The following is a 57,927-nucleotide window of genomic DNA, read 5'->3' on the forward strand; positions in this document are numbered from 1 at the left end:
ATGATTTTGTAATCATTTGTATTTTGTCATAACAAAAATTTTAAACCATGGATCGCAAAATTTGAATGTGAGACTTTTAACAGTTTTAATAATTTATAGTCGTTTTTTTAAATCCAAAATATAACATATACAGAAAAATCTAAATTTTTATAATATGGTTATTGTGATTTTTTTTAAATTATTTTAATAGTTTAAAATTAAAAAAATTTGATAGAAGATACATTATTTTTTTATCAGATCTTTATTATTCAAAATCATTACTTGTCATATATATTTTACCCACATTAGGTAATTCCGTAATCTTTATTTAAGGAAATAATAAATGACATTAATAATGAATTTATGGTTAGTTTAATAAAAAAAATATTATATAATTAGATGGACCAACCTATTTCTCTAATAATTTTAAGAATCATCCTAGTGATGACAAGTGGCTACAAAAAGAAGTTGTAATGTTTCACAAATAATATATAGGGGATAATAAATTTTTGTCAATAGTTTTTAGACTTTTATTAATGTTTTGTTTCTGATTAATGATAACTGAAAAAACTTATTTGATTTATCAAAAAGGCCGTGTTAAACTTTATTGTTCTGTTTCCTCCAGGTTGAGATCTCATGGGAAAGAGAAAATTAATTCTCTTCAAGAGGCTCTTGAGGAAATTCAGAACGATTTTTCTAAATCAAATGAAGAGGTCTTAGAGGTTTCACGGAAATTGCAAGAGGCGTATCGTGATGAGGAGCAATATTGGGAGCAAAAATGTAGAACTAAATGGCATACATGTGGGGATAGAAATACAAAATTTTATCATGCTTTGACAAAACAAAGGCGTATCCAGAATAGAATTATTGGTCTCCATAATGAGGAAGGAAATTGGGTGAACACAGAGACGGAAGTGGAAGAGGTGGCGGTTAAGTATTTTACAGATTTGTTTCGATCAACTTTGCCATCTGAGTTTGATGGTTTTTTGCAAGAGGTACCAACCTCAGTGACGGAAGCCCAGAATCTCCGGCTAATGGCTGATGCTACCGAAGACGAGGTCAAGGCTGCACTATTTATGATGCAGCCGGAAAAAGCACCAGGTCCTGACGGAATGACTGCGCTTTTTTACCAACAGTCCTGGTCGATAATAAAGGGAGATGTGGTTGATATGGTCAATGATTTTTTGCGAACGGGGAGTTTTGATGGAAGACTGAATGTGACAAATATTTGTCTTATTCCAAAGACAACGAGGCCAAATCGAATGACTGAACTTAGACCGATAAGTTTGTGTAATGTTGGATATAAAATTATTTCAAAGGTGCTATGTCAGAGGTTAAAAGGCTTGTTACCAAATCTTATTTCAGAGACCCAATCGGCATTTGTTTCTGGAAGGCTAATTTCGGATAATATTCTCATTGCGCAGGAAATGTTCCATGGGTTAAGAACAAATAATTCGTGCAAGGGAAAATTTTTAGCGATCAAGACGGATATGAGTAAGGCGTATGATAGGGTTGAGTGGTCTTTTTTACAGCGCCTTCTACGGAAAATGGGTTTTTCTATGGAGTGGGTGGCTTTGATGATGCAGTGTATATCATCAGTTAGTTATAAGGTCTTATTAAATGGACAACCAAAAGGTTTTATAGTCCCAGAAAGAGGTTTGCGGCAAGGGGACCCGTTATCTCCATATTTATTCATCCTCTGTACAGAAGCCCTTATTGCCAACATTAGGAAAGAAGAAAGGTTAAAACGATTAACAGGGCTAAAAATTGCACGGGCAAGCCCATCAATTTCCCATCTTTTATTTGCGGATGATAGTTTATTTTTTTGTAAGGCAACGATGGAGGAATGTAGTGTTATCCTACAATTACTCAGAGATTATGAAATGGTGTCAGGACAACAAATTACTTTTTCTAAATCATCGATTCAATTTGGACATAAGGTTCCTGTGTATCTGAGGACGGCCATCCACAATCTCTTAGGTATTACAAATCTTGGGGGAATGGGGAATTATTTGGGGATTCCGGAGAGTCTTGGAGGTTCTAAAATACAGATATTTGGGTTTCTAAATGAGAGGGTACTCAATAAAGTGAATAGTTGGACAGTCCGCTTTCTTACAAAAGGGGGTAAGGAGGTCTTAATAAAATCAGCTGCGTCACCCATGCTAACTTTTGTGATGTCTTGTTACAGGCTCCCCAAAGGGATTACCAGAAAAATTACGAGCACTTTATCTCATTTCTGGTGGAGTAGTGGAAATAATAAAAAAGGTATTCATTGGTTCTCCTGGGATAAAGTCTGCATCCATAAAGATGATGGGGGTTTGAGCTTTAGGGACCTGCAGGATTTTAATACGGCTTTGTTAGCTAAACAATTATGGCGATTGATTGATAAACCGGAGTGTTTATTTTCCAAAGTTTTTAAAGGTCGTTATTTTCGGAATACTCATCCTCTGGATGACCACAGATCTTACTCCTCTTCTTATGGATGGAGAAGTATCTGTTCAGCTAGGCCTCTGGTTAAAAAAGGGCTAATCAAAAGAGTAGGAACCGGGCAATCGGTATCCGTATGGAATGATCCATGGATCCCTGCTCCTCGCCCGAGGTCAGCATTACCAAAAACTCAGTCTCAAATTTTAAGTCAGTCTCTTATGGTGGGTGATCTTATAAATCCCATAGATTGTTCCTGGAATGAGGATCTCCTGAATGAATATTTTCATCCAGATGATGTGAAGATTATTCGTGGTATAGCAGTTAGTAGAACACAACGGCCAGATACATATGGTTGGACGTTTACGGACTCTGGTAAATACTCGGTCAAATCAGGGTTTAGGACAGAATCCTTATACCCGGATCGGGGTCCACGAGTGTTAAGTTATGGACCTAATGTTAAACCCCTTTTGGCGCATTCTTGGAAACTAAAATGTTCTCCGAAACTAAGACACTTTGTATGGCAAATTTTATCTGGGACACTACCAGTATCCAAAAATCTGAAGGTTCGTGGTATAGAGTGTGATCTCCGGTGTGGTATTTGTGGGGCAGAAGAGGAATCCATCTATCACGTTATTTTTGAATGTCCACCAGCACTTCAAACATGGGCTTTATCTCGAATCCCTTCCCCTCCCGGAATCTTTCCATCTTCCTCCGTTTTTACTAGTCTGGCTCATCTTTTTTGGAGACTTCCAACGGATGTTGATTCGGAGTATTTTCCATGGATTATGTGGTATATATGGAAAAATAGGAATGACAAAATTCATAATAATAGGACTGTAAGTCCTCAAGAAATTTTGCGCAGAGCGGATGTTGAAGGATCACTTTGGGCTGAAGCCCAACTCTTGGTACAAGAGAATCAGGGGTTTCCACCGACAGATGGGAGTTGGCAGACATTGGGGTCCTCTCGAGTTTGCTACATTGATGGGGCGTGGAGAGAACATGATGCTTTTACAGGCCAGGGCTGGTATTGCCAAAAGATAAACTCAGAGGACGTAATGATGGGCGCAATGAACCTTCGACGTAGCCTATCACCTTTACATGCTGAATGTGAAGCTCTGATTTGGGCAATGGAGTGCATGAAGACCCTGCAGTTCTCAGATGTAGTATTTGTGACGGATTGTTCTCAATTGGTGAAGATGGTGTCCTCACCTGAAGAATGGCCGGCGTTCGCTACACACATGGAAGAATTCTGCCGAAGTAAGACTTTCTTCCCCAACTTCACGATCAGATATATCTCAAGGGCACAAAACACAATGGTGGACAAGCTTGCACGTGGTGCGAGGAGTTCTCCTTCAGCTATGCTATATGTCGATTCTTTACCTCCGGTTTGGCTATCTGAACCGGTGGCCCCATAGGCTTCTAGTCTATTATGATGTCAAAAAAAAAAAAAAAAAAAAAAAAAAAACTTTATTGTTAGTATGTTAGTTAGACAACATGAACATAAAATAACATGGACGTATATGGTTATAATAATTTTTCTAGGGAATATATGGGTTTAACTAACATTTCTTCGAGCTCTTTCTAATGATGCCACATAAGAAAATTGGTGTATTAAAAAGTTTACACCTTAACGAATTTATTTTGTAATTAATGCACAATTGAGGTTACATTTTCTTAAAAGATATTCAAATAATATATAGAAAATATTAACAGTTTCTTTTTACCATTGTATAATCTCCATCTTTGATAAACAATTTTACAGAATGTAACACTTTGATCGATAGTCATTATATACGAGATCTTCGATAAACATGTTGAATAGGTCTTTTTGTGACACTCTAGAAGTTTATGTTAAGCTTGTATCCTATAATCTGAAAAATGTTATATTGTCTAAAAATTGAACTATGATGTAAACATTTTTTAAATCTGGACCACTATACTATGATCCTTCTATAAATATTTACGATTAGCTGAAGAGTTCTCGTTGTAATATTTGATGAAGACCATTAAACTACTCATTTTTCAGCTATACATTCTAGTTGTTTTTCTTTCCATAATCTTTTGAAATTATGAAACACGTACAGAAAAAGTTAATAAAACATCCATAAACGTAGCTAACAGATGTTATAAGTAATTCTTTATAATAAAAAAAAAGGAAAAAGATACTGGTTCAAATCACCAGTGTTTAAGAAAGTGGTAAATCGTACTCAATGCCTAGCAGCAGCTAAAACACTTCATCAGAAATGTAAAGAGTCTAAAAGTTTAGAAAAATAGTCATCTCGATTTTTGAAAAGCTTGACGACGCCTATGTCACACAAATCATATATGTATATATATAATTTTAAAAATTAAACACATTACTACGGTTTGGAGATGAACATTTTTTTGGTAAGTAAACAAATGCCATGGTCGACTGTAATCTTTAAACAATATAAATTGAGGTCTTAAACACACATGTACAATCTTCTTCTGCAACAACAGTACCTCAACGCCCTAATCGGTCTCTACCGGATTAGGAGCGTCAAGTCTTCACTTTAAGACCAGGCCCCTGATCCTCTTACAGCTCCAATAACGATGAAAATCGTGGCAATAACAGCCTGTTGGTCAGAATTAACTTAGTGTCTTCATCAGAAAAATAAGAAAATATGTATTGCCATGTGAGATATATATATTATGGACTTACTCCAATTGCACAAGCTATGTATCCTGGTTTCTCACGCGGGTTTCTAGAGAATAGGAAAAGGAAAAAGCCGATGTACCAGGGGATGGCACCGAAGAAGAAACCAAGGATGAATCTTCAAGAAACAAAAACCAAAAAAACAAATGTGGGTTTGTGTTTTGCTCAAAGCTTGACAAGAATGTAAATGATCAGAAGATAAGGTAAAAAGATGAATTAGACTTACAATAACCAACCAATGCCTATTCCACAACACGGAAGACGATCGTGCTCTGTTACTCCATTAACAGCATAACCTAGAGAAACCATAAGGATCATTAGAACAAAATGACACAACCCTTTTTGAGAAAATAAGATTTAATGTGTACTACTATTCCATATGAACCCACAATCTTAAAACATTCAAAGCAAAAATCATTTGTCAGTTAAAAAACGTAAACGCTAAACCAAAACAGAACCTTCCATTGCGTTTAACATTTTCTATATCAAAAACCTTTAAATCTTTCTTACTTTTGAGGCTCAATTTGTCTCTTCATTCTCAAGCGATCTAGCATCTTGATTTTTCTCAAAAGTAGACACACGGTAAAAAAGAGAGTAGTAAATAGGTAAAAATTCTCTTTTAGTTACTGGATCAGGTTCGAATACAATACTTATATACTACAAAGGATCTCACAAAATTCTATAAAGAGTTAGATTCTAATCCAATGCGAATTTTGGCGGCTTTAGTGGAAGTAAAATATCAAAGATCCAAACAAATTAATCACCAAAAGGATATTCGATGGAATATATCAAGAAAAGAAAAGAAAATAAACAAACACAAAAAGAAGAAGAAACCAACAGCTGATCTGATCATTTCAACATGTTGTCCATTGAAAACATGAAAAAGAAAGTTACCGGAGACGTAGGGCTGAGCTGGCTGTGGATAACCGGGGGGAGGTGGCTGCTGCTGAGGAGGTGGATAGTTGGAGACACCTTGAAACGGCGGAGGATGAGGAGGCTGCTGCTGGTGTTGATAATCAGTCGCAACTGATCTGTTTTTCTCGTCTTCTACTACGCCGCCGCTGGTCATCTCTCTTTTCGGATCAATAAACAAAAACAATCTTCCTCTGATTATGGTGAAAACAAGATTTCAGTTTTGTAAGGTTATTATGTATTTGAGGTATGCGCGTGCCACGTGGCTGTTTCCGTGGTTGGTCTGATTTCTCTATAATTTGAACTAACGTAACCCGAGGGGAAGACTTGCTTCGCTGTATACACCTTTTTACTTTACAAAAATAACACCGACGGAAATAAAGCAAAGAAACCATCATTAATCACGTTTAAGCATCATTTTTTCTCAGATCCATTTCAAACTATAGTCTAGAAATTAATACTCCATTTGTTTTATTTTGAATGTCGTTTAAATTTTGTGTACACAAATTAAATAAACAATTAATTATGTATATTTTCTATATAAAAACGCGATTACCTATATACTGGTGTTTTGAAACCCGATCCAGACCCGCAGTTGAACCGGTAAACTCGGTGACCCAGAAAAAATCCGGTTTGGGTTTGGTGAAAAACACAATATTTAGAAACCCGCAAAACCCGTGAAAATTCAGTAAAACCCGAAACGCGATACCGGTTGAACCACCGGTTGAACCAATAAATAACTTTTACTTCTTTTTTTTGTTTTTAATTATGCTTTGAGATTATGTTTTATATTCTAAGTTTATAATTAAGAAGTTAGGTGCTTACAAAAAAAACAAGTTAGGTTTTTTTTTTTAGTTTTATATTTGTGATTTTTGAATTTTGATGAAGATTTCACTATGCCACCAGAAGAAAATTAAGTGAACAATGTTAGAGAGAACCAAAATTAGTTGATGTGATTTGTTGTTAGTTTATTTTTGTTATTGACAATTTATTACAATGATCTTTTGCTTTTGGTTTATTTTGGATTTTGAAGTTTAATTTTTTATTTACATTAGACATTTAAATATTTATGAATTTTATGTATTGTTTTTTTTAGATGTCATAACTCTTACCCTGTTACAGAAAAATTTTAAATAGTCTAAGCTATTTTTGATATTTTGTATATCAAATGAAAATAAAAATATAAAAACTAAAGTTAAGTATTTTCTAAAAAAATTTAAACATAAAATATATACATATCTAAACTATTATTTTATGTTTTAAAAAAACATTTAGAAAATATTAAACTTTAGTTTCTATATTTTTATTTACATAGCTAATATATTATTATATAATAAAATTAATTAATTTATCAATCCGCAGTTCACCCGGTCGACCTAGTGACCAAGCTGAAGGACCCTAAGATCGGCTCACTCGACTGGATCTGGTTTGGATATGAACTCCAGATGGAGAACTGAATGGATTGAAGGGTCACACGAAGGTTGCGGAAGGCCTCCGATATTCCCGACTTCAGTTGGTGCTTGATATGACTCACAAGTCCACCAAAAGAAGAATCTCGAACCGTTGCTTGATATGACTCACAAGACCAACGAGTTTGAGAGATGTTTGCTTGGATATGACTCACCAAGAAACAAAACAAGTTCTAAACAAAGAACAAAGAGTTCAACTCAAAAGCTTTAGAAAAAAATCGATTATCTTATTCAATAGAAGGGATTACATACTTATAGAGTTTTGTAGTCAAAGACATTAAATAGAAATGTAGAAAAACAAGACATAGAAAATATAAATTTGACTAGATCTGTTCAAGGCACGAAAAATAGGAAGACTAGTCAAAGTGACCGTTCGGCTCCTGTCCATATGCATCCGAGCTGGCTGTGTCCAAGGCGGAAAGGATCAGCACATGGGCGGGACGATCAGCAAGGGCCGTGGGACGTTCTGCTAAGGCCGCGGGACGTTCTGATCGGACAAGTTGCGTTCCAACATAGCCCAAGTCTTCTGATAGCTTAAAGATCCTTGCCTTAGAGAAATATCCAAAGGAAAAGTCCATGATCGGATCGAACAAGGAAGAGAGATCATCAGCACAGTCGCCGGTACATGCAGTATGAGCCAAACGGGCCAAAAGAGAGAAGCCATGGTCTGAATCGGAATTGGCTCGACCTAAGTTGATTTTGGCTTGACCATCAGCCTTAGCTTGTCAAGTTGGCCGGGAAAGACGAGCTTCAGTTCGGTCAGTTCGGTCAGTTCGATCATCTGGTCGTGGATCTGGGCGAAGCTCTAATCCGGACGTTTGCGGGTCAAGCCGCTACATGGCCCGATCGGTCTGTCTGGTCTGATCAGAAGGATGAACCTCAACTGGGACGTCTGGAATGTCTGATCTTCATGCTGGTCGGACTGGTCCATGGACTGGGGCACATCATTCCCTCCTTCTTTAAAAGGATTTGTCCACAAATCTGGATCATCTACAAGAAAAAGAGAAAGATTAGACACATTAAAGCTTGAAGAAATATCATACTTACCTTGTAAGTCAAGCTGATAAGCATTGTCATTGATCTTTCTAAGGATCTGGAATGGACCATCGACCCGAGGCATGAGTTTAGACTTTCTTTCCTCCGTAAACCGTTCTTTCCTTAAGTGAACCCAAACAAGATCACCCTCTCTAAAGATCACCTCCTTTCTATTCTTGTTAGCATATCTTTTGTATCCTTCGGTTTTGGCTTCAATGTTGGCACGAACCTGCTCATGTAACTTCTTGATAGTGTCTGTTTTATTCTTGCCATCTGTACTAACTCTTTCACTCAAAGGCAAAGGCAAAAGATCAAGTGGAGATAAAGGATTAAAGCCATAAACGACTTCAAAAGGTGAAAACTTAGTAGCAGAATGCATATCATGATTATAAGCAAACTCCACATGAGACAAACATTCTTCCCAAAGTTTAAGGTTTTTCTTAACCAATGATCTAATCAATGCGGACAAAGTTCTATTCGCTGCTTCAGTTTGGCCATCAGTTTGTGGGTGACAAGTCGTAGAAAACATTAATCTTGTTCCTAATTTAGACCACAAAGTTTTCCAGAAAAGGAACTTAGCATCACGATCAGAGACAATGGTTTTAGGCATTCCATGCAATCGAACAATTTTCCTAAAGAACAAATCAGCAACTTGCACAGCATCATTAGTCTTATGACATGGAATGAAATGAGCCATTTTTGAAAATCTATCAACAATCACAAAGATGGAGTCTCAGCCAGATTTATTCCTAGGCAAACCAAGAACAAAATCCATAAAAATATCTACCCAAGGATGAGAAGGAATGGGTAGAGCCGAATACAAACCGTGATTGGACGCCTTAGTTTTGGATTTCTTGCAGACCACACATCGGCCACAAATCCTTTCAACGTCCTTCATCAAGCTCGGCCAGTAGAAGTGATCATAAACCGTCTTGTATGTCTTCTTGACTCCAAAATGTCCCATAAGACCTCCTCCATGAGATTCCCTAAGAAACAACTCCCTCAAAGAACATTGGGGCACACACAAACGGTTATCAAAGAACAAAAATCCAGAATTTTGAAAGTACTTTCCGTAAGCCACTTTGGAACACTTTTGAAATATTTCTTTGAAATCCGGATCAGCCCCATACAAGTCTTTGATAAGTTCAAAAGCCAAGCAGTTTTGTTTCAAGGGCTGAAAGAAGAGTGTACCTTCGGGACAAGGCATCAGCCACTACATTTTCCTTACCTTGCTTGTACTTGATAACATAAGGAAATGTCTCAATGAACTCCACCCAACGTGTGTGTCTCTTGTTCAGATTCTGTTGACCCTTAAGATGTTTCAAGGACAGATGGTCCGTGTGGATAACAAACTCCTTAGGCCAAAGATAGTGTTGCCACGTTTGGAGAGTTCTCACCAAAGCATATAGCTCCTGGTCGTAGGTGGGGTAATCGAGTGTGGCGCCTCCAAGCTTCTCACTGAAGTAAGCAATGGGTTTCCTATCCTGCATCAAGACAGCACCAATTCCAACTCCGGAAGCATCACATTCAATCTCAAAGGTTTTAGTAAAGTCAGGAAGTACAAGTAAAGGTGCATGAGTCAACTTCCATTTTAGCATATGAAAAGCTTCTTCTTGGGCTTGTTCCCATTTGAATCCGACATTCTTCTTGATCTTTTCAGTCAGAGGAGCAGCAATGGAACTGAAGGCTGGAACAAATCGCCTATAAAAACCGGCCAGACCATGAAAGCTCCTTACCTCGCCCACGGTCGATGGACTTGGCCAGTCTCGGATGGCTTTGATTTTCTCCTCGTCCACTCTAAGTCCTTCAGCACCTACAACAAAACCCAAGAACACCACGTGATCTGTTCCAAAAGAGCATTTGCCAAGATTGGCAAAGAGTTTTTTCTTTTCTAAGAACTTCAAAAACAGACTTTAGATGCATCTTATGATCTTCAATGTTTTTGCTATAGATAAGAATGTCATCAAAGTAGACAACAACAAAATGACCAATGAATGACCTCAAGACATGATTCATCAAATGCATAAAAGTGCTAGGTGCATTAGTAAGACCAAATGGCATAACAAGCCACTCATACAATCCTAACTTTGTTTTAAATGCAGTTTTCCACTCATCACCTTCTTTCATCCTAATCTGGTGATAGCCACTTTTCAAATCAATTTTAGAGAAGACACATGATCCATGCAACTCATCAAGCATGTCGTCTAGCCTAGGAATGGGATGCATATACTTTACTGTGATGTTGTTGATGGCACGGCAGTCCAAACACATGCGCCACGAGCCATCCTTTTTGGGCACAAGAAGGACATGAATGGCACAAGGATTGAGGCTCTCCCGGATGTAGCCTTTCTCAAGAAGGTCACCAATCTGCTTCTGAAGTTCCTTGGTCTCCACCGGATTGGTACGGTAAGCTGGTCGGTTTGGCAGAGACGCTCCTGGAACAAGGTCTATCTGATGTTCAATGCCTCGTACTGGTGGCAATCCTTTAGGATTCTCATCTGGAAATACATCAGAATACTCCTGCAAAACATCTAAAAGTTCACTCGGATTCTCCGGTGCAAGGTAATAAGAGATTCTTTGTACCCAAGTAAAAGAAAGGACTTTTGAGAGTAAAGAGATTTCTTGACCTGACTTGGCTTGATATAGAAATTGGAGTTCCGTTGGGATGATTCATGTTCATCTGGCTTGGATTCTTTGTCACGGCTCCTCTTGAGTTGGACCTGATCTTGATGGACCTCCAAAGGTGTCAAAGGAACCAGTGTGATCTTCTTTCCTTTATGGTCAAAGGAGTGTCGGTTTGTGAAACCATCATGCACGGCCCTTTTATCAAATTATCATGGCTTGCCAAAGAGAATGTGGCATGCGTCCATAGGAAGAACGTTGCAAATGACCTCGTCCTCATATCGGCCAATGGTAATGGGGACGGTAACTTGTTCTTTCAGATACTGTTCTCCAGCCTCATTTAGCCATTCCAACCTGAAAGGACGAGAGAGAGGCCGAGTAGCAAGCCCTAGTTTCCTGACAAGACTGTCACTAGCAACATTAGTACAACTCCCACCATCAATAATCAAAGAACAGACCTTTTCAGAAACTAAACAACGAGAATGAAAAAGATTCTCCCTTTGTTCTTTTTCATTGGTTTTGGGTTGAACACTCAAAGATCTTCTTGTGACAAGTAGAGGACCATGAGCTGGATAGTCGAAGCAAACCTTTTCATCAAAGATCGGATCGGAGTCAACATCAAAGGTCGGATCAGAATCATCGACCAAGCGGCTGTCCGTCTCATCAAAGATTGACTCCACCATGCTTTTCCTAGCAACGAGTAGTGGCCCGTGATGTGGATATCCAAATGACTCGTCCTCATCATCAAAGATTGGAACCAGATCCTCCTGTTCATTCTCAGATTCAACTTCTGCATTTTCCATGAGAATCATCACCCGTTGGTTGGGACAATTTTTGGCGAAGTGTCCTAGGCCTTGACACTTGAAGCACCTAATGTCTCTTGCTCGGCCAGAAGTCTCCACTGCCTTTCTTTTGTCATCACGAGCAGGAACATCAGTTTTAAAAGCATTATGTGTTGTGGAAGAAGGTTTACCTTTGTCTTGGTAGCTTGGTTTAGGAGCAAAGACCGGTTTAGGAGAGAAGACCGGTTTTTGGAAGTAATGGCCGGTTTTGAGAAACTCTTCCTCTTGAGTTGTTGCTCGATCAAGATGGCTTTGTGTAGCATCTGTTCCACACTACCATACTCTTGAAGCTCCATACGGTCTTGGATGTCACGGTTGAGGCCTGAAAGAAATTGAGCCATGGTGGCGTCCAAAGGCTCATCCGTGTCAGTCTTGATCATCAAGATCTCTATCCCTTGGTAATAGTCTTCCACAGAGTTGGTTCCTTGAAGCAAGCGTCTTAGCTTCTGGTGGAGGTCGCGGTGATAGTGAGAAGGTACGAAACGTTTCCTCATCAGCTCGGTAAGCTCGTCCCATGTCTCAATCGGCCGTTCACCTGTTCTCCTCTTGTGGTTCAAAACTTGATCATACCAATTAATAGCATAGCCAGAGAATTTAGTAGCAGCAAGTCTTACTTTCTTAAGTTCAGAAAAGTTTTGACAATCAAACACATGCTCAATTTTCCTTTCCCACTCAAGAAAAGCATCAGGATCATTTTTACCATCAAAAGGTTGAATTTTTAGTTTCAATCCGTTCAAACTATCATCAGTACGACCAGTTCTAGCAAATGGATTGACATCACCTGGATCTCAGGTTCTAGGACCTCTTCTTGGACGGTATGCGGATCTGGCCTCATCCTCTTGGACGTCCTCCTATTGGATCTCATCGTCGGACCGGGTGTTCCTTTGCGGATGGTCTCTTCTCGTTCCGGTTCTAGGATGAGTTTGGCTGGCCTGAATCTCATCAAGCCTCTGATGGATTTGATCTAAACCTGTGTTCAACATGTTAGACATATAATCATTCAAAGCACGCATTTGAAGGTTAGACAGTCCAGCAACTGAGTTTCCGGGACGGTTTCGTTCATCATCACTACTCATGGTTCCTGAAATTTCTTAAACAAAAAACGTTAGATAAAAATCCTCACTCTATCAAGTGTTTGATCCTCACCCACACACGTGTTTCTCTCAGAATTTGGATGGTCACACAAGCAAGTTTTCACTCAAGGTTCTAAGAAGAACAGATCTAAGAATCCCAATGGACAAATCGAAGCAAACACAAGAGAATTTTCTCAAGATAGAAAGATAAGAGATTTTGGTTTTGGAATCCATTTTAACCACCTCAAAAGCTGAATTTCTCCTCAGCCAGCAGACTTTCTCTTCCATCACCAATCCACAAATCAAACTTGAAACTTTTTTTTTTTAAATTTCGTAGATCTCTCTTTTTTTTATATAAAATGGATGTTAATGAGGGGCCCAGATTCAAGATAGATAGAAGAAGAAGTGTTTATGAAGAAATGGAAGATGAGAAGATGGAATGATTCAGAAGAAACCAGACAAGTGGCTTTGATACCACTTGAAGGACCCTAAGATCGGCTCACTCGACTGGATCTGGTTTGGATATGAACTCCAGATGGAGAACTGAATGGATTGAAGGGTTGCACGAAGGTTGCGGAAGGCCTCTGATATTCCCGACTTCAGTTGGTGCTTGATACGACTCACAAGTCCACCAAAAGAAGAATCTTGAACCGTTGCTTGATATGACTCACAAGACAAACGAGTTTGAGAGATGTTTGCTTGGATATGACTCACCAAGAAACAAGACAAGTTCTAAACAAAGAAAAAATAGTTTAACTCAAAAGCTTTAGACAAAATCGATTATCTTATTCAATAGAAGGGATTACATACTTATAGAGTTTTGTAGTCAAAGACATTAAATAGAAATGTAGGAAAACAAGACATAGAAAATATAAACTTGACTAGATCTGGTCAAGGCACGGAAAATAGAGAAGATTAGTCCAAGTGACCGTTCGGCTCCTGTCCAGATGCATCCGAGCTGGCTGTGTCCAAGGCGGAAAGGATCAGCACATGGGCGGGACGATCAGCAAGGGCCGCAGGACGTTCTGCTAAGGCCGCGGGACGTTCTGATCGGACAAGTTGCGTTCCAACATAGCCTAAGTCTTCTGATAGCTTAAAGATCCTTGCCTTAGAGAAATATCCAAAGGAAAAGTCCATGATCGGATCGAACAAGGAAGAGAGATCATCAGCACAGGCGCTGGTACATGCGGTACGAGCCAAACGGGCCAAAAGAGAGAAGCCATGGTCTGAATCGGAATTGGCTCGACCTAGGTTGATTCTGGCTTGACCATCAGCCTTAGCTTGTCGAGTTGGCTGGGAAAGACGAGCTTCAGTTCGGTCAGTTCGGTCAGTTCGATCATCTGGTCGTGGATCTAGGCGAAGCTCTAATCCGGACGTTCGCGGGTCGAGCCGGTACACGGTCCGATCGGTCTGTCTGGTCTGATCGGAATGACGAACCTAAACTGGGACGTCTGGAATGTTATGATCTTCATGCTGGTCGGACTGGTCCGTGGACTGGGGCACATCACCAACGACCTAGTAAGTCGTCCGGTTCAGTGTCTGGGTTGGGTTTAAATACATTGCTATATACTTAATTATATTTCAACCAATAAAAAATCAATTATTAAATAAAATTAATAAATTTTGTATTGAAAGTCATTAAAAGTCGAAAACAACACTTATTTTGAAACGAAAATTTTTCTATATAAGGACACTTAGTAAGGAAATGGGGGGAGGGAGTATATGATGCAAGGTTAGAGGTGTAAAATGTTTTCTATGACCCACCCCACTTCTTCAAACACAAAGTGCTTTTTTTTTTGTATTTGGTAAAAAGTGTATTTTAAAAAAGTGTATTTGTTTCTTAATGAAATATCTACCTTGCTATACATAAATTTAAATGGTGTAAGCAAAAAATATAGATAAAATCATAATATAAATTCACAGATAATGTTATATGGAAACATATCAAATGTGAATCATCCATAGATTTATGAATCTTGAAACAATGACTAAACATATATATTTTTAATCATTTAGGAATCAGATGATATGTTACTAACTATTAATATTTTGGAAATTATACCAACATTTCATTTTGTTATGAACTTATGACTATGGCCGGCTCTGTGTCGGTTCAGATCAACTCCTTTTATTTTAATGGCACAGTAGGATCTTTTTATTCATAACATGACATCATTTGGCATGAAACATCAGAGTAAATCTTATTGTATATCCTCAACACGTGCCTTACACGCTTGCTCACTTTCAGGCGGTTGACGCGTTTCTCTTTCGCAGAAGATGACGTTTTTCTCCTTTCCAAACAAGTCTTAGAACCCGAAAGGAAACGATAACGTTTTGAGCTTAGCGGAAAAGAGGAGAGGAATTATGATCGCACTTAAACTAATAACGTAGGCTTTCGTTGTCATTGTCTCTCGGTCCCACTTAACTAATCAACCACCAGAAGAAAGAAACATATATAAAACTGCAACCGTTCTTTCGTTGACCTTTTTTGTTCGAACCAAACACACTCCATCATCATCATGAAGAACTTCGGCTGAAATTTGATCTCCTTGGTTAACAAGACAAAGCAACCATCTTCACTTGTGTGTTTCGTGGAACAAATGGAGTGTTCTGTATTCCATCATGTGGTCATTGTGTTGATGTTCCTTTGGATTCTTTCTTACTTGAATCGATCACACTTTATATCTCCTCTCTCTGCTATATCTCTACTTGGTATCGTTTCTTCTGCTCCTCTCTCTCTCTCTCTCTGGTTGACTTATGTTTCCTTTGGGTTTGTTAAAGCCTTTAATTTTTGCTTTGTTTTGGTGGGGTTTCTTTTAGGTTCATGAACGTTATGTGATGAGATTGAGGAGAAAGTTTCAGTTTCAAGAGACGAAGCAAGCTAACCAGAGACGGGTAGTTTTACTTCCTTGGAGAAAAAGTTATTCCATGTTCATGTTCTATCACTTTAGGGGTTTTCATTTTTATATTGAAAGATACCGACTTTGGCTTTGTTAGGTCCTCTCCGACTCTGAATCAGTCCGGTGGCTGAATCATGCCGTGGAGATGATATGGCCGATTTGCATGGAACAGATTGCGTCTCAGAAGATTCTGCGTCCGATTATACCTTGGTTCTTGGAGAAATATAGACCTTGGACCGCGGTAAAACATACATATTTGTTGAGTATTTTCGGTTTCTTTTTGTCTATGGTTAGACATTTGGAATACTTCTTTGGGTTCTATGGAAATGACTAGGCCATTTGTTGTGATCACTTATGCAGAAAGAAGCTTCGATACAACATCTCTATTTGGGAAGAAACCCACCTTTGTTGACTGGTATAAGGAGGGTGCTTGGGCAATCTACTGGCGATGATCACTTGGTATAGCTCTCAACATGGTGACATCTGGTGCTTAATATCTAAATAGAGGAAGTATAACTTATGCTGGAGTTTATTCAGGTACTGGAACTTGGAATGAACTTCCTCGCAGCAGATGATATGAGCGCAATACTGGCAGTGAAGCTAAGAAAAAGACTTGGTTTTGGAGTGTGGACAAAGTTACATATGACAGGAATGCATGTCGAAGGAAAGGTAATGACTTCACACATCCACATGTTTTTTTACACACTCTCTTCAGTGGAGAGTACCTTGATTCATTCTGTGTACCTTTTAACTATTGAAGGTGTTGATTGGAGTGAAGTTCCTTCGTCGATGGCCGTTTCTAGGGCGTTTACGCGTGTGTTTTGCTGAGCCACCTTACTTCGAAATGAATGTAAAACCAATCTTCACTCATGGACTTGATGTTTCTGTGCTTCCAGGGATTGCAGGATGGCTAGTAAGTATTGACTCCTGATGAGCTTGTAAACTTAAAGTAGTGTTTCATCTTCTAATAGCCTCACCATCATTAATATTTTTTCCCATTCAGGACAATCTCCTGTCTACTGCATTTGAGCAGACTCTTGTTGAGGTAAGGCTTCCCTCATGGTAGCTAAGCAAACATTATCATTACAATGAAGCCAAGTTTTAATGAAGCTTGTGTCTAACTTTGCAGCCAAATATGCTTGTAGCTGATATGGAGAAATTTATTAGCCCAAGATCAGGAGGTAGGATGTTCAGAATACATAACTTCTATCTTGTACAGTCCATATGATTACAACTTTGTGCCTGTGTTTACTTGCAGAAAACTGGTTCTTTTTTTATGAGAAAGGACCAGTTGCACACGCTCTTGTTGAAGTTGTTGAAGCATCTGATGTTAAACCATCAGATCTAAATGGTTAGTTTCATCCACTCTTAGTAAGTTTGAACGGCATTTTTATGAACTGCTTGGATTTGGGTGCTTCAGGTTTAGCTGATCCTTATGTGAAAGGGCAGCTTGGCGCTTACAGATTCAAAACCAAGATACTAAGGAAAACGTTGGCTCCCAAATGGCAAGAAGAGTTCAAGATACCAATCTTAACATGGGACTCTCCAAATGTACTTAACATTGAAGTACAAGACAAAGACAGATTCTGCGATGGCAGGCTTGGCGATTGTTCAGTAAACATTGCGGAGCTCAGAGGTGGGCAAAGAAATGATATGTGGTTGCCTCTTCAGAACATCAAAATGGGGAGGCTGCACCTTGCTATTACCGTAACTGAGGATGAACCAAAGGTTAGAATTGAGCTTCTGTGTTATTTTGCCTGAACATGGAGTTTCATTATTAAGTCTTAAGCAATGTGCATCTGATTCTTTTGCAGTGGAGTGATAACCTGTTTGAAGGAGTAACAGTAAGTAAAGAAGATATGTGGGCTTCTTTTGCTTTAGAGAAAGCAAGCAAATGCTCCGTCTCATCAGTGGCATCTGATAAGTCTCCAAGGGTTCTTGATATTTTGGAACCAATTAACATTGAAGGACAAGAAGAGACAGGGATCTGGATACATCAGCCAGGAACTGAAGTCTCACAGATTTGGGAACCAAGAAAAGGCAGGAGTCGATGCCTTGATAGCCAAGTACCTGGAGTTCCTCATGATGCTTCTGCTGGAAGTAACGAAAGCAGCAGCCCTGATGAAACTCAGGAAGGTAAGAACACAGTGAGATCTGTTGGTCGTGGATTGAAGAAAGTTGGTTTAGTGTTTCGTAGGAATGGGAAGAATGAAGAATCAGGGAACATGGAGGAGGATGTCAGGTCTCCTTGGATTAATTTAAGGGCGTTGAATCGAAAGGATGTTGGTGTTAAGTACATCATTGAAGACCGTTTGTCAGGGCCTCTCACAGGAAGATGTCCAAAAAGTGAGAGCTTTAGTTCTGAAGACAGTCAGAATAAGGGGCACATGAAAGATGTTGCAAAGAGCATTTTGAAACAAGCTGAAAATTTTGCAAGACAAATAAAGCATGTGTTTTCGCCTAGAGGGTCAAGGAATTCAAGAGATAACGAGTGTTTAACCGTGTCAGCGCAAGATGTTGTTCCTGAACCTGAGTCTGATGATGAACCTGCACTTAGCTGTGCAGGACCTAGGAACACCAAAAACAGCATAACATGAAGGTAAAACTGTTGGATCAGGCGAAGATGATCATGTAAATACATCAGTAAACTCCAAAGAAGATTTTAAAGGTGTTGCAGAGATTTCGGAAAAATAGAGAAGCAAAGGTACAGAAAGTAAATCCAAACTTGGAAACAACATAAATGGATGCCAAGAACTCTTCTGCTAGAGCTGAGAAAGTCGCCACACCAAATGGAAGAATAGAAAACGAATCATAGGTAACCAAAGGCTTGAGGATGGATATTTGAGTATGTTCCAAGTCAATGTAGTTGTAACTTTACGACAAAGGGTTCGCGTACACCTTTTGAGTTTTGAGTTTTGAGTTTTGAGTCTGTGTCTTGGTCAACAACTTTTCGAGTCTCTGTCTTTGCTTCTTCCACTCAAAGAACTGTGCAAAGCATGTTCTATCTTTCAAACAAATGTACAAACATTATCCACTTGTTTCCTGGCGATCAATAATGCGATCCAACACTTCTTGAGAGTCCTTATTCTTCACAACTACACAGCCAACAACTTTCCACCACATCCCCGTTTTCGGAACAAAACCATGACTCACCATCTGCTTCAAAACCCAATCCACTTCCGCAGCATCCTTCGTCTCACAAAGCCCCAGAACCATCTTCTTGTACGACAAGAAACTAGGTCTCATACCCCAAGAAACCATCTTCCACATCATCTCTCCAGCTTCCAAGTTCCTCTTCTTATCCAACAAACCATACAACACCTCCTGATAAGTCCCACTATTCGGCTGACACCCTCTCACCTTCATCCTCTCCATAACCTCAACCCCTTCTTCGACCCTACCTTTCCTCCTAAGCCCCGAGATCAGAATATTAAACGTGATAGCATCCGGCTCGATCCCTTCCTTCTCCATCCTCTCCAACAACCTGAACGCTTCCTCAAACTCACCTTTATTACAAAACCCACGTAGCAACGGCGAAAACGTCATCACGTTAGGGCGTGATTTTAGTTTAGGAAATTCGTCGAGCAGGTGGAGTGCAGCGCCGAGATTCCCGCTCTCGCATAGCCCCTTGATGAGTATATTCAAACAACAACCATCGATCTCAACGCCGAGCTTAGGAGCGCTCACGAAGATCTCACGAATCTCGTCGAACAGCTTCGCCTTGACGAGGAGGTTCAGTATAAAATTGAAGCTTTTCGCGCTCGGCCAGCATCCGAACTCGGGCATGGAGAAGAGGATCTCGATCGCTTTATTGATTCTCCCGGCTGAGTTCCCGTAAACCTTCATGAGGCTGTAGAAGAACCCTTCGGAGAAACGGCACCGTTTCTCCTCGAGGGTTAGGGCTTTGACGAGGTGTTCGATTTCGTCGAACATCTTGGCGTGTCCGAGCTTGTTGATGAGAAGGGCGTAGAGAGGCTCTGTGGGTTGGTAGTCTTTGCGTTTGGAGTAGTGTCGGTAGGCGGGGATGAGGAAGGTTGGGTCTTTGACGGTTTCGAAGATTTTTAGAACCTCGTTGGGGGCTAACCAGTCCTTGTGAGTTAGCCTGGCGAGTTTGGCGTCGTAACCCGAAGGAGTATGTCTATCGGGAGAAGATGAGAGGAGGCGTGTAGCGGAAACAGAGAGTGGTTGGGTTCTTGTTAGATTTGAGTTGGATGTTGCAGACAGAACAAGTCTCCGGAGAATCATTGTTTCTTTTTTGTTAGAGAGACAGACGCCTTTGAAACTCGAACAGTTATATGTATTGGCGGCTACCGCCAACAATAACTTGAACCGAGTGGTTTAATGTTTTTTATACAGTTTGGACCGGTATATCTTGTTCGGTTTTGTTACCTGGTTTGTGAAAATTGATTTTAGTTCGGTTTATCCAGTCTGAGAACAAAAAACCAATTAAATCATACATCAGAAAATTTTGGAATTCGAATTAAAAAAAAAAACAATTTATCAATATTTATAAATTATGTAGACTAGTAATATAAATTAAAGAAGATCTTCTTTATAGTATAAAATCGTCAGTAGATCTTCATAAAACATCAAAATGGTGTAAATACTAAATAGAACAATATTAAAGGTTTGGTTTCTGTTTTAGAATAAGCTCAATGTCTTGTTGAAAGAAATTTTCTTCAAGCTTCCCCCCGTCCCATGTGTTTAGTTTGAGGGTTAATGAGATCACAAACCCTCAGATCCTTATCAAAAAGACTATGTTTCCTCAGTGGAGCAACCAGAACAGAACCTAGCAGCCACTTATCTGTCAAACGTTTTTCGTAGACCTTTTGCTAGCAATTCTCATCCAAACAAATACTCCTCCTCCATGCAAAAGAACACTACAAGAAAACAGCGGTATTCTGACGGACATTCCGATGGAAAATGAAATCCTCGGAATATCCCGAAGAATTTCCGAGGATATTCCGAGGAAACACAAAATTTGGTTTCCTCGGAATATACCGACGGAATTCCGAGGAAATATTAATCCGTCGGAATATTTTTATGGAATACCGAGGAAAACTGTATTCCTCGGAAAAAACCGATGAATTCCGAGGATATATTATAGCCGTTAGAGAGCCGTTGGAGGATTTTAAAAATTCCGAGGAAATTCCGACGCCAACGGAAATTCCGACGAACTAGCCGTTGGCGTCGGAATTTCCTCGGTCTGTCGGCAGGATTTTAACTATAAATACAAGCATCCCTCTTCCTCTTCATTCACTCCATATCTTCATCCTCCCTCTTACTCTCTTTACACATGAATTTGATTCATAAAAAAACATGTCTTCTTCAAATTATTTTCGTTCTTGGATCGATCGACCTCATTTGGATCCGAACACGAGATTGCTTACGGAAGAATACCAATGAGGTATAACCGAATTCATGGGGTTAGTTCACCGACAACCGGAAGCAAAAACATGTATGTTAAGATGTCATTGCTCTAATTGTAAAAATAGAAAGGTTATTAAAGAGTGGGATGTTTGGACTCATCTATATTTGAGTGGGTTTACACGAAGTTACAAAATTTGGTATCATCATGGGGAAACTGATTATCAACATGGTAGTACTAGCAAACCTCAGCCAGCGGTTAGATTAGAAGAACCAATTAGAACGGATGTAGATTATGGTGTAGGTACTGAGCAGATGGTAAATGATCATTTTAGAGGGGAAGATTTACCCAATGCACAAGCTATGAGATTTTATGATATGTTGGATGCTGGAAAGCAACCATTATACGAAGGTTGCAGAGATGGTCATTCAGCTTTATCATCTGCTACAAGATTGATGGGCATTAAAACATATTATAATTTGGCTGAAGACTGTGTGGATGCGATTGCTGATTTTGTAAAAGGTATTCTACCCGAGGATAATGTAGCTCCTGGTACGAGGTTCAGAAACTCGTAGCTGGTCTTGGTTTATCGTATCAGGTAATAGATGTATGCAGCGACAACTGCATGATTTATTGGAGGGCGGATGAACAGCGGGTTACATGCAAATTTTGTGGAAAGCCTCGTTATAAAGATATGAGTGGAAGAGTTCCAGTGCCATATAAAGGGATGTGGTATTTGCCTTTGACGGAAAGGTTGCTGAGGTTGTATCTGTCTGAACGCACAGCACAACCAATGAGATGGCATGCAGAGCACTCAACAGATGGTGAGATCAGACATCCTTCAGATGCAAAAGCGTCGAAGCATTTCCAATCAAAGTATCCCGACTTTGCGTATGAGAGAAGAAATGTCTACCTTGGATTATGTACTGATGGTTTCAGCCCGTTTGGCAAGAGTGGAAGACAATATTCTCTATGGCCAGTCATTCTTACACCATACAACCTACCCCCAAACTTGTGCTTGCGACGAGAGTTTTTGTTTCTCTCGATTCTCGTTCCCGGACCAGAGCATCCTAAGAGATCACTTGATGTGTTTCTTCAGCCACTAATATATGAGTTGCAACAACTATGGGCTCAAGGTGCTGAAACATACGATGTTTCATGTAAAGAAAACTTTCAAATGCGGGCAGTACTAATGTGGACAATAAGTGATTTTCCAGCATATGGTATGTTATCTGGATGGACAACGCATGGAAGGCTATCATGTCCATATTGTCAAGATAACACTGATGCTTTCCAACTAAAACACGGAAGGAAAACATGTTGGTTTGACTGTCACAGGAGATTCCTACCACCTGATCATCCATATCGTAGGAGTATGAATTTTTTTACGAAGAACAAGAGGGTGTTTGACAGTCCACCTCCTGATATTTGTGGGAAAGATTTGAAGATACAACTAAGAGATTTTGGTGCAGAAAGGACGCCAGACGTCGGTGGACATGAGCGTTTTCCGGTAGATGCTGTTGGAGACCTACATAACTGGCACAAAAAAGTATTTTCCGGGATCTGCCATACTGGGAGGATCATCTGCTAAGGCATAATTTAGATGTCATGCATATTGAGAAGAACTTTTTTGACAATCTCATGAACACGATCCTTAATGTTCAAGGTAAAACAAAGGATAATTTGAAGTCAAGACTGGTTTTAGTCGATATATGTGCTCGTTCAGAACTTCATGTTGATGAGAATGGTAGGGCTCCTTTTCCCATATACCGACTTGATGCAGAGGGAAAAGATGCGTTCTCTGATTGGATTTCAAACAATGTGGAATTTCCAGACGGTTACGCATCTAATTTGCGTAACTGTATCGACAGAAAGGAATGAAAGTTTACTGGCTTGAAAAGCCACGATTGCCATGTAATGATGCAGCGCCTCCTTCTGTTTGCCTTCAAGGAACTATTACCACGAAATGTTCATGAAGCAATTGCAGGGATAAGTGGTTTCTTCCGCGATTTATGCACGAGATCAGTGACTCTTGAGGGTATTGAAAATTTGAAGACTAACATAGCTGTGATTCAGTGCAACCTTGAAAAGGTATTTCCTCCCTCATTTTTTGATGTTATGGAGCTTCTTGTTATTCACCTGGCAAGAGAATTGGAACTTGGTGGTCCTGTGCAGTATAGATGGATGTATCTGTATGAGCGGTATATGTTCCATTTGAAGAAGATGGTGAAAAATTTAAGTAGGGTGGAAGGTTCTATAGTCGCACAGATGATCAATGAAGAAACTTCAAACTTTGCCGAATAGTACTTTCCAGCAGAAGTTCAGAGCAAAAACAGAAGACCTGCTCGGCATGATGATAGAGGCGAACGGGCAACATATCATGTTACGGTTCCAGATATTTTCACAGACATTGGACGACTTAGCGGAAAACCAAAGGACCGTCGACTTACTGAGCAGGAGCGCATTAATTTGCAAACATATTTGCTCACCAACTGCGAAGATGTTCTTCAATATGAGAGGTAAATAAATTAGCTTACAAATTTTTATTTTAACAAGTTGAAATTTAAATCTTAATTAATTACATTTTTTGTAGATTTGATAGATTTTTTGTTAGGTTTTTGTGTAGATTTGATAATTTTTGTTAGGGTGATTGGTTAAGATTGTGATTTGGTTGTATAATAGGTTTAGAATTGTGATTTGGTTGAATAATTTGTTTTGTTGAATTGATTTAGAATTTTTTTTATAAATTTTTTAATTTTCTTGTATTTATAAAATCGATTTTTGTATATAAATTCGATTTTTGTGTATAAATTCGATTTTTGTATTTTACAAAACGATTTTTATATATAAATTTGATTTTTTGGATTTTACAAAACATTTTTTGTATATAAATTTGATTTTTTGGATTTTACAAAACATTTTTAATATCTATAAAACTTTTTTTGTGATTAAAAACTATTCTTTGGGATTTAAAAAAATATATATATATTTATATTATATATATTTCTATATTTATTAAACATTTTTAATATTATTAAAACAATTTTTTGTAATTATTAAACTATTTTTTATTTATTAAAACTATTTTTTTGTTTATTAGAACTATTTTTATATATTTATTAAACATTTTTAATATCTATAAAACTTTTTTTGTGATTAAAAACTATTATTTGGGATTTTTTTTAAAAAAAATTAATTTATATATTTCTATATTTATTAAATATTTTTTTTTTAATTTACAGATCTCATGATGATCAGACCCGGCATCGACAGCGTCATGGTCGTGGTGGTACGGGGAGCCAGTCTCGGGATTTCAGCCATTTTCAGGATTCCCCTTCGCCCCACAGCTCCTACCATACATCTCCCTCTGCTGCACCCGCTCCTGCTCCTCTCGCTGATGCATCCGCTCCTGCTCCTTCGGGTCCTCCGGAAGTGATGAGTGTTGCGGAGTTGGTTCGACAGCCCGGTCGTGACCATCTTCCCTATCTCACTCCTATCCACATGGACGGGGTCAAACATGGTAATTAAATATATATTTTTTTCATTAAAATTTGATTCATTATTAACCGTTTGTTCTTTTTATTAGGTTCAACCGATCCGGGAACGGGATCAGCGCATGGATCAACCGTATGATGTACTCGGCCCTCGACAAGGGACATCCTACTTTCACTGACTTCCCTTCCGAGAAGCAGCATCTGTGGTTTCGTCAGTTTGCGGTAACTATTCTCATTTTTTACTTATATTTTTAATCTTTAATATAAATTTTCTATTAATTCTGTTTTTTTTTCAGCAAGAATTCAATTGGAATTCCGATGAGACGCTCTTTATCTATCACCACTTCGTCCATAAAGTTATGGACAATTATGGGAAGCAGATCCACGAGTGGAAGAAGAAGTGGGAGATCAACAAGGTTGTTTTTAATTTATTAAACAATTTTTTAATTCATTAAACTATTTTTTAATTTATTAAACTATTTTTTTTTTATTAAAAGGTCACAAAGTCGATAAACAACACGGTCTGGACGGAGTTGTGTACGCATTGGGATAAGGAAGAGACGAAAGAAACTTCTTCCACCAACTCCACCAACCTCAGGAGCGACCGTAAAGGGAAAGGCATCTTCAGGCATAACTTGGATGCTCAATCTATTGCCACTCTGGGGGATCGCATGGTAAGTTCAGCCGCTTTTTCTTCAATTATTTAAGTTTTGAATTTTTTTTTTTTTTTGCATTTCTTCTAATTTCTAATGTTTGTTTAATTTATGTTTTTTTCAAGGCGGAAGAAAATGAAGGCGAGCCGGTTGATGATCTCGCCCTAATGAAGAGGGCGTATACCAACAAGAAGACCGACCAGATTGATGACGGTCTTGTGAGGGAAGTGGTCACCCTGGTCCAAACTCAGGTGCAAGACGAAGTGTCTCAACTTCAAACCGAGGATGACGCTTCGACGGCTTCGACCAACTTGTCCCGGTTTCGAATCAACGAAATCGTTGAATCCGTAAGTTCTTTTTTTTTTAAAGTTCAATTCATTTATTTCTTGATTTAAATTTGGCTATTTTCTATTTCAGTCGGTTCCAAAGAAGAAGGGACGTTTGGTCGGTTTGGGTCGTCGCACCCGGTCGGTTCCTCCTTCTTCAGCACCACCGCCCTTTGTTGATCCAGAAGTACTTACGGCTCAGTTGAAGAACAAGGATGATCGCATATCTTTGTTGGAGACCCAGATGGCGGTTCAACAGGCGGGCTATGAGGCACAGAGGAGGCTGAACTAGCAAATGATGGAGATGATGTAGAGGATGTACCCGAACGATGTGTTCCCGAACGTGCCAGACCCGTAGTTTTTTTTTTTCAAAAACTCGGAATGTTTTATTTTTATTTGTACAACTTTGAATATTATCTAATATGTTTTCAATTTTAATTTTAATTTTATATTTTCGAATTTAAATTTCAAATTTTTTTTTTTTTTTAAAAATAATTTTTTTAAAAATTCTGAGGAAATGAACTCTCGGAATATACCGAGGGACATGTTCCTCGGAATATACCGAGGGACTCATTCCTCGGAATATTCCGAGGGACTCGTTCCTCGGAATTTTCCGAGGGTTCAGTTCCTCGGAAATTCCCGATGACAATTCCGAGGAACATTTCGTCGGAACTTCCGAGGATTGGACCATCGGAAAATCCATCGAAATATCCCGAGGAAGTTCTCCCTCGGTATATTCCGAGGAGCTTTCCGACGAACTGGTGGTCCCCGGAGTTTCCTCGGAAATTTGTTTCCTCGGAATTCCGTCGGAAAATTCCGAGGAAATTCCGAGGAAAAATGAATTTCCGAGGAGTTATTTCCGAGGACTTATTTCGTTGGTATGTCGTCGGAATAACGTTATTCCGACGATTTGTTTCCTCAGTATATCGCTGTTTTCTTGTAGTGGAAGGCCATGATCCAAACGAGTCGATAGGAAATCTCCCTCCGGGTAGTATCTACTCCTCACTACCTTCACGCATAAAGAATCATCAAACATAAGTAGCCCCCATCCTTGTTTGACCAAAAGAGCTTGGTTGAATTTCTCTAAATCCCTAAACAAAAGACCTCCATTCTCTTTATCAAGACACGTCCTTTCCCATGAAACCCAATGCATCTTATTCTTTCTCTCTTGAGCGTTTCACCAGGAATTTTCCATCGCACTAGTGAAATTTTGACAAGTCTTCTTTGGTAATTTAAAAACCGACATAGCAAATACCGTCATCACCATTGCCACAAATTTAAGGAGAATTTCTTTCCCTCCTGCCGACAGAAAACTCCCATACCAGCCATTGATGCGATGTCATCTTCTCCTGTATATATTGAAGCATTTCAATTTTTGACCCACTGAAACACTAAGGTAAACCAAGATACTTTCCAATACTTCCTTCATTCACAATTCCTGTGATATCTTTGATTTTCCTTTTGCGTTCCTCATCAACTTTTTTTCCAAAAGTAATAGCTGGTTTGGTAAAGCTAATCATCTGGCATGAGGCACCTTCATACTCTTTCAGTACCTTACAGACCGCCACTGTCATCTATATTCTTCTTAATCCTAATGGTAGTGGCAAAGAATACACTATTAGATCAAATTGTCATTTCTCGTTTATCTTTATGTTTCTTTTCTAAATATATATTATATAAATTTCGAATCTGTGACTAATCGAATTTGATTGTTTTTGTATATTAAAAAAATTAAATAAATTTAAATATAAATGAGTTAAAAATCATTAAATAAATAAAAAAAACTAGAGATTGTGATTTTGGTCAAAATAGATCCTTTTATATCGGAATCTGAAAAGATAGATAGCTTAAATTAGACATGTTTTAATTTTTGATTCATCTATAAATGTACTTCTCTGACTTTTTAACTTTTAAAACACCATTATTTCATTATCGAAGATGAAAATTGCTTTCAAACATTGGTTTATTGGTTTCGTTATCCTCACAATTCTTCTGTTTGGTTTGTATTTACATTTACAGCTTTATTAATATATTATATAATCATTCTAAAATTATTTGATGCTGTTTATTTTATATACCTGCATAGATTTTATGTTTAATTCTATAATATTGAGTTTAATGATTTTTCCTAGAATAATCAATGACTAAAAAAGAAGATATTCAAAATTTCAGTTTTTTTTTATTTAATATGCATAAGACTCTCTAAACATATGTTTTACAAAAAAATGATTTTCTATATTAAATATAAAAACTAAGATTATGTTTATTATAATAACAGGCGAAACGACAGTTGCTCAGAAAGGAAAAGGTAACCAATGTAATGAAACATTACAAAACAAAAGTGGAACATGTGATGCCAACAAATGTCAAGCCGCATGTGTCAAAAGGCATAAACCAGGGCACGGTATCTGCACAAATGGCGAAGACAACAACAAAGGAAAAGTTATATGCATATGTCATTATCAATGCCCTCGCTGATTTTTTATCTATATCGAAACTCAAATAATATAATAATAATATTACGTTTTTGTTAAAGAAAAAATATATTTTTTAATAAATTGTTGCTGGTGTTCTGGCATAATAAGATGTACTATGTCGAATAGAAATATAAATAACAAATATTGATATGCCCATCTTCATTTTTCTTCTTTTTTTGTGTACAATTGAGTAAATTAACAAAAAAAATAGTATTATATTGGAATTTGTTGTTAATTTCATATAAATTTGAAGAAAAGGTAAAAAAGCTACACACACTTCTTCCTCAGATATTGTTCAAGGAAGAGGAGGAGACATTCGAACTCGGGCGATCTATGGCGGCTTGTTTCGTGGATCCCGTCAGGAGAGAGAACTCGGTCGACTTGTCTTTGGATTCGTCTAGGTACTTTGTTAAAAGTATGGACGACAGGTGACGGAGAGGAACAAATCATTTGATTTCAATGTGGCATTGTTGGATCATGATGAGAAGTACGTGAGGAGGGAGAAAGAGAAGGAAACAGGGGATACGAGTGAGAGCGACGATCTCATAATTTGTAATCGAAGAATAGCCTTCAACTGAGTCACTTTTCGTTCGGTTCAACCGGTTTAAATGATAGAAATCAAAGAATCGAATTCACTTCAAACAACTTTGTATTGCTTTAGAAAAATAACTCCAAAACTAAAGCTCAATCACTCACACAATCCGTAAGTAATTCAACAACATGTTTTTCAATATATATAAGACTAGATAATCCTAATCCTATTAGTAATCATACTTTCAATCTTTCCTAATCCTTTTTAGATAAGCATATCTAATAGATTTAGGATAGCTTGTGTTTCAAGCTAGCTTTCAAGCTTAAACCAACATTCTCCCCCTTAAGCTTGACTTCATCTTCACACACCACTTGCATTCCAATAAGACTCCTCATCTCAGCAAACCGAACTCGGCTAAGAGACTTAGTAAGTATATCAGCTCGTTGTTCATTTCCCGGAACGTGTTCTACCTCGACTTGATCGTTTTCAACGCACTCTCGTATAAAATGAAACCTCCTATGAATGTGTTTGTTTCGACCATGAAAGACAAGGTTTCTGGTAAGTGCAATCGCAGACTTGTTATCAACTCGTATCACCACTCTCTTGCAGCTATCACCAACGACTTCACTCAACAGTTCCTGGAGCCATATGGCTTGCTTCGCTGCTTCCGTGGCTGCCATAAATTCTGCCTCACAAGACGATAAAGCCACAATCTCTTGTTTTTGAGAACACCAAGTTATGGGACTATCACCAAGATAAAAGATATGCCCTGTTGTACTCTTGCCATCATCGTCATCTACGTTGTGAGAAGCATCACTGAATCCCACCAAATCTTGCTTAGCCAATCGCACCAACTTCAAACCGAGATTAGTAGTGCCACGCAAGTATCTTAATACTTGTTTCAAGGTCGTACCGGGAGACTCTTTAGGTTGTTGCATATATCTACTAAGCAGACCGACACTGAAGTTTAGGTCAGGTCGTCTATGTAGTAAATAGCGAAGGCACCCAATGCTTCTTCAATACTCCTTCTCGTCGACGTCTCTTTCTCGAACTGATTTAGACAGTTTGACGTTCATGTCCATAGGTATGTGAGTGAGGTTGCAATTGTTCATACCAACTTCTTCAAGGATCTTCTTAGCATAACGATCTTGTGATAACACTATGCCTTCATCAGTCTGTCGAACCTCAATGCCTAGATAGTAAGTTAGTCTACCAAGGTCGCTCATCTCAAATATTCGAGTGATCTCCTCTTTAAACGTGATGATAGACATCAGGGACGAACCTGTTACTAGCAAGTCATCGACATATACACAAACGACAAGCAACTCCTCGTTCTTCTCCTTTCTATAAAGTGACGGTTCCTTGGAACAGCGGGTGAAGTTTAGTTCCTTTAAGATCGTATTGAGTTTGATGTTCCACACCCTAGGCGCCTGTATCAAGCCGTAGAGAGCCTTATATAGCTTATAAACCTTTTCTTCTTTACCCTTAACCACGAATCCTTCAGGCTGGCTAACATAAACTTCTTCCTTTAGTTCTCCATGTAGGAATGCGGTTTTAACATCTAGGTGATGTATTTCCCATCCTTTAGATGCTGCAAGTGCAATGACCAATCTGATTGGCTCAACACGGGCGACTGGAGCAAAGACTTCATCGTAATCGATTTCATGTCTTTGAACGTAGCCTTTTGCTACTAGGCGTGCTTTGTACTTGCTGATGCTTCCGTCTGCATTCCTTTTGATTTTAAACACCCACTTCAACCCGATAGGTTTGAAACCTTTTGGTAGATCAACAAGTATCCAAGTCTTATTTTTTCGATCGAGAACAAATCATCCTTACATGCGTCGATCCAAACTTGCATCTCTTTCGCTTCATTGTAGTCCCACGGTTCGTTGTTTATCACCATTAGAAGCCTTTCACATTCTACTTCAGCTAGAAGAACATAGTCATCTAGATACGAAGGTTTTGACCTGATCCTTGTCGACCTTCTTACATTCACCGTGGACTGTTCCTCTGTTTCCTCATCATCATCATCATCTTCGCTTTCGACTTCTTCACCTTCAATTTCTGTCTCACTCGTTGTATGAGATATGGTTTGAGGTTCATCACTTCGTAGAGGCATTAGCTCAACTTCGAATGAACCAGACTCATCATCGCCACTAGCTTCAGGCGTGGCCCAACTCTATTGTTTATCTTCCTCGAAGACAACATCGCGACTAACTATGATCCTTTTGCTAGAAGGATCATACAATCTGTAAGCCTTTGTGTCAGGCTCTACTCCTAAGTGCACCAAGATCTTCGATCGGTCATCAAGTTTCTTCCTTCCTACGGCCTCTGTTCTGGCATAACAGACACAACCGAACACCTTGAGATGTTCAATGTTTGGACGCTTCGATCGCAGCGGTGTTTGTTCAACTAGAGATCTCGTTTCAATCTTGTTGATCAAGTAGGTAGCATGCCTCACTGCTTCCCTCCAAAACGTATTTGGTACATTCATATGTTTCAGCAAGCTTCTGGTCATCTCGAGTAAGGTACGGTTTCGACGCTCGACGACCCCGTTCTGCTGAGGTGAGTACGGAGCTGTCAAGTGCCTATTGATACCGTTCTTATCGCAATAGTCCTTGAATTCTTTAGAAAGAAACTCGCCACCTCTGTCAGACCTGAAGGTTTTCAATGTCACCTTTGTTTCTTGTTCTACAAGGTTCCAGAATGATTTGAATTTGTCAAATGCTTCGCTCTTTCTCTCAAGCAATGCTGTCCACATGTACCTCGCGAAGTCATCGATCAGGACGAACACATAACGCTTTCTTCCTGGTGTGTGTGGAGTAATGGGTTCACACAGATCTCCAGGAACAAGTTCAAGTGCTTGCGTTGCTCTGTATGATGTCGACTGTTGGAATGGTCTCCTTGTTTGCTTCCCGAGTAGGCAGGAGACACAAGTTTTCTTCTCGATCGTCATACTAGGTAAGCCAACGACTAGGTTTCTGTTTATCATTGTCTTCATTGCTTCATTGTTGAGATGACCTAGACGTGCGTGCCACTTTGAGGACTCGGATGGTGCTGTGATTTGTAAACAATGGATGGTATCAGCTTGTAGAACGACTTTGTATAGTCTGTTCTTTGATCTTGTACACTTGACCATTACTTGACCTGTCCGGTCAAGTAGCCTCAGTACATCGTTTTTCATAATTACTTCGCACCCTGCTTCGGTGGCCTCTCCTAAGCTCACTATGTTACTTCTAAGGCCAGGTATATAATAGACATTATTCAGAACTTTCTTGTTGCCTCCTTTTAGGATGAACTTGATAGAACATTCCCCTTTGATTTCGATGCGTGAATCGTCTCCAAAAAGAACCATTCCGGTAACATCTTCATCGAGTTCATAAAAGAACAAGCGGTTTACACTCATATGATTGCTTGCTCCGTTGTCGAGATACCATAGATTCTCCATGCCTTGCTCATCCTCGAAGGTGCTTGGCTTTACCTTTTGCTCATTCAAGTAAACAACTTCATGCATCATCAGTTCATAAGCTTCTTGCGTATCATCCTACTTTTTTCTACGGTTTCTTGGAGTTTAAGCTTCGCATCAGGGCACTCGGAGGCGTAGTGGCCAAGCTTATCACAGGAGAAGCAGGTAATGTGACTCTTCTCCTTAGTCCCGTATTGGCCTTGCTTGTAGGCTTCCTTTTGCGCGTAGAAAGCTCCATACCTTCCTCGGTCTCTACCTCCTCTCCAGTTGCCTCGACCACCGCGTCCTCTTCCTATGCCTGTCCCATAACCGTCGGTCTGAGCTTCATTATTCACATACATTAGCTTCCCACGATCCTCAACTTCTTCTTCTTCTTCTTCACTTATTCTTTCTTCATAAGCTTTCAATCTCCCAACTATATCCTCGAAACTAGTCATATTAAGATCCAAAACTTACTCAAGAGATGCGACCATGTGGATGTACTTCTTCCTTGGCAAGGTTTTCAAGAATTTCTTCACAAGTTTTGGTTCTTCTATGATCAAACCAAGAGAGGCTGATTTTGATGAGATTTCTGTTAGCTTGCTGACGAAGGTGTCGATGCTATCTTCTTCCTTCATCTTAAGCTTGTCAAAATCAGTCATGAGTGTCTGCAGTCGAGCTTCTCGAACTCTCTCGGCTCCGACATGTCGAACTTGTATCGCATCCCAAATGGCTTTGGCCGTGTCGAGATGCCCTACCTGCAACGTCAGTGCTTCGGGTATGCTTTGAAATATCAAAGCAATGGCCATGTTGTTCTTCTCTTCATGTTTGCTTCCAGGATCAATCGTTTCCCATACTTTGTTGACCTTAAGAGCGATCTTCATCCTCATGGCCCAGACGGTGTAGTTAGAGGCATTCAACATTGGAAACTTAATGGACGAAGGTCCGATTTCCTTCTTGCTCATCTCGGTTTCATCTTTCACGTCAGCCATGGTTGTTATATCGTTCTCTTGCGGATATTGATTCCAATAGAGGGCTCTGATACCAAATATAGAAATCAAAGAATCGAATTCACTTCAAACAACTTTGTATTGCTTTAGAAAAATAACACAAAAACTAAAGCTCAATCACTCACACAATCCATAAGTAATTCAACAACATGTTCTTTGTTATAAGATAAACTTTGAAATGATCCTCCACTCCTTTACCAACTCAAGCACTATGATCATCTACTCATCAAGCACTATGATCATCTACTCATCAAGCACTATGATCACCCACTCATTTACCAAATCAAGCACCATCTTTGATATTTTATGTATTGTTGCTCACTATAAATACCATCACTCATCTCACTCTTTTGTACACAATTACATCTTCTTCTTCTTCCTTATAATAAACTCTTTCTCTCATATTAAGTGTTATTTGCTTCCTACGGGTATTGAATTCTACTCTTATTTAAATTTCCCGATACTATAAATTATAAGTTATTTCATAACACGTTATCAGCACGATCACTCTGCGATTTGGTAAAATTTATTTGTATCATTTATACCCTGTTATAATGGTCGGTATACCGCCTCTACTATTATTTATATCATGTTATAATGGCCGGAATACCGCCTATATTATTTACTAGTAATTTAATTTATTTATTGGTCGGCCGAGCCGCCTTATATCCTGTTTATTATTTATTGGTCGGCCGAGCCGCCTTATATCCTGTTTATTATTTATTGGTCGGCCGAGCCGCCTTATATCCTGTTTATTATTTATTGGTCGGCTGAGCCGCCTTATATTCTGTTTATTATTAATTGGTCGGCCGAGCCGCCGTATAATTTATTTATTATTCTGCATTGATCGGCTGAGCCGTCGCATGATTTGTTGTCATATAACATAAATATTTCATTGTCATAATTTTTCACTTTTATGAAATTTTATAGATTTGATTGACCGTTTAATACGATATTTTCAGACTAATTTTTGGTGCACTCGATTTAACCCCAACGGTCACAAAGAAAATTTTTCAAAAATTTCCCCTTTCTCCAACGGTCATGAACAGTAATTTTCATCTATAAATACAACTCATTTTCACTCCATTTCATCATCCAAAACATTTCATCTTCTCTCAAAAATTTCAAATCGCTCTCCTCCGATTTTTCATTTCAAGAAAGATGATTCGCGCACTTTTGTTTTTATGTGCCATTTTTATTTGTGTTTCTATTTATGGTTCATTCGTTGGAGAATTTACTCCGAGTGAATTTAAGATGAATATCGGTTTAATTTTATTTACATCGCTTCTCCTTGTAATTGCTTGTATGATTAATGTAAACGGTTTTTAAATTATGAAGTTCTAATAAAATTACTATTTTGTGTTTTAGAAATACAAATGGCAAACATCGAGAAACTCCAGTTCCCGGCTCTAAAAGTAACCGGCGAAAACTATGTCAGATGGGTCACAAATGTGAAACCTTATCTTGTAATAAAAAAGATATCTGAAGCTATAAAAGTCGGTAACAAATCGCCACCCGAGCATATAGCCGAGGCGATAATCTTCCTGAAGAAGCACTTAGATGAGAATCTAACTCACGACTATGGAGACGTTGAGGACCCAGCTGTACTATGGCAAGCCTTGAAAGACAGATTCGATAATCAAAAGGAAATCAATCTCCCTCACGCTCTTGAAGAGTGGAAAACCCTGAGGTTTCAGGATTTCCAAAGGGTTAGAGATTACAATTCCACTATCTTGAGGATAGTTGCACAATTAAAATATTGTGGTAACCCTGTCACCGAAGCAGAAATGCTTGACAAGACATACAATACCTTCCACAAAGAACACAACGTCTTATCCCGAATTTACAGAAAATGTGGGTACACCAAATTTTCTGAATTGATGGTAACACTCATGTTGGCTGAAAAGAACGATGAGTTACTAATCAAAAACCATAATTCCCGACCCACGGGAGCCAAGGCATTTCCCGAAGTGAATGCTACGGCGGTAGAATATTCGGGAAGGAGAAACCATACCAATCGAGGTCGTGGTCGGCGTTTCAACAACAAACGTGGAAAGCCTTACTATCCTAAAAGTATTAGATCTAACAAATGGGTTAGATCTGAACAACCTCATAAAGGCAAAGAAACCGAAGAGGATACCACAAAGAAAAGTGAGACTGTATGTTACAGATGTGGATGTAAAGGACATTGGTCCCGTACCTGTCGTACTCCCCCACATTTGTGCAAGTTATATCAAGAATCCATAAAAGGAAAGGCTAAAGAGGTGAACCTCACGGAAAACGTTGAAGGGACCTCATACCTTGAATCCTCTGATTTCGCAAATGAGCTGGACTAGAATACTCTTGAAGAGTACGGAAATGTTTCTAATAAGACTGCTGAATAGTCCTCATTTGTAATGTATAATAATTATGTTTTCAAAGAATAATGTTGTTTTAACAACAATATTTGTATAATTATTGTGTGTTTTCTTTATATAATCAATGAATAAATTTCACGTTTCACTTTTATTTAATGTTTATGATAATTTCAGAAATGGATCAAAATACTAATGGAGCAAAATCCAAGAAACGGATTCGTGAAATATGCATACCAGATAGTGGAACAACGCACACTATTCTGAGACAAAAGAGATATTTCTCTGATATAAAACCGACAAGAATTGTCGTCAATACAATATCAGGTCCTGCAGACGTGATTGAAGGAACTGGTAAAGCAAACTTTACTTTGCCGAATGGAACAAAATTTTCCATAAATAATGCTTTATACTCTCCGAGTTCTAAAAGGAATTTGTTGAGTTTTAAAGACATATATCTTCACGGATATGATACTCAGTCTGCAACTGAGGATGGAAAGAAATACATGTATGTAATTTCTGAAAAATGTGGCAGAAAACACATATTGGAAAAGTTTCCAGAACTTCCTTCGGGATTACATCATACTTATATCGATGAGATCGAATCAAATCTTGTAGTAAAACGGAACCCAGAAGAGTTCACGTTATGGCATGATCGCCTTGGCCACCCAGGCACTACAATGATGCGTAAAATCATAGAAAGTTCACATGGTCATCCATTGAAAATCCAGGAGATTTCTCAAGGGAATAAAATGACATGTGTTGCATGTTCTCTAGGAAAATTGATCGTAAGGCCATCGCCAACCAAAATCGATAAAGAATCACCAAAGTTCCTTGAAAGAATTCAAGGTGATATATGTGGACCGATACATCCACCATGTGGACCATTCCACTATTTTATGGTATTAATTGACGCATCCAGTAGATGGTCACACGTTTGTCTATTATCATCTCGAAATGTGGCATTTGCGAGATTTCTAACTCAGATAATCAAACTGCGAGCACAGTTTCCTGATTATACTATTAAAAGAGTTAGACTAGACAACGCTGGTGAATTCACATCCCAAGCATTCAATGACTATTGTATGGTAATGGGAATTGAAGTTGAACATTCGGTTGCTCATGTTCATACGCAAAATGGTTTGGCTGAATCTTTAATTAAGCGTCTGCAATTGATTGCAAGACCATTGATCATGAGATCAAAACTTCCAACCTCTGTATGGGGACATGCCATTTTGCATGCAGAAGCACTCATTCGGATCAGACCGAGTGCATACCATAAGTATTCTCCACTACAGTTAGCGTTTGGTCGAGAACCAAACATTTCCCACTTTAGAATCTTTGGTTGTGCGGTATATGTGCCTGTAGCACCACCACAACGAACAAAGATGGGACCACAAAGAAGGTTGGGAATATATGTTGGTTGTGATTCTCCATCAATTATAAGATACCTAGAACCACAGACTGGTGACGTCTTTACAGCACGTTTTGCTGATTGTCATTTTGACGAAAATGTATTCCCAGTTCTAGGGGGAGAAAACAAAAATGTTGGAAGTGATATAAAATGGAGTGTACCATCATTGTTATATCTTGATCCTCCTTCTAAAGAGTCAGAACTAGAAGTTCGACGAATTATGCATTTACAGAGTATAGCTAACCAGCTACCTGATGCATTTGCAGATACCAAGACGGTAACTAAATCTCATATACCAGCTGCAAATGCTCCTGCTCGTATCAAAATGCCAAATGAACAAGAAAAGGAGGATGACACACGAGAGCCAAAAACACGCCTGAAGCGTGGTAGACCTGCTGGTTCTAAGGATAAGAATCCTAGGAAACAGAAGAAAGCTGAAATATATGATGCACCCAAAATAGCAGAAAATATTTTGGAAGAAATAAATGATAAGGACTCTGATGAATCAGAGCATCATGAATCGAAAGATAATCATGAGATTTCTATTAATTACATCCATAATAAAAGGATATGGAATAGAAATGAACAAAATGACCTTGATGATGCTTTCTCATATATCGTGTCAAGTGAGGTAAATGAAGATACCGATGATCCAGAACCGAAATCCATATATGAATGTCAAAAGAGACATGATTGGAATAAATGGAAAGAAGCAATACAAATCGAACTTGATTCGCTTAACAAACGAAAAGTGTTTGGATCTATTGTACTCACACCTGAAGATGTGAGACCAGTTGGGTACAGATGGATTTTCGTTCGAAAACGAAATGAGAAAAATGAGATTACAAGGTATAAAGCTCGCCTTGTAGCCCAAGGATTTTCTCAAAGACCTGGTATTGATTATGAGGAAACATATTCTCCTGTAATGGATGCGATCACATTTAGATTCCTGATGAGTCTAGCCGCTGATAAAAATCTTGAGATGCGTCTCATGGATGTTGTTACAGCTTATCTATACGGATCATTAGATACTGATATCTACATGAAAATCCCTGATGGATTTAAAATGCCAGAAGCATTAAGTTCCAAACCTAAAGAGTTATGTGCAATAAAATTGCAAAGATCATTATATGGGTTAAAACAATCTGGACGTATGTGGTACAATCGTCTCAGTGAACATTTAACAAAAGAAGGATATGTGAATGATCCTATATGCCCATGTGTTTTCATCAAGAAAACAACATCCGGATTTGTGATAATCGCGGTATATGTTGATGATCTAAATATTATTGGAACTCAAAAAGAAATACAAAAGGCATCAGACTATCTCAAAGGAGAATTTGAGATGAAAGATCTTGGACAGACACAGTATTGTCTTGGCCTACAAATAGAACATTCACAAAATGGTATATTTGTGCATCAATCCACATACACTAAAAGAGTGTTGAAACGATTTAACATGGATAAATCAACTCCTCTTAGCACCCCAATGGTCGTTAGATCACTTAACATTGAAAGTGATCCATTTCGACCACCTGAGGAAAAAGAAGAGATACTTGGTCCGGAAGTACCATATCTAAGTGCAATTGGAGCGTTGATGTACCTTGCAAATTGTACACGGCCTGATATATCATTCACTGTTAATCTTCTAGCAAGATTTAGCTCATCTCCAACACGAAGACATTGGAATGGAATTAAACATGTCTTTCGTTACCTACAAGGGACTATTGATTTAGGCTTATTTTACCCTAAAGATTCAAATGGTCAAATGGTTGGTTTTGCAGATGCAGGATATCTTTCAGATCCACACAAAGCCCGATCGCAAACAGGATATGTTTTTACGATCGGAGGCACTGCTATATCTTGGCGTTCTCAGAAACAAACGCTTGTGGCTACCTCTTCAAATCATGCTGAGATCATCGCACTCCATGAAGCAAGTAAAGAATGTGTATGGCTAAGATCAATAAGCCAACACATTTGTTCAAGTAGTGGGATTGACAAAAGTACGGGGCCAACTATTCTATATGAAGACAATGCAGCATGTGTTGCTCAAACGAAGGAAGGATATATCAAAAGTGATAGAACAAAACATATACATCCAAAGTTCTTCTCATACACTCAAGAGCTCGAGAAGAAGAAAGAGATTGAAGTAAGATATGTCCGATCATGCGACAATGCAGCCGACCTCTTCACAAAATCACTCCCTACTTCGGTATTCAGAAAACATGTCCATAACATTGGAATGCGTCATCAGAAGGATCTATGACTGCTCAATCGAGGGGGAGCTTACGTAGTTGTACTCTTTTTACCTAACTATGGTTTTTCCCATTGGGTTTTCCTAGAAAGGTTTTTAACGAGGCAACAAAGACGTTAAGCGAGAGCGGAGAGTGACACCGGTCCCCAAGGAGAGTGTTACGAAACTTAATACAAGATGGATGATCAAGGGGGAGTGTTATAAGATAAACTTTGAAATGATCCTCCACTCCTTTACCAACTCAAGCACTATGATCATCTACTCATCAAGCACTATGATCATCTACTCATCAAGCACTATGATCACCCACTCATTTACCAAATCAAGCACCATCTTTGATATTTTATGTATTGTTGCTCACTATAAATACCATCACTCATCTCACTCTTTTGTACACAATTACATCTTCTTCTTCTTCCTTATAATAAACTCTTTCTCTCATATTAAGTGTTATTTGCTTCCTACGGGTATTGAATTCTACTCTTATTTAAATTTCCCGATACTATAAATTATAAGTTATTTCATAACATTCTTCAATATATATAAGACTAGATAATCCTAATCCTATTAGTAATCATACTTTTAGTCTTTCCTAATCCTTTTTAGATAAGCATATCTAATAGATCTAGGATAGCTTGTGTTTCAAGCTAGCTTTCAAGCTTAAACCAACATAAATAACCACCCTTGATTAAAAAAAAAAAAAATCGTGAACACCGGTTAAATATTTTGTATTCAATAGAATTTTTGTACAGACTACAGAGAGCAATTAAAAGTGAAATAGTTACAAAGATGTACAAAGCAAAGGCGTGGAAGAAAGGAAGAGAAGTCTTTATTTCTTCTTCTTCCCAGCAAGAATAGGTTGAATCTGAAGCCTCCTGTTAAATGCCTCGTTGAAGAGAAACCGCGTCTGAAACGCAGAGATGATAGGAAGCCAAGCTAAGATAGCCATTGGCGCAAACAGAACAACTCCCATTCCGTAATCATAAGCTCTAGCTAGAACCTGTGTGAACTCCCACAAGCTCGTCCCTTCTATCTTTGGCCTAACAGCTTGTGCAATCTGCAAACAATTAACTCCATAAGAATCTAAAAATGTATTTGCCTTTAACAAAGAAAATAAAAACAAAGAGTGGATTGGTTACCAGAATCAGACCCCAACCGGTAGGCAAGAAAGCTAAGCAAGAGACTATAAGGTCCTTGATAGACAAGTGGCAGATGTTTGATAGCGTGATAATGACCGTAAGTATGCTCACGAAGACGAAGACTTTGAAGAACCGATACACAAGGTGCTTTCTCGTGCTGAACAGCTGCCTCCCTAAGTCAACGGCCTTGACCGTGAGGAACGTGGCGAGGATTACGACCCAAGAAAGCGCGTAGACTATAATATTAGTGCTGCTTTGTGTGATGTCAAGGTGATAGACCAAACCGTACTGATACAAAAAGAATCTGAGAGACAAAACTATCTCCAAACAGCGAGCGCCAACACCAGAGCCGCGGAGATGAGCCTGCTCATCGTTCCACCAAGACTGCCAGCTCTTATCTTGCTGAATGCCTATCCCGCCTTGCTCCTTGATCCACCTGTTCCAATCTCTCCAGTCACCGACTATTATCTCCCATGTAAACCCCGAAGGGTTGAAGAGAAACGGCGCGCATAACCAAGTGAGTGACATGAACCAGACTGAGAAGGTGATGAACGAGTAAGCCATGTTGCTTTGTGATGTATGCTTGAAGAGCTCGTAGACCACCAGGAGAATAATGAGCTCAAAGCCTTTGATGAAGTGGCTACGCGAGTATAATCTGTAGTTCTCGCTGAAGTTGGCGTGGAACACCACCACTTTACGCCCTGTGGGTCTGTACCTGGCGCCTCCGTGGAGGATCGTTCTGCCGAAGTAATGAGTTTTGGTTCCTAGGGAGAAAGTGAAGAAGAATGCGGCGAGCTGAAGCTGCATGAGTATGAAGTCTTGGAAGGCTATGAGGAAGCCTTTCTCCAATCCGATCTCCATCACCATTGGTAAACCGGTTAAGAGACCTAGCTGGAGAAATGATTGAGAGGCGAGGGCGGTTTCTAATGATTTTATGTTCTTCACCTTGGCTTCGAGAATAAGTGTCTTCTGCAAACCACTGAGGACTAGGTAGAGTTGACCATAGAGATAGATGTAAATCCCGATCACGGAGATCTGTTCAAACATCAACAAAAACATTAGAGCTCATTCACAACTAGGAATATGCCTGTGTAGATTTTGTCCGAACCGGACCAGCAGAAATTTTGTTACATGTTTGATTTAGTTTGGTATGATTTTGAAAAATAATTCGGTTTTTATTACAGTTCAGTTTCATTTTTTTTTTAAATAAAAAAAAAATGAAAAATCGAATTAACGAAACTGAATTAACCAAAAATATCCGAACTAATAGAAAATAACTGAAATTTAACCGAAAGTATCCAAATTTTTTAAAATAATTATACCGAAATCTAACCAAAGTCCAAAATTAGATTAGTTTCAAAAAAAATTAAAATAAAAAATAATCAAAAACTGAACCGATTTTTATTTTTGGTTCATTTCGGTGGGATTGTGACCAAACCGAATTAACTGAAACCGAGATACCCGAACCGAAAAAAACAAAAAAAAAATGAAACCGCAGGCCTAACTAGAAAAAAAAACGGTATTACTCAGCTGAAGTTTCATAGACGTTACCAAGCTACTGAAGTAGAATCCAATGGTGGTGAAATAACAAGACAGCATTCTGAAGAAATCAAAACGTTGTCCTAAACGGTATATGTCACGGCTAATAGTCTGCTCACTGTTTCCGTTAGCCACCTTAGCCTCAAACTTTGAGATCTGATTGAGGCCAACATCACGACCTTTTCCGACTTGAAGGTACTCATTGTAGGTTATGCATCCACGTCTTAGGGTGGTATTATAACCTGCACAATACAAGGAAGAATGTAATTTTACAGGTAAACCTTACCAAATGTCTGAAAAAGGAACTTCTTAATGTGAGATTTCATTACCGGCGAAAACGTCCTCGCTTAAGTTAATAGTTCTTGATGCTTTACTGATACCGCCTCTTGTTATGTGAAATATTCTATCAAAGACATCAGGATGCCCGTAATGAAACCGGACTCTGTATTTTAATGGAAAAGAAAGTTCAGTTTATTGGTCTCAGCAAAAATGGAAACTGTTATTTTGAAGAACTTAGAGATTATTATGGGCATCCTTTAAGAAAAAAAACTTAGAGATTATTGCCTGAGAGGATTAGCAAGAAGTCTTTGGCCGATTGTGACAAAACTGGTTTCTTGATATGACATGAACCACGCTAGAGAAGAAACACTGCAATGTCATAAAACTCAGTAAACTCCCTTCTTATGACTGTGGAAGATATTTATATGCATGTGTGTACAAACCTTCCAGTGAAGATGTGTTCTCTTAACCCAAGTATTGTTGGAGGTCTTCTTCCACGGTTCCGAAGAAACTCTTGAAGGAGGTTTCTCATTTTGAATGCCTCTTCCAGGTAGTTATCCTAACATTTATGTGAAAAGTTTTAGAGGAAGAAGAGGTGGTTCACTAATTGTACATCCAAGATGCAGAAAAAACTTACTTGGTTCATGTCAATAGTCTGAAGTGCTTCACCTCTAGTAAAAATTATAGCGTGGTTTTGATTCTCAGGCTTACCCTCTCCGATGTTAGGTGGTCCAGGAAGCTTGACTCGGTATATTTCCTAAGTTACCACAACCAAGTTACCAAGTTACCAACGTGCACATCAAATTACCAAGAATAGTTGAGTAGAGCGTTTGATACCTGATCGAAACCGTTGACAGCTTTCACCAATATAGAGTAGTAAACCTTCTCAGGGTTATCCGACACGATTTCTTCCCTCTCCTCAACGTATGCAACACGGAGAGATGAGTACCTGAACGCAACAAGTCATGTAACGTTGCTTTAGGAAAGCATGCACAAACTTTGTCTACTGAATCTATCTGAGATCATGTTTAATGACAGCTTACTTTATCATCAGGTCGAGTATGTCTTGTGCGTGAGGATCCCCGGCTGATTTTTGAGCTCCAAACATTTGGCAAGAGACAACATATGTGAATTTCATATCTGCCAATGCATCAAGTTGCGCGGCTAAAGGTCTGTTACTTCGCTCCACGTCATCATATCCTTCAAGAATATCTATAGGAGACAACAGGTGATCAGTTTTCCAAACAGAAATTTGCAAAGATCAGAGAGGAGAGTCAAAATGACAAACCCTCATCATCTGCCATGTCAAGGAAGGCCTGCAATTTCAGAGCTTCTCGGCAGTACATCATACCACGAACTATGTTCATGCATGAAAACAACATTAAGTTTGTTACTTCCCTGTATAAGGCAATTTGCACATAGTGTGTAAGTTTCTCACCTGTTCTACTCAGTGTTTGTCCACGGAACGATGCCCAGTTTCGAAGCTCCTCTTCTTTACCCTCTCTCTTTAACGCGTCCAAATTCTCACATCCCATTCGCTCCAGAAAGTTTTTCCACTCATCTAACGACCCAAAGATTTAGAAAATTTTGAAACATGACCAGAGAAAACATTCATCAATCAGAATAAACATTGATTTTACCTGGAAAAATCTTCTGCATATAAAAGATGATTGACACGCTGGAGTTTGCGGAATGTAGTTCCTTGGTTGAAAAGTTAATATCCTCCTGATAATGCGGTGTCAAGACACTGCAACCAAAGTGTTAATCATCAGTTGTTGATCCAAAGAATCTATATATTTTACTGAGGGAAAGTTGTGCAAGGCAAACCTGAAGGACATCATATTGCGTACTTTAGGAGCGTCTGGCATATCCATGAAAAGCGAAGTAGCAAAGAAAGATATGCGTCGTCGAGCATCTAAGTTCTCTGGTATGTCCATTGCACTATCTTTGACGGTTAACAACAACAGGAACCGCTGGATCTGCCAAGACCAAATTAGAAAGATGAGCATTTTTTCACAGGATTGGAACATTTGAATGAAGACGATCACAGTGTACGTACCTGTTCACTCAATGAAGTACTATCTGGCAGCGGAAAATGAATGCATCTCCTTTCTCCATAGGATTCAAACAACTGTGGTTCTATAACCCTCATAAAAATTCCTGTGTCCTCTTCTGAATCTTCCAGAGGCTCAAGCAAATCCAGAATTCTAAACATTTAAAGAATTATTAAGCAAGTTCACCTTTAAAACTTCACAGATAGAGGCTACAACAGCTTTGAAATTCACTAACCTGTGACCATGTACCATCATATCATTTGTCACAAGCTCAAAGATATCTTGAAGAGCCTTTACAAGTTTACTATGCTGCTCTTCAATTTTCTCAACAGGGAGTTTATCTTCACTTCCCTCAACCTGGAATGTACAGAAGAACCATTGGAACTAACTTTAGTTTTATGAAACGAAAAAGATACAAAATCTTTCCCACACCAGAAGATCAATTACCAGAAGTTGAACCAACTCAATACATTTTTTATGCAACGTTGGAAGCTCTTTCAACTTAAATTCTTCAAGCAAACTTGACTGTCTGATGCTTTCCTCTATCTCGTTTATTATGCCAGATATGATCCTGAGACAATGTTAGATATATATAAAAAAAAATTACATACCAAAGGCAGGGGAAAGTGAAGTAAGACTTTTAACTGGAGGAGGTATATAAGGCTTTACTTTTTCTCGAGATCACCAACAACAAGAATCTGAAGGATGTACTTCAATGACTCATAACATTCTTTTACTGCGTAGTACATGTACTCGTCTCTCCGAATCCTTCGATAAAGAGCCTCATCCTTGTCCTTAAAATCTTTTGCAATGCTCAGAGCTGTTGTAAACTACTAAAGATGGGGTAGCTATATTTACCAACAAACCCAAAATTCCAACCAAAAACAAATTGTGTAGAAACTTTTTAAGCAATGTACCTTATTTGCAAGGAGGAAAATGGGCCAACGGATGATCCCTGATAATACCTCCGATGACATTGGCATCGTCATCAAATCTAGTTCCCTGATGATATAATATTAGACATATAATATCTATTTATATATGCGAAAACTTTACATGATAACAAGACAATGGAGGGAGTTTACTTGTTACTTATCAGATCTTCTGTTCTGAAACTGTTAATGACCTGGTTCCATACCAAGACAAACTTGGCCATACTATTTTTCTGGCCATCAGATCCCTGGAAAGGAAAAAAGGGTACTTCTTTATACAGATTTCAAATATACAAGTTAGTACGAGATCGATTCAGAAAGCTCTTACCCTGCAAAAATTGAAGGGGAAAAAGCCGCTTTGTTTTCTCCTTTTCTCATCTTTAATTGAGTGTGGAATAAGGGATGCATTGAAAGCAGATGGTAAAGTATGAAACCGGCCTCTCAACATGCCTAATGTTCGAATCTGAATACAAACAAAGGAACATATTAACCTGGAAACAGCAACACCTGGCCAGGAACTGCACAAAATGAGAGCTGTCGCATTGAAGCAATGTGTGCTTACCTCACCAAGGTGGTGCAGAACTCCATACAGTCCACCAAAGATAGTACAGAAAACTGAGTACCATATTTGTGTATCCATGAAATAGACCTGAAAGTTCAACATTTGTTTCAGAATGCAAGTTAAGAGATAGTTTGTCACAACACTCATATTTCTAGAAACTCACCACCATGATTGGCGCCCATACTGCAACAATTGCAGCCGCATTACTCTTCACTATCAAAGGAGAAAACAAAAGGTTCTTTAGTGCGCCATGTACTTCAAAACAAAAGAAAGAAGCTAAGGGTATTGGAGTAAACCTTCTGGAAAAATTTCATGCCATTCATAGTTCCGCACGCCAACTTTCATAATCAGCCGTGTAGGTTCTATTAAAGGCTTTATCTGCATTTTCAAATCATAAGAATCAAAGATACTGTCTGAATTCTATAGTTAATAGTGGGGCCTATTTGGAAAAGGCATCAGTTTCAGCTACCTCAAATGCATAGCTAAAAGCAAACTTGGTCAGGAGAACCAGAATCCAAAAGAAAGTGTACCTGAACAGAGAGAAAAAAAAATCATAAAAATATATGATTAACAGAAGCAACACTGTGGAAACTGCCCGCATGAGACATACTTGAATTGTGATATCTGAGTTTCCTGCACTCCTCGCCCAATGAATAACCTAGGCTGCAGGAAATACACTAGTATTTTATAAAGTAATCGGATGATACCTTGTAAAGTGAATTTTGAAATACACCAAAAGTAAAACAAACTGAAGAAATTGTTCAATGTATTTACACAAAACTATAGTGTATGAGATGGAAGTACCTGTCCCCACCAATACAAAGTTTTGAAAATGCGATGATTCGAGGTCTCAATGTATTTGCTGATGGCAGGAACGAAAAACAAGACCAACTCAACCCCACTTCCGGTCAGGTATATAGTGACTGCCACCATGTACGGAGAAAAACACCATTCACCAAGCCAAGTTTTGTAACTTGTGAAATAGCAAATGTATTTCCTTCTTGAATGAGAATACAGAACTGGTAGAATAACTGTCCACATCGCAGCCAAACCCAACCTCGCCATCTGTTTCTTTTTTTCATTGATTGGCATTGTGGTTCTGGTTTTCCACTTGAAGATTATGTCAAGAATACCTGAAACAAATCCTCCAAAGTGTCAGCAATAAGTACTGTATCTAATTTTATACATTAAGAAAATTTCTAAATAACCTTTTATAAGCTTTAGAAATGCAGAAGTAATGAAAATGCTCATGACATCTTCAAATATGTTGGCGTTGAAGATTTGGAGTGGAGATTCCACGTCATGACAAGCCATAATGATTAATGCCTGAAGAAGAAGTAAGAATTTTTCATAATCAGTAAATGTATACTTGAATATAATCTGAAAGATAAGAGCAGAAGAAGAGGATACCTGTAGAGACAAAACAAAGAAACTCCACATTCTGTCAAAGCTCCTGAATATCTGCCAAAAGGAACGAATCTCTACAAAGTTTGTCTTCCCCAGCCATCTTTGTGTTGGTTTAATTTGTTCCTCAGTGATAGGCTGCAGTAACAAGAACACCATATGTCACAAGAGAAGTTTTGTATTATGATTCTAGAAGCAATGCACTTTGCTGAACCTAAAAACGTAATTCCTAGTGACAACCTAAGTAACTTTTTTCTGAATTTTGATTCTGGAAGAAGTTAACACACGAGTTGACCGATTTGAATAATGTGCTTACTTAGATTTTAAGCGAATAATATGCTCTGTAGTCTCTTCAACAAGCTAGCAACACCATACTGCTATGACACAATGAACAAGCTACTGATGAATATAGGTTTCATTATCCTTTTAGATTACTTAAGTGTGTGTATATGCAAATGCATAATCAGGGGAAGAAATGTCTCCATAAGTTTACAAGGATATGTACCCCAAGTTCTTCGTCATCCTCCATTTCTTCATCTGTTTTCTTCATCTGCCTGCGAAATCTAAGTTTTTCTCTCCATCTCCTTGGTTTACTGGTATCTAACGGTTCTAAACAGAAAAAGTCATGTTCTGAACGCATTGGCCAGCCTAATTCGAAGCATTCAATAGACCTGTGGAAGTGTGATTAGTGATGTTACAGGCTTTTAAACACAGATTTGGTAGCAAAGAGTCATAAGATAATGAATGTTCTGACCAGAAAAACTCGTTGAGATCATCGTAGTTTCTCCACATAGAATTATCAGCAGTTCCATTCTTGTTCTTCTCAGCTTCCTGCAGGCATAAAAATCCATAAACTTTACAAATGACCATTTAATTTTTTTAAGTTAAGTCAAGCACTCCATCAAATAGAAAGATCACCTTTTCGATAACTTTGTATATTGGGGTAACTACTTTCTCAAGAAAAGTTTCGTTTCCTCCACCATATGCTGGAACGACCTTCTCCCCAGTTATCATACTAACGTCACCAGCTAAAACTCCATGTAATTCATATGCCATCTGGATTAACATCAATATAAGTGTTGCAGATACTGATCAAATTAAACTGATAAATATTTGAAGAAGACATACTAAAAAGCATATAAAAGAAGTTTTTCATCATACTTGATGGAAAATATAACACAAGCACTCTGGCATGAACCTCAAATTTGAAGCTTCTCCCCATATGAGAAGGTAGAGTCCTATGTACAGTGTTTTATATTGTAGGGCTTCCTTTTTCACACATGGCAACCTGCAGGTGGATTGTGAGGCCACAAAGTTAGATATAAAAAAGGCCTAAAGAGATGATGAAACGACACAAGATGTCAATAGATTAAGAAAAAAAAAAAGATATTTGTAAGAATACCTGATGTTGTTTTTTCTCCCAAGAAACTTACACCAGCTTGTGTAGTTTTTGAAGAATTTCTTCATCAATGCATCTACTGCTTCATCACCAGACTGATTATAGGAATTAAGATTATTTCCAATTTCAAAGATGGAGGAATAAAGAGGGGGAATAATAACAACACCTTTGGTTGTGAAGACTGTTTCTGAGGTTGCCGTATAATGGTGTTGCTGAGTAGTAGGATCATATGTTCTCTTTGATTGGCAACATTTCCACTCTAGGAAGAAGATAAAACCGAAAGTTTGGTTACCATATCTGATTACAGTCTTTTACAAAGTTTCTGACAGGTACCTGGAAACCAAATGCGTACTGCAGAAACTCAAATAAATCCACAAAAGGCTGGTGTCTCTGAAAGTCCTCTGGAGGAGGCAACCCACGTGTGTTACGTACAATCGCAACAGCAGCTTTAATCTGTAGTTTTGGAACAGAAAATAAAATTTTACCATGACATAACCAATTCATACTAGTACATATAATAACTCAGCTTTCCACATGAGGCCTTATGTATGTTTAGTATACCTCAGGTAGATGCATAATTGCTTGGTGTACCCCTCCTCTGTCAAGAGGAAGAATATTATACGGCACATAGAATTCAGATTTTGCCCGAATGCTTTCTCTATCCGCAATGGCCTATATATCAGAAACCACAATTTCAAGGTTAGATACACAAATTTGCGACAGAAGTTATATATACAGATTCAAGTGGAGGACAGGACCTGAGGGCCAGCGCCACTTGTGACAGTCTTAAGGACTTCATACAAAACAGAAGCAATTCTGCGTGCGTTAACCAACTTCTCTCGCTGACTATTTCAAGATCAAAATAAGATTAGTGTTGACTAGCTGAAACCGAACTACAAGTATAGTTAGTGAGAAACTGAATTACCTATGATCCAAATTGAATGTAGCACCATGTTTGATGATATACTCTTTGTAAGCATGATAAACACGCTTGAGTTCTCGAACATCACTCTTCTCCTTTCTTCTTATCACAGTAAACTCTTCATCCTATAAATAAACCCAAAACAAGTCAGACTAAAGTAATCCGAACCGTCATATCTTTTTCACAAGAAGCATAAGACTTTGCCTGTTCAAGCCTTTGGAGAAGAGACGTTTTGAATTGCCGCACACCTCTTCCCGTTGAGTTTCTGTCCATGTGGTGAGCTATCTCAAACGCATGGAAACGGCCTACCAATCAAAGTTTCAATTTTTAGACTGCATAAGGTTTTGTATTCATGGAAAGATTCGATTTTTAGACTGCAGAGCGTTTTTATTCATAAAAAAGTGTCGATTTTTAGACTGCAGAGCGCGTTTGTATTCATGGAAAGTTTCGATTTTTAGACTGCAGAGCGTTTGTATAGAGAGAGATGGGAACTCACAAAGGTAAGCGATACGAGGTTCTTCAGACTCAACCAAGTTAGCAATACGAAGAAACCTCTGAATCTCTGAGGCTAATGTCGCCGGAAGCCTCTCGCTGTCGAAGGGCTCCGACACGTGTTCCCGGAAAGTGAGGGATCTCGTGTACTGGTGTTCTCGTTCCGGCGAATCTTCTCGGCCCTGAGCCGGACGTGAGTAGCTCGTGCTCGGGACGTCTATGGGGTCCACGGGGACGATTTCGTGAGACATGGTTTTGGAGAACTCAGAATCAGACGGGAGCTGATTCTACTTACTAGGGATTTGGTCGGTAGGGTTTTGGAGGGAAGCATTCGGGAGGAGTGGGGGAGATGAGTGGAGAATGATGGGGTTTGTTTATATAAAGCGGTTAATTGCTTAGCGAGGTGAGTTTCCATGGCGGAGATTTTTGAAAAAGGGAGGATTTTTTTTTTTTTTTGGGAGAGAGGTGATGATAGGATGATGGTGCGATTTCTTTTTGCTTTTCTTTATTAGTTGGAGAGACGTTCTTTTTTTTTGGAGGGAACCCGGTGATTAAAAAAAATGAATTGCAAAACAATATAAATTTCAAAGGCCAGAGATAGTAGGCAGGTTGTCCCATCGCCGCGCGGACCGTGTTCTCCAGAATAGCTGTCCAAATCCGTCCCGCTATATGTATAAGCTTTTACGGGCTGGCCCGCGGGACTAATGATAATACGCGCAACATGACGTTTCACGCCGCAACATGACGCTTTAGGACATTGATTCAGGTTGTTGATTGAACTGGATATGATTCTTCAGTCATTGATTTGCTTATTTGTTATTCAAAACAATAGTTGTAGTTAATTTTGTCACACTTCAAACATATTAACATACCAATTAAAGATGTTTTTCATTATCTTATAACTCATAAGTATTGGTTATAGTTTGATGAATCCAAAAATTAAATAAAACCAAACACCAAATCAAAACTGTCAATCCCAAAGTAAATAAAAAAGAACACCAAATTAAAACACCACCGAAGCTCGACTCGTAATCGTCGGAGCTCGAATCGTAATCGTCTGAGCTCGAATCGTAATCGCCGAAGCTCGAATTTGAGGTCCTTTCATTTTTCGGGGGAAAGTTACACGAATCACCTTCTCTCTCTCTCTCTCTCTCTCATTTTTTAGGTAAAACAAGAAATGAAGAAGAAAAAATTATGGGTCCTTGTAATCCCGCTTCGGCCCATCCCGAAAAATCCCGGTCTCGTAACAATCCGTCCCGCGAGGTCTGATAATTTGCGGGCTTATAAAATTTCGGACCAATACCATCCTGCGACAGTATTTTACGGGTCACACTTGCGGTACAGATCCATGATTACCATCTCTACTCGAAAGTCAAAATAATCTTCAAAAAAATAGAAATATTACATTAACTAGTCTAATATTCACTCAATCACACATATACGAACATATTTTAACATGAATATGTGAAATTAGTAACATGAAATTTAAAGTTTAAACAAATCAATGATTCCAAAAAGAACGTCCAGAGTTTGGTTACTACATGTTGGTGATTAAATCAATGAGATCATCACCATGTACAAGCAAATATGAGATTTATATTAGAGTAGAAGTGTCAAGTAGCTTGCATAATTGGTCTTAGATGTCATAAAGATTAAAGTGGAAAATGACTTTTTAATTAACTTAAGTAAGCTTTTTCTCCAAAAAGAAACAAATTAAAGAAAGGGTTAAAGTAAAAGGTAACAGGATATGCAGAGACAGAGATTCGGTGTATGTAGTTTTCTTCAAAACAAAAATTGTTTTATAACTAACAATGGGGTATCACCGCAATAGTTTACACCACAAAATACCAACGTGCATGGAAAAAGAAGAAAGAAAAACATATAAAAAGTTGATTGACTGTAAAGCAGCCAAATCTTATAATATAAATAAATTGGAATGTAAAAGCATATACTTCCGGAGTTGATGTGCATTTGTATCTATTTCTTAGTCACTAAGAATATACTAAAAGATCACTCACAACATAACTTGGTGACCAAATCAAACCGAGTTGTTTGAACTAAGAAAAACAAATTAACAGAGAAAGATACAAAACAAAACTTTATATTTTATTGACCGGGTGCGAATGTATTTTAGAGAAACAACAAGATTTCGGATTATAGGTGTAGTGGGTTCTTTTTGTTTGGTACTATTTGCATTAGCGAAGTGTATAGTGAGGACCCGGCCTGAAAAATTTCGGCCCACGAGTAAAAATTTTTTTTGGTTTTTTATATTTAAAAGCAGAGAAAGTGTTTACATTTGCAATTTAATATATCGAACCCATCACCTAGATTAGACATGTAGAATCCCTCACCAATAGAACTAAGTAAAATTATTGTTTTATTTGGTCCTCTAAATATATATCTTGTTTGGTCCCAAAGCACATGTTTTATCTGCTTTTATTCGGAGCATGCCCCTGGAGCTCTCCAGAGTGTAAGTTAATGACTGGTAGGTTTTTACTATTGTTTTGAAACCCGACCCGGACCCGCAGTTAAACCGGTAAATCCGGTGACCCAGAAAAAATTCGGTATGGATTTTGTGAAAAATCTAATATTTAGAAACATGCAAAAATCCGCAAAAACCCACTAAAATCTGAAACCTGATACCGGTTGAACCAATAAATAACTTTTACTATTTTTTTAGTTTTTAGATTATGTTTTATATTCTAAGTTTCCAATTAAAAAGTTAGGTGATGACAAACAAAAGTTAGGTTTTTTTCTTTTCAGTTTTATATTTGTGATTTTTAGATTTTGATGAAGATTTCACTATGCCACCTGGAGAAAATGAAGTGAACGATGGTAGAGAGAACCAAAATTAGTAGATGTGATTTGGTGTTAGTTTATTTCCATTATTGACAATTTATTACAATGATCTTTTACTTTTGGTTTATTTTGAATTTAAAGTTTAATTTATTATTCACATTACACATTTAAATATTTATGAATTTTATATCTTGATTTTTTTAAATGTCATAACTCTTACTTTGTTATAAAAAATTTAAATAGTCTAAACTATTTTTATGATATTTTGTATATCAAATGAAAATAAAAATATAAAAACTAAAGTTAAGTATTTCTAAATACTTTTTAAACATAAAATATATACATATCCAAACTATTATTTTATGTTTTAAAAACATTTAGAAAATATTAAACGTTAGTTTTTATATATTTATTTTCATAACTAATATATTATTATATAATAAAATTAATTCATTTATTAACTTGCAGTTCATCAGCGGTCGACCGAGTGATCCAGCGACCTGGTAAGTAGTCTCGTTCATTGTCGGGTTTAAAAACATTGGTTTTTACTCAAAAACTGTAGCTCGTTTGTGTGATGATTGGGCCTAATATTTTGAAGAGACTGTTAAAGCCTATTCGCTAAATTTGTAGAATGGCTTATCTAAAGCCCATGACCCATTGGCCCATTGGCTTTACGCCATGTTCACACATGCAAAGCAAAGTTATACCAAGTAAGCAGGCCATATTTTACGTTTCTTAATTTCTGACTCACTGTATGTTATGTTATGTGATAATTTGATGCTTTGTCAAATTTAATATCACAGTAACATGCCTCTCTTCTTAGATCATACTGTATTTTCTTACTAGCCATTTTCATTGCTGTTAAAAAAATATATAAATGAGAGGTAACCAATTACAACAGTAGATACAACTGATTTACCTTTGGGATACAAGTTAATCCACTAAAGATGAGATAAATTATGTCAAACCACCAGTTACTAATTATCAGTATAGAGATTATGGAAAATGTTACTTATCATTAGAGTATGTAGACAGTATTTATACAAGTACAATAAGAGAATACTAGGATATAGTATTTACAATAGAAGTCTTTAAGTTATCATCTAATACTATCAATACGCCCCCTCAAGATGGAGGGGCTGGTGTCACTCCAATCCTGGAACAAGCGAGCTGGAACTGACTCCGGGGTAGAGGCTTTGTCGATGTATCCGCAAGCTGATCTTTAGTTGAAACATGTGTTACTCTTAATTTCCCAGCTTGAATCATATTCCTTGTGAAGTGATAGTCCAAAGCAATAGGCTTCATTCTCGAGTGAAAGACCGGATTCGCACAAAGATATGTAGCACCAACATTGTCACAGTAGATAACATGAGGAGTTGGGAGATCATCCGAAGTTCAGAGAGTAGAGAGCATAGCCATGTTACCTCGGATGCCGTGTTTGCAACAGCTCTATATTCAGCTTTCGTGGAGGATCTCGCCACACCTTTTTGTTTCTTTGACGACCAGGAGATGGGGTTATGACCCAAGTAGATAATGTATGCATTTGTGGAGATGTAGTCATCCATATCACCCGCCCAATCAGCGTCGGAATACGCATGTAATGTAAGAGGAGTGTTCTTGCGCATGAAGATACCATGAGTTCGAGTTCCCGCCAGATACCTAAGAACACGTTTTTCGGCTTGCCGGTGCTCTGTAGTCGGCTGATGCATGAATTGTGAGAGGCACGTGACTACATATGATATATCAGGCCTGGTAAATGCGAGATATTGGAGACTACCAACAACAGACCGATATTGTGACCCATCAGCTAGTAGACTGCCTCCTTCAAGTGTAAGTTTCGGCGATGCTGGAAGTGGTGTAGATACCGGTTTGGCGTCTGACATATTGTTCTTGTGAATTATATCATTGATGTATTTTTGTTGCATCAAGTGAAGTCCCTGAGACGTTCGAGTTGCTTGTATCCCAAGGAAGAAGTGAAGATCAGAGGGATCTTTTATGGAGAATCTTGCCGCGAACATTTTGAGAACCTGATCCACGAAGTTAGCATCATTACCAGTAACAGGAATATCGTCGACATATACTAGAACATATGTGATTGTTTGTCTGTGGCAATGTATGAACAAGGAAGCATCTGCACTCGAGTTGACGAAACCAGTGTGGAGAAGGTGTTGCTTTAGAGACATGTACCAGGAGCGAGGTGCTTGTTTGAGGCCATAGATGGGTTTGCGCAAACGACACACATGATGAGGTTTGTCTTTGTCAATGAACCCCGGTGGTTGCCGCATGTAAACAGTCTCGGTTAAGTCTCCTTGTAGAAAAGCATTGTTGACATCTAGCTGTTTGATTGGCCATGAACGTGTGACTGCAACTTCAATGACAAGGCGAATTGTAGTGGACTTGATGACAGGCTGAAAGTCTCTGAATAATCGATTCCATATTGTTGTGTATAGCCGTTGGCACAAAGACGACCCTTACATCTTTCAGGCTTGCCATTTGGGAGATATTTTGTTGTAAAGATCCACTTGCAGCCAATGACATTTTGTTCTGCATTTGGTGGTTCAAGATCCCATGTATGGTTGACCATATGCGCATCAAATTCAGCCATTGCTGCTTTCCTCCAGTCTTCTTGTTTCATGGCTTGTGCAATCGTCGTTGGTTCATGTTCTACATTTGTTCTTCCTGCAACCATAAGAGTTAGTTTCTGGATAGGTTTGATGATTTTTTTTGGCTCTAGTTTGCATTTTGTGGAAATTTTGTGGTGGCTCAGTTTCTGTTATTTGTGGTTCATTGGCTTGAGATGGCAAGGTAGTTGGTTGGTTGTTTGTAGGTATAGTCTGAGTCGTGGGAGTCGACTCATTTTGTGATAGAGCAGTGGGCTCAGTAGAGTTTGAGGGAGACTGAGCCAAGGGTTGTGGCTCATTTTGAGAATGAGCAGTGGGCTCAGAAGGAGAAGCAGATGATGTAGTTTCAGAGTACGAAGGCAATACCTGTGTAGTTGGAGAGGCTGCATTTTGTTGTTGGTGAATATCTTCGCTCGAGGGTCCCATTGTTGTCAACAGAATGGTAGTGAATGGGTTGAAAGCTCGGGGTTGATGAGTGTTTTGATCTTCTGACTGTTTCTCTTTGTTGATTGTTTTGAAAGGGAACTCTGTTTCAACAAACTATACATGCCTGGAGGTGTAGATCTGATCTGTATTTGTGTCAAGACAGTAGTAGGCGCTTTGCGTGATTGAATAACCAAGAAAGACACATCTACTTGATCGTGGTTGAAGCTTGTTGCTGTTATACGGTCGCAACCAAGGAAAACATAGACATCCAATACTCTTAGCTTCTCATAGTTCGGTGTGACACCAAAGAGCTTCTGATAAGGTGATTCCATCGATATAGTTGGCGAGAGAAGTCGGTTAATGAGATAGACCGCATCACTGAAAGCAAAGGTCCAGTAGGCGTGAGGGATAGAGGCCGTGGAGAGAAAGGTGAGTCCAGTTTCAACAATATAGCGATGTTTCCTTTCCGAAATGCCATTATGTTGAGGTGTATGTGGAGGAGACGTCAGGTGTGCTATGCCATGGGTGGAGAGGAAAGCGCGCAAGGCAATATACTCACCACCATTGTCTGAGAAGAGAGTCCCAATCTTATGTTGAAATTTGTTCTCCACAAGTTCCTTATATGCGATGAACACCTCTTTCACTTGAGACTTTTGTTTGAGAGGATATAGCCATGTGTAGCGAGAGTAATGGTCTATAAATACAATGTAATATCTGAAATTGTCAATGGATGTCGTTGGTGATGACCAGATCTCGCTGAAAATGTATTCAAGTGGTCTTTGAGAAGTAATGGTGGAGTTTGTGAAAGGTAATTTGTGGCTCTTATTGATTAAACATTCAGAACAAGATAAAGAAATTTGAGTAGTAGAACATGTAGGAAGAGAAAAACGAGAAACAATAGTGTTTAAAATGGAACAAGAAGGGTGGCCGAGCCGAGAATGCCACGATGAAAGAGATGTTTTTGGGTTTGATGATGTGACCAGAGCCTTAGCGTGAAGGGGTGAAACCGGCCACTCATATAGTTCATTCCTAGTCTTGCCTTGGAGCAATGGGACCCCCGTGCTGAGATCCTTCACCTGAAATGAAGCAAGAAAGAATTCGACCGAAACACCATTAGTATTACACAACCGATACACGGAGATCAGGTTCTTATCAACATTAGGTACACATAAGATTTTATGAAGAGATAAGTTGCGAGTAGGAGTTGAGAATATTGATGAACCCGTATGTGTTATTGGTAAGGACGAACCGTCTGCAATGAGAACATCATCACTTCCTTGGTATGGTGTGTGAAGCGACAAGTTGCTGAGGTCAGAAGTGATGTGGTGTGTAGCTCCAGAGTCCATGAGCCAGTTTGTTGCCGTGTACGGTGAGGTCACTGCAACATTCGCTCTTGGTTGCCACGGTTTGAATGGGCTGGCATTGGTCTGGCCAGTCTGTTGTTGCTGGCCTTGAAATTGAGGACATCGTCTGGCACTATGTCCTTGAGTGTGACATAGTTGGCATTTGCCTAAGTAAGGCTTGTAGACTCGTTGCTCCGGTCTGTGTTGAGGCTGTGTCTGATAGGTGTCATTGGAGAAGAAGTTGTTGTTCTTCTTGTTGTTGTACGCATTGCGGTTGTAGGAGTTTTGTGGGCGATGCTGAACTGCATTAGCCGAGGTGGGAATGACGGCAGAGGAAGCAGAGTGATTTGCCAGTAGCTTCGCTTCATGATTCAGCAAGCGTTCATGAACTTCTGTGATGCTCGGGGGTGTGTCTTTTCCTTCAATTTGGTCAATAACCATTTTGTAGTCATCTGGAAGACTATCCAGAAGTTGCTCCACTTGATCCTCATGATCATAAGGCTTTCCAAGGATCGCCAACTGATCCAGTTTGGACATCACACCTTGCACGTATTCATCAATGGTTTTGTCAGCTTTAGTGTAGATCTTCAGTTGGTCTCGAAGTTGTTTGATATGACCCCGGCTTGGTTTTGCATATATTGCAGCCAATTTCTCCCAGATCTGGGACGAGGTGGTGGTGCGTGAGACCGTTGGTTGAATGGATGGTGTAATAACACCGAGCAAGGCACTGTAAATCAGCTTGTCTTGTCTTGT

The 57,927-nt window shown here is 38.7% G+C and overlaps 5 protein-coding genes, 1 long non-coding RNA gene and 1 pseudogene across 7 annotated transcripts; 2 read left to right on the forward strand and 5 right to left on the reverse strand.

Moving 5' to 3' along the window:
• Positions 1-4,716: 4,716 nt before the first annotated feature.
• LOC106381861 (60S ribosomal protein L18a-like protein) lies at positions 4,717-6,327 on the reverse strand. The gene is made up of 4 exons (XM_013821800.3): positions 5,978-6,327; positions 5,310-5,379; positions 5,090-5,201; positions 4,717-5,003 (listed from the first exon to the last, which is right to left on the reverse strand). The coding sequence occupies exons 1-4, from the start codon at positions 6,150-6,152 to the stop codon at positions 4,941-4,943; spliced, it is 420 nt and encodes a 139-aa protein (XP_013677254.1). The 5' UTR covers positions 6,153-6,327; the 3' UTR covers positions 4,717-4,940.
• An 8,124-nt stretch (positions 6,328-14,451) lies between these two features.
• LOC106381865 lies at positions 14,452-19,012 on the forward strand (annotated as a pseudogene).
• On the reverse strand, positions 18,531-20,264 carry LOC106381864 (pentatricopeptide repeat-containing protein At3g14580, mitochondrial). Its single transcript, XM_013821802.3, has one exon. It carries the CDS (start codon positions 20,179-20,181, stop codon positions 18,964-18,966), a length of 1,218 nt encoding a protein of 405 aa, XP_013677256.1. The 5' UTR covers positions 20,182-20,264; the 3' UTR covers positions 18,531-18,963.
• A 6,378-nt stretch (positions 20,265-26,642) lies between these two features.
• Positions 26,643-28,408, forward strand: LOC111202680. The gene is made up of 2 exons (XR_002655576.2): positions 26,643-27,776; positions 28,056-28,408. It is a non-coding gene; the product is annotated as an uncharacterized LOC111202680 (long non-coding RNA).
• Positions 28,409-32,302: 3,894 nt separating this feature from the next.
• LOC125587326 (cold shock domain-containing protein 4-like) lies at positions 32,303-32,689 on the reverse strand. Its single transcript, XM_048757579.1, has one exon. It carries the CDS (start codon positions 32,687-32,689, stop codon positions 32,303-32,305), a length of 387 nt encoding a protein of 128 aa, XP_048613536.1.
• Positions 32,690-32,704: 15 nt separating this feature from the next.
• LOC106378478 lies at positions 32,705-33,223 on the reverse strand. The gene has a single exon (XM_013818596.1). The coding sequence runs from the start codon at positions 33,221-33,223 to the stop codon at positions 32,705-32,707; it is 519 nt and encodes a 172-aa protein (XP_013674050.1).
• Positions 33,224-39,967: 6,744 nt separating this feature from the next.
• LOC111209959 (putative callose synthase 8) lies at positions 39,968-50,665 on the reverse strand. Of its 2 annotated transcripts, XM_022710079.2 has the most exons (40): positions 49,990-50,665; positions 49,698-49,798; positions 49,497-49,618; positions 49,330-49,417; positions 49,133-49,243; positions 48,905-49,024; positions 48,738-48,830; positions 48,575-48,666; positions 48,334-48,460; positions 48,091-48,228; positions 47,927-48,003; positions 47,678-47,843; positions 47,179-47,310; positions 46,977-47,094; positions 46,573-46,901; positions 46,379-46,431; positions 46,238-46,298; positions 46,065-46,146; positions 45,932-45,981; positions 45,769-45,855; positions 45,535-45,669; positions 45,360-45,454; positions 45,192-45,276; positions 44,944-45,104; positions 44,722-44,845; positions 44,510-44,631; positions 44,280-44,427; positions 44,048-44,199; positions 43,861-43,967; positions 43,659-43,781; positions 43,509-43,577; positions 43,264-43,432; positions 43,058-43,169; positions 42,858-42,977; positions 42,664-42,779; positions 42,506-42,589; positions 42,271-42,383; positions 41,954-42,183; positions 40,403-41,437; positions 39,968-40,320 (listed from the first exon to the last, which is right to left on the reverse strand). In XM_022710079.2, exons 1-40 carry the CDS (start codon positions 50,234-50,236, stop codon positions 40,093-40,095), a joined length of 5,922 nt encoding a protein of 1,973 aa, XP_022565800.1. In that variant the 5' UTR covers positions 50,237-50,665; the 3' UTR covers positions 39,968-40,092. The 2 variants fall into 2 exon arrangements, with proteins under 2 accessions (XP_022565800.1, XP_048612919.1); XM_048756962.1 differs by lacking the exons at positions 48,905-49,024; positions 49,133-49,243; positions 49,330-49,417; ... (1 more) ...; positions 49,698-49,798; positions 49,990-50,665 and having other exon boundaries at positions 48,575-48,650; positions 48,738-48,783.
• Positions 50,666-57,927: the final 7,262 nt, after the last annotated feature.

Source organism: Brassica napus, chromosome C5 (genome assembly GCF_020379485.1).
Source record: "Brassica napus cultivar Da-Ae chromosome C5, Da-Ae, whole genome shotgun sequence".
NCBI lineage: Eukaryota > Viridiplantae > Streptophyta > Magnoliopsida > Brassicales > Brassicaceae > Brassica > Brassica napus.

Coding starts and splice junctions, on each gene's coding strand:
- LOC106381861 (XM_013821800.3), bottom strand. CDS start 6,152: ATGACCAGCGGCGGCGTAGTAGAAGACGAGAAAAACAGATCAGTTGCG. Junction 5,202..5,309: donor ATAGGCATTGGTTGGTTATT/GTAAGTCTAATT, acceptor TGTTTCTTGAAG/ATTCATCCTTGGTTTCTTCT. Junction 5,004..5,089: donor ACATAGCTTGTGCAATTGGA/GTAAGTCCATAA, acceptor TCTGACCAACAG/GCTGTTATTGCCACGATTTT.
- LOC106381864 (XM_013821802.3), bottom strand. CDS start 20,181: ATGATTCTCCGGAGACTTGTTCTGTCTGCAACATCCAACTCAAATCTA.
- LOC125587326 (XM_048757579.1), bottom strand. CDS start 32,689: ATGACTAGTTTCGAGGATATAGTTGGGAGATTGAAAGCTTATGAAGAA.
- LOC106378478 (XM_013818596.1), bottom strand. CDS start 33,223: ATGGCTGACGTGAAAGATGAAACCGAGATGAGCAAGAAGGAAATCGGA.
- LOC111209959 (XM_022710079.2), bottom strand. CDS start 50,236: ATGTCTCACGAAATCGTCCCCGTGGACCCCATAGACGTCCCGAGCACG. Junction 46,432..46,572: donor CTTTGTATTGGTGGGGACAG/GTACTTCCATCT, acceptor TATTTCCTGCAG/CCTAGGTTATTCATTGGGCG. Junction 43,433..43,508: donor TGACATGGCAGATGATGAGG/GTTTGTCATTTT, acceptor TGTCTCCTATAG/ATATTCTTGAAGGATATGAT.